Below are 72,089 nucleotides of genomic sequence, written 5' to 3'. Positions count from 1 at the left end.
GGGTTTTTTGACTCAAAAATGGATATTCACTCCAGAAGAAATCAAAGACCTAAGCTCATCAGGTAATAGATGAATGGATACATTCTTTGATTCAATGATCCACAATAATCATCTCCTTTTTTCTGGATCACTTTTCCCCACTAATCTCCTCCGCAAGCATCACCTCCTCCACCACAAGCATCACCTCCTCCACAGGCATCACCTCCTCCACAAGCATCACCTCCTCCACAAGGATCACCTCCTCCACAAGCATCACCTCCTCCCCAGGGATCACCTCCTCCCCAGGAGCCACCTTCTCCCCAAGAACTACATCCTCCCCAGGAACCTCCTCCTCCCTGGGAATGATTTCTCTTAATATAAAAAATTCCTGTTGAATTGAACTCTTGATGAGGGCCATGTTGAGTCTTAGGGCATAGACAACAACACAATAAAAAACTAAAACAAAAAATACCAAAAATGACAATCAATATAATAAAAATAAGATCCATTTTCTTTAGTATGTAAACTCTTTCAACTTCAAAGCAGCATCAATAAGGACAATTTAGTCTTGCACACTTATCCAATTAGATGCCACTTTCTTTCTGCCACTGATACTTCTCAAAGTCCACATAGTCATTTGTCTCTGGATCTCATGGTTCATAAACATGTTTCCATTTCTTTTAGATTCACTCATTTCACATTATTCAAAGATTTTCATATTTAATAGAGAAGCATCTGAAAAATAAAACCTCAGTAATCATAGGGAAATTAGATTAGAGGAAAAGCTTTATCAAAGTCATATATGTTGTGTGAGCTTCAGTATTCATAGATTTATTCAAGTTATTTTTTCAACCAATCAAGCAAATCAAGCAAGCAACATTTGCTTATGAATTCTGTAAACAGCACTGTTCTAGAGCTAAAAATAATTTAAAGGAAATTTAGTCCCTGTCTTTCAGAAGAAAACATGAAAATATATAAGTGGAGACAGAATGCAAATAAATTAAATCCAATGTTATCATGAGGGAAAGACAGAAACTGAGGGTTTGGTGGTAGGCAATATTGTGGGAAGGAAGGGAAACCAAAAAAAGTGGCCAAGCAGAAGGTGTCTTTTTGATCTTAAACTTAAAAACAAACTAGGAATTCCAAGATAAGGAGGTGAAGAGGGAAATCTATTCAAGTACAGGAAACAACTAGTGTAAGAGAACAGAAATGGGAGATGGAATGTCAAGTGTGAAGAATGACAAGAAAGACAGTGTTGGTGTTATGTATAGTGAATAGAGGACATTATTGTGTTACAAATCTTGCCAGGTGGGATGGGATGTGACTAGATTGTGAAGACCTTTAAAGATCAAAGGATGATATGGTGCTAAGATGGGAGAGTAATGGAAAGGCAATATTGCCTTAACTCTTTCCACTCTTTGTACATAATGACTTATGAAGTACATGCATCAATCTTAATACAAAAAATGGATAGTTCAAAGAAGAGTTTATACCATGGAGAACAGAAGGGGATAAAACAGAAAAAAATTTTTTTTCAACTTCATTCTCACTTAAATTAATTTAAGGAAGGAAGAGCATACATTCACAAACAATTTGGTAAAAAAAAAATGTATCTTATTCAAGAAGGATGTAAGAGGGTAAAGAGTTAGCAGAAAAGGGAAAAAAATAAAAGGGCAAGTATTTGAGGGAAGGCAGAAGTCAGAACCAAAGTATATTCTTAGGAAGGAGAAAAAAGAGACAATTATGTATAAAAGAAAATGATGAAGGCAAATTCACAGTTAGTAATCATAACTATGAATGTGAATGGGATGAATTAACCCATAAAATGAACAAGGGTAGTAGAATGTAAGAGAAGTATGAATCCAACAATATGTTGTTTCCAAGAAACAGAAAGATAAAGAATTATAATAAAAAGTTAAAGCAGAATGCATTATGCTTCACCTAAGGGGGGGGGAACAGCAATCATGATCTCAGACAAAAGAAAAAGGAAAAAAATGGGCCTAATTAAAAGAGAAATCAGGGGAAACTATATTTTACCAAAAAGTGTCATAGATGAAGAGTTAATATCAATATTAAACAAATATGCATCAAATGGCATAGCATCCAAATTAGGAAGAAAAATTTAAATGAGTAATAGGTTGTAATAGATAATTCTAGTATAGCATTTCAATTTTCCCCTCTCAGACCTAGATAAATCAAATCATAAAAAAGGAAGAAAAATGTTAGTATGAAGAATACAATTTAAAGAAACATAAAGATGTGAGACTTTTAGAGGACACAAACAAATATATGTCAGATAAGTATACCTATTGTACACTATACAGGATGCCTTTACAAAAATTGATCTTGCATTAGGGTATAAAAAACCTAAAAAATGTAGAACGGTGTAAATACTAAGTGTAGCTTTTCCTGACAAGAATTCAATAAAAAGTATAGTCATAAAAAACTTTAGAGTAAAATTGGGATCTAAATAATCTAATTCTAAAGAATTAATAGGTGAAAGAATAAATAAGAGAAATAATCAATACTCTCATTAAAAGTAATATCATCTATGTGAAAAAACTTACCTTACTTTTTAGGCTGCAGTCAAAGTAAGTCTTAGGGGAAACTTAATATTGCTAAATGCTTCAAGGGAAGAGAGAGAGAGAGAGAGAGAGAGAGAGAGAGAGCAGATTAATGAATTGGGCATGCAACTAAAAAATCTTAGCAAAAAAAAATTTTAAATCCTCAGAGAAACACCAAAATAGAAATCCTGAAAATCAACGATGATGTTAATAATATTGCAAGTTAAAAATGATTGATAAAAGTTAGATCTGTTTTTATCAATTTTCTGATAATAATAGAACCAAATTATTGATATCAGATGTGAAAAGGGTGAATTCACAATCAGTGAAGTTGAGATAAAAGTCATTTTTCAAAGCCATTCTTTATTATATACCATTAATCTAAATTAAATGGATTAATACTTACAAAATTAATTACCTAGATTAACTAAACAGAAAATGAATACATAATTAACTATTTTAGAAGAAGAGTTGGAATAACTCATTCATGAGATCACTTAGGGAGAAAGAGGTCCAGGACCAGATGAATTCACAAGTGAATTCTAGCTAATATTTAAAGAAGAACTTGATCTAATACTACATTAACTATTTTTTATGATAAAGAAGGCTTACCAACTTTTTTCTATGACAAAAATATGACTAAACTAGAGAGAGAAAACAGATCCAAAAAACTATAGGCCAATTATCCTAAAGAATCTTGATGTCAAAATTTTAAATAAAGTAATATTAACATGAAGACAATCACATTTTTCAAAAATCATACATTATGACCAGATTGAAATTTTATCAGAAATTCCTGGATGGTTTAATATTAGGAAAATATAAACATTATTTACCACTTCAGTAAAAACATATGACAAAATACATTACCCATTTCTTTTTTTTCTTTTTTGCAAGGCAAATGGGGTTAAGTGGCTTGCCCAAGGCCACACAGCTAGGTAATTTTTAAGTGTCTGAGGCCAGATTTGAACTCAGGTACTCCTAACTCCAGGCCTGGTGCTCTATCCACTGTGCAACCTAGTTACCCCAACCATTCCTTTTACAAACACTAGATAGCATAGGAACAGATGAATCTTTACTTAAAATGGAAACTAATATCTATTCAAAACCAAGAGCAATGAGATAAATAAGAAATATTTACAATAAGATTTCTAGCAATAAGACAAGAAATGAGATCAAAAGAATAAGTATAGACAGGAAAAAACAAAAATATCACTTTTTGCATATGATATGACATTTACTTAGAAAACTTTACACTTCTCTAAAAAATACCAACTGAAACAAAATGTAACTTCAATAAAGTTGCAGAATATAAAATTAACCCATATATATTAGCATTTTTATATATTGTTAAAATCCAACAAGAAGTGATAAAGAAATGCCATTTGACAGAGAGATGGTAAAAAATACTCGAGAATCTATTCATCAAGATACACAGAGAAATTATATGAATAACATTATAAAACATCCTACAGAAATAAAGAAAAATCTAAATGAATGAAATTTGATGAAGAGATTGAGCCAATATAATAAAAATGTCAATATAACCTAAATTAATTTCTCTATTCAATGCTATAACATTAAGTCTACCAAAGAGTTACTTCATGAAACAAGAAAAAAATAATAAATTTCATCTGGAGAAATAAAAAAGTTAACATTATCAAGGGAGTCAATGCAAATAAAAAACTGTGAAGGAAGGGGGCATAGCAATACCAGATTTCAAACTATACTAAAATGCTAAAATCATCAATGCAATTTTATACAAGATAAGAAGCAAAGATGTTGATTAGTTGGACACACAAAACATAAAAGCAAATAGGCATCATAACTATGTATTTGATAAACGCAAAGATTATAGCTATTGGGGCAAGAACTCTACTTGGAAAACTGGAAAGTATTCCAGGAGAAACTGAGCATAAAACAATCTCTGATACTACACAGCCAGCAAGATAAACTCAAACCTGGTACATTGTTTTGCTATAAAGTGGGAGATATCATTAGCAAACTACTGGTACATGAATGAAATAACCTGAGATTCATGATTTTAAAAAGTCTTCATGGCACATCAGTAGAAAGAGAGGGTCATATGGACTAAAATGGTTAAATTTGATTATATAAAGTTAAAAAAATATTCTCACAAACAAAACCAACATAGCTAAAATTGGAGGAAAAGCAAGAAACTAGGCAGGAAATGGGAACATCATTTGTCTGAAAAAAAGTCTTATTTCTCAAATATAAAAGGACTGAGCCACCTCACAAACTGATAAATTGTCAAAGAATATGAAGAGACAGTTTTCAAAGAAATCAATAAAAACTGTCAGAAGTCATATGAGAAAATGTTCTGTATCACTAATCGAGAAAATACAAATTAAAACAACTCAGCTATGCTATTCACATTGATCCACACTAATTCAGGCACTGAAATCAGCAAGGAAATAATAATAATAATGTCCAGGGAATCAAAAGATAATGGGCACCAGGATAGACAAATTAGGGATAAATTTATTATTTTGTTTATCATCTAGATTTAAGAAAGTGATGGGGGGAAATGAGTAACAGAGATTAAATTTCCAAGTGTTATTTATACATTTCCCCTCCCTAGAGATTGCTGTTAAACATTATCAGTACATTGCTCCTTCGAAGACTCCAAGCTCTTCGTTCTCTGTCCCAGTGATTCTTGACTATCAGTTGCTGGTGTACACAGACATACAGACACCCATCCCCCCCCAACACATACTTTAAACTACATAGCATTTCAACATTATGACAGAGGGCAACGATGATGGTCTGGGCACGTTGTTAGAATGACAGAAGGACGCTTGTCAAAAAAACTATTCTATGGTGACCTCATGCAAGTCAAGCACTCACAAAGTGGGGGGGGGTGTCAAAGGAAGCAATACTGTGATACCCTGAAGGTCTCTCTTAAGGACTTTAGAATAAGGGGTGTCTAGGTGCTCAGTGCATAGAGCACCAGCCCTGGAGTCAGGAGTACCTGAGTTCAAATTTGGCCTCAGACACTTCATAATTACCTTGCTGTGTGGCCTTAGGCAAGCCACTTAACCCCATTGCCTTGCAAAAGAACCCCCCCAAAACAAAAAAAAAAAACAAAAAAGAACTTTAGAATAGATTGTACAACATGGGAGACAATGACACAGGACCATCTACCACGGTGTGCTTTCATCAGTGAGGGTGTTGCACTCTAATAAGGACAACATTAAAGCAGTTCAAAGAAAATGTGACCTCATTCCCTCTTGAGGACAATATATCCTTGCCCATTCTTTTCTGTATTCATTTTGCTTTCACTTATGTCCTCAGACTGGCTGATAATACTGGGGACATTCAGTTAGTACATAAGATTTTGTTAAGTAACTTCCATGTTCCAGGCAGAGTGCTGAGTACGAGATACACACACACACACACACACACACACACACACACAGACACACAATGTTCTCTCACTCTAGCAGGTTTTTCTTTTCATTCATTTATAACATGTATGTAGTATAACTCCTGGGATGGAGAGAGGGGAAGATCAGTATCATATTTTGAGGGAGATATTTAACGAAGTTTATAATGATACAAAAACACAACATATATAATATTATTATGCAGTTTTCTAAGTAAGTCTGCTGCCCATAGAATCTCTTTCTATTTGAGTTTCCTACCACTGCTTTATGCATTCTCGACAACACTATTATCTTACCTGATAAGTAAGGTCTTCAGGGCTTTACTCTCTGCTCTGCAGTTGATCTCTCTTGTTTTCATTCTTTTATTTATTTTTTTAATGTATCCTTTCCTCTATTTAGTGTCAGCTCTTTGAGAGCGGAGGTTGTGTCACTTTTTCTCTTTATATCACACTGCTTAATACAGTGAGTGGCACATAATATGGTATGTGCTTAAATGCTTTTTCATTTGCTCATTTATTCAATAAACACATTAATGTTAAATCAGTTTCATAAAGTTGCATTCTTCTGGTTTCTTAAACTGAAATCCCTCCTGTTTCTTTTTCTCTGGTCTCTAAGCATTAGAATACAAAAGTATTTATATACTTTTATTGATAGTATTTACTACCATCATTGACCATTTGGCCCCTACATTTCTGACTTTAATTCTATCAGACTAGTTTAAATATTCATTTGGGTTTGTTCTTGAAAAAACATCAAACTGAGTTTTACTTTGGAAAATTGTAGATATATCAATATAGAAAGTTGTGACCAATGAGCCTATTTGACTTCACACAATGTTTAATACATGTAAATGAAAAATCAAATTGTAACTGAAATGTAAAATTAATTAGAATGTATACTTAGCAAAAACAGCAACTAATGTGGAAAATTCTGTTGTGTTGGTCTAAAGTCAGGTGTAATATTTTAGAACTAGAAGGGTTATCTACCTTATCACCGTTTCTCATTTTTTTTTTGCAAGGCAAATGGGGTTAAGTGGCTTGCCCAAGGCCACACAGCTATGTAATTATTAAGTGTCTGAGAGCAGATTTGAACTCAGGTACTCTTGACTCCAGGGCCAGTGCTCTATCCACTGTACCACCTAGCCACCTCATTTCTCATTTTTTAAAGATAAATTTCGGTGCGGAAATTATTCAGATTGACAAATTGCTCAATGATAAATTTCTTTTTTGTATTTTCGAATGTATTATGGAATTCTCTGTTTTAATTTGTGAAACATAAGGCATATTTTTTCCTATTCTACTAGTTCCATAGAACGGATTGCATCCCCTAAGAAAAAAGCAGAAAATTCAACTACAAACCCTTTTACCAGAATTTAATGAAAACTCAAGGAAGAGAAAGCATAAAGATACCAATTAGATGGTTTAAAAACATCTTTGTATCAATTTATGTGAATATATATTAGATATCCATGTTGTTAATTGTCTAAAGTTTTTCATACTGATAGAAATTAGTTTTTTGGTGTTGGTAATAACTACTTATGGGGAGGTTTTTAAGTAGATTTGCCTAAGCTTATGCAGTTTTTTTTTTATTCCTTAAAAGTTGATGTCTTTGAGGTTTTGAATGTGGAATAAAGTTTCAATCTAGTCTTTATTTATGGAATATTAAAAAGCTTTCAATAAATGACAGTGCAAATATAAAAAGCTAAACAAAAGTTCTTTTCATTTTTCCCTAATCATTTTGGGAAAGAGACCTAGTAGAGGTATTTATAAGCAGCTTAATAACTCTTTGGGTATAAATCTAGATTGCTCCTCAAAATGGTTGGATTAGTTTACAATTCCAACAATGGTGAATTACTGTCCCAATTTTTCCATATCACCTCCAAAATTTATTGCTTTCCCCTTCTATCATTTAAACTAGTATGATAGGTATAAAAATTTAGCTAAAGATTGTTTTAATTCATTTTTCTATTCAAAATCATTAAAATCATTTTTAATATTACTATAAATTACTTTTATTTCTTCATCAAAAAATTGCCTGTTGATATCCTTTGACTATCAATTGAATAATTACTTGCATTCTTATAGATTTGACAAAGTTCTTTATAAATTAAGACATGAGACCTTTATCCGAGAAACAATCTGAAGATTTTACTCCATTTTTCTGCTTTCCTTTTTATCTCAACTACATTGTTTTTATTTGTGCAAACCTTTTTTTTTAATTTTGTATAATCAAAAGTATCCCTTTTACACCTCTCACTGTTCTCTATCTCTTGTTTGTTCATAAATTATTCACCTATTCATAAGACTGAGAGGTGATATGCTCCTTGTTCTTCAAATTTTCTTGTGATATCTCTCTTTATAGCTAGGTCATGGATCCATTTTGACCTCATTTTGGTAAATAGTGTAAGACATTATCCTATGCCTAATTTCCACCAGACTGGTTTCTAGCTTTCCCAATTTTTTTAACCAAACAATTAATTCTTATTCCCAAAACTTAAGGCTTTATATATGCTAAATACAATTACTACAGTTATTGACTCCTGTAAATTGTATATCTACTCTGTTCCATAGATCAAACTGTCTTTTTACTAGCCAGTACCAGATAGGTTGAATAATTACTGTCTTATAATTTGGTGTAAAGATCTTTCACTACTAAGCTTTTTTTGTTTACTTTTTTTTGTTACTTCCTTTGACAAGCTTCCTTTTGTTTCCAAATTAATTTTATTATTATTTTTTCTGATTCAGTAAAATAATTTTGATAACATTAATTAGATGGAAATTGAATACATATAAACAGTTAAATTGTCAGTTTTATTATATTCCATTTTATGAAAAAAATTCATATTATTTATTATTAATTTGTTATATTAACTATAATTTATTATATCTATTATATTGAATAATATTGTTAACTTGGTATCCTTGTTTCACATCTGATCCTACTGGTATGGCCTCTCACTTATCCCCATTACAAATAATGATTGTTGATGGTTATAGGTAAAGGCTTTTTTATCAATGTATTAAACATTCTGAAAACAGATTTTCCTTTTAAATTCTTTTGGTATTTTATTTTTTCTAGTTACTTGTAAAGATTGCTATCAATATTCATTTATGTAAGATTTTGATTTCCATATTTTTCTCCCTCCTTTCCTTCCCTCCCTCTCCAAAGGCAGCAAGTGATCTGAGATAGATTATCTGAATATAAACATTTTGAACATATTTCCATATTAGTCATGTTATGAAAGAAGAATCAGAAAAAAAGTGGAAAAAATGAAAAAAATTTAAGAAGTGAAAATTTATATTTACTGATCTGCATTCAGACTCTATAGTTCTTTCTCTGGATGTGAATAGCATTTTCTATTACAAGCCTTTTGCCCACTATATTGTTGAGAAATACTAATTCTATCATAGTTGATAATCACACAATGTTGCTGTTACTATGTACAGTATTCTTCTGGTTCTTCACTTCACTCAACAGCAGTTCATGGAAATCTTTTGAAGTTTTTCCATAATCTACCTGTGATTTCTTACAGAATATACAGAACAACAGTATTCCATCATATTCATATACACAACTTTTTTAGCTATTCCTCAGTTAGTGTGCCTTCCCTCAATTTCCAAATCTTTGCCACAACATAAATGATATAAACATTTTTCTACATGTGGATCCTTTCCCCCTTTTTTATGATCTCTTTGGAGTATAGACTTAGTAGTGGTTTTATAGCCCCTTGGGTATACTTGCAAATAACTCTCCAGAATGGTTGGATCAATTTACAACACTAGCAATGGTACATGTGTCCCAATCTTCCCATAGCTCCTCCAACATATATGATTTTCCTTTTCTGTACCATTAATGAAGCTTGTACTAATAATGATAGATGTGAGGTGGTACCTCAGAGTTGTTTTAATTTGCATTTCTCCAGTCAATAATAATTTTTTTCGTGCCTATAGATAGCCTTAATTTCTTCATCTGAAAACTTCTACATATCTTTTGACCACTTATCAATTAGGGCATTTCTTGTATTTTTATAATTTTTGACTCAGTTCTCTATTTATTTTAGACATGAGGCCTTTATCAGAGACACTGGCTGTAAAATTGTTTCCAAGATTTCTGCATTCCTTTTAATCTTGGTTGCATTGTGCAAAAGTTTTTTGAACCTATCTGTATTTAGAATCTTTTCTATCTCTTGTTTGGTCATAAATCTCTCCATAGATTGGACAAATAAATATTCCTTGTTCTCTTAATTAACTTACTATTTGGCGCAGTTAGATGGCGCAGTAGATAGTACACTGACCTTAGCGTCAGGAGAACCTGTGTTCAAATCTGGCCTCAGATACTAGACATTTACTAGCTCTGTGATTGAGCAAGTCATTTAACCCTGAATCTCTCACATCCAAGTCCATCTCTAGTCATTGTGATCCATTTCTGGACCCTGGACTCAAATGGTTCTGAAAGAGAAAGTGAGATTGTGACTTAACACAGCTCCTCCTCAGTCAAATCCAATTCATGAACATGCCATGACGTTACCTCCCTAGTGTCTTGGTCTTCTTCAAGAGTGGACAAACAACAGTACAGTTGCCCTAGGGGATCACCTTTTATGTCTAAATCCTGTACACAATTCAATTATGTCTTGGTATAGTGTGACACATTAATCTATGCCTAGTTTATGTCATGCTGTTTTCCAATTTTCCTAGCAGTTCTTGCCGAATTGTGAAATCTTATCCAGAAACTTCCAGAATCCTTTGGTTTATCAAATGATAGATTACTATAGTCATTTACCACTGGTTCTTTTCTACCTGATCTATTCCACTGATTCACTCTATTTCTTAACCAGTATCAGATAATTTTGATGACTGTCACTTTGTAATATAGTTTCAGATCTGGTATGGCTAAGCCACTTTGCTTTTTTTTCATTTAGTCCATGAATATTCTTTACCTTTTGTTCCTTCAGTTGAATTTTGTTACCATTTTTTTTCTAATTTCATAAAATAACTTTTTGGTAATTTGATTGGTATGGCACTGAAAGTAGATTAATTTAGGTAGAATTGTCATTTTAAAATATGTTTAGCCTTAGAATAGGAACAATTGAAATTTTTCCAATTGTTTCGATATGACTGTATTATAATGGTGTTCATATAATTTCTGGGTATATCTTTGTAAGGATTCTACCAAGAATTTTTTGTTATCTACATTTACTTTAAATGGAATTTCTTTTTGTTTATTTTGTTTAGTTGATTCTGTAGGTTTCTCTAAGTGCAACAACATATCTATAGAGTGATATTTCTCTTATTGCATATTCTAATTATTTCAGTTTTTTCTTCTCTTATTGCTAAAGCTAACATTTCTAGTACAATACTGATTAATAGTGGTTATAACAGGAATCCTTGTTTCACCTTTTTATCTTATCCCCAATTCAGAAACTATTTGCTGATGGTTTAAGATAGATATTGCTTATCATTTAAGGGAAAACTCCACTTATTTATATGCTCTCTAGTATTTTTAATAGAATGAATGCTGTATTTTGTTTTTAACATCTATTAATATGATTTCTCTTAGATTTATTATTGAATTATTAAATTATGCTGATAGTTTTCCTAATTAATGAACCAATCCTTCATTAGTGGAATAAACCCCACCTAGTCATAGTGTATAATCCTGGTGATAAAATGTTGAAATTGCTTTGTTGAAATTTTATTTAAATTTCTGATTTAGGGATTGATCTATAATTTTCATTCTCAGTATTGGCTCTTCTGAATTTAGTATCAGAACTATGTTGATGTCATTAAAGGAATTTGGCAGGACTCCTTTTTTTCCATCTATTTTTTCAAATAGTTTATATAGAATAGGAATTAATTGTTATTAAAATGCTTGGTAGAATTCCTTTGTGAATCCATCTCATCCTGAAATTTCTTTTTTTTCCTTAGGGAGGTTATAGATTGCTTCTTTAATTTCTTCTTTTAAAATTTTATTAAATATTTTATTTCCTTTTTTGTTTATCTGGGCAATATGGAGTTTTGTAAATATTCATTCATTTCACTTAGATTGTCCAATGCCTTTATGTTTTTAAAATTCCACCTTAAAATGAGGAACATTCAGAAAGCAGGTCATGATTAAAAGTAAAAGCAGAGTAGAAACAAAAGGTAAAACAATTATTACAGGAATGGGAAATCGGCTGTGTGATATGGCAAGTTAAACACTCAGCAAGATTTTAGACTGCATTCATATGTTTAGAATGAAGATTGAGTAAGGGATATATATATAAAATATGGTTTCTCCTCATAAGATGACATTTTGACTGCTGTCACCAGTTCTGAACACTGTATTAGAGAAAGAATTTTGACAAGGGTAAGACAAGAAACACTTATATACTATCTACAATGTGCCAGACCTGAACTAAGCACTTTACTTTTTTTTAAATCATTATTATCTCATTTGATCTTCACAGCAAGGTCAAGACATTGGTGTTATTACTGTTCATCATTTTGCAGAAAAAGAAACTGAAGTAAACAGAAATTACATGGTTAATGTGTCTGAGATCATATATCTTCAAGCTTACTGAGTTCTTTCCCAAAGCTTCTACTGTGCCAGCAACTGCTTTGAGTTCGTTTTGGTCCTGAGAATGTCATATAGAGATTTATTGTGGAAACTAGGATATTTATTGTGAAAAAGAGAAGAGATGGGGACAATTGGTGTTGCCTTTAAATATACAAAAAGATGCCAAAGAAAAGGGAGTGTACTTGTTTTATTCAGCTCTAGATTAAAGAACTAGAATGGAATTAATAGTAGCTAAAGCAGACTACCTCAATATACTGGACTTGCAGTTGGAAGGAACCTCAGAGGTCATTTAGCATCAATTCACTCATATTGCAGAAGAATAAACTGAGTCCCAGATAGGTGAACTGCCCAAGATCATATGATTAAGTGGCCGAACCTTAATTCAAAGCCAGATTCTCTGACTTCAAAACCAGGGATCTTTGCATAAAACCAGTTTGATCCCTTTTGAATAAATCATTAAAATTCTATGACTATCTAATTTATTACTTTGTACTTTACTTAAAATTGAATATTTATTCATAAACAAACAAAAAAAATTTGTAGTTGGTGGTGCAAATTTCATTATCCTCATAGGCATCTGGAAAACTGAGAATTAAAAAGGAAACACACTTCATAAATGCTTTTATAGGAGTCACTACTTGATACCAAACATAGAAGATAAATAGTGCGGGAACTTTGCTTCCTCTAATCCATCCTCAAGTATTTTCCATCTAATATGTCTTTCATTTTTCTACAGAAGATAAATATTCTCACAGGGATTCAGTAAAATCCTTTTTGATTAATGTGACTCTTCATGATCCAACTTTGGGGTATTCTTGGAAAAGATATTGGACTGGTTTGCCTTTTTTACTTCTAGCTCATTTTACAGATAGGAATCTTTGGCAAGTAGGCTTAAAGATTAGTTCAGGGTCAAACAGCAACTGTCTGAGGTTAGATTTGAACTTGAAGATGAGTTTTCTTGATTCCACACCCATTTCTCTATCCACCGCACTCCCTAGCTGCCCCAAAACTCTTTTACTAACTGAAAAGTAAAGAAAGGGAGGGGGGAAAGAGTGAAGGAAATGAATAGAAAAGATATTGCCCTCCCTGGGCCCCAGTTTCTTATTTTGCAAGACTCAGGAATTGAATTTTATGATCTCTAAGATCACTTTCAACTCTGAAATTCTAAATTTATGAATCTTTTTTCTCCCAAATAGGAACAGAATCAACCCTAGTAAAAGACATACTTTGTCCCCAATAACCAAGCCTACTGGGCTCTCTTGGCTCACTTTGGTGGACCCAGAACTAAGAAGATTCCTATACCACCCTTCCTCAATTGGTGTCCTAGAAGCTACTGGTAATCTCATACACAATCAGAAAGGGCTGGATAACCATGAAGGATAGTGGAAGCCAGGGCACTGTCTTACCTGCAGTCACAGATGTTGTCCTTTCAGAATCTGGTGAACAGCAAAAGATGCCTTCAGAAAAGCAAGGTGTATGAATAGATAGAGTGCACCTCTGGCTCCTTTGGCTGTTAATATATAGCCTTAAAAAACTTTAGTCACATTATAAAATGTACTTTGGATAGTTTTATTAGAAGGTCTGAGTCAGCTTTTGCCCCACCCCTTCTGAGGAGGGTGACTCCCATTTTGAATTCAAACTTGCACTTTTTTTCCCCCCAATCAATAAAATCCATAATGAAATGTAATGAATGCCACTAGGTAGTGGGCTTCAGTCCTGCTTCAACTGGTACTGACTTTTTATCCCCATGGAAGTCATTCTTAGTACTCTTGGAAACTCTTTAAGACTCAATTTCAGGGGTGGCTAGGTGATGCAGTGGATAGAGCATGAGCCCTGGAGTCAGGAGGACCTGAATTCAAATCCAGCCTCAGACACTTAATAATTACCTAGCTGTTAGGCCTTGGGCAAGCCACTTAACCCCATTGCCTTGAAAAAAAATTAAAAAGAAAGACTTAATTTCAGACAAGATACTGATACGCATTGGCGGAAGAAGTTGGAATCCACATACCAATGGAATCACTGGTCTTGTACCAATTCTTTTTTTTCCTAATTGATATTTTACTTTATTTTTCAAATTACATGTTATGAAAATTTTCCAACATTTATCCACAGGCATATACATATTTATAGGTCACATAATTTTCTTCCACCTTCATTCTCCATCCCGCCTTCCCTCAGTGGCAAACAAGTCTGGTGAACTTTGTACATAATACATTTGTGTTTAATATGTTTACAGATTAGTCATTTTTCTGTATGTGGAATTAGAACTAAGGGAAAAGAAAGAAAACCATGAAAAAGGAAAGAAAAATATGAGAAATTTTTAAAAAGTGATTCTATAGGTTTTTCTTTGTTTTTCTTCTTCTGGATATGAACAGCACTGTCCATAACAGGTCTCCTGGTTCTAATCTTCTGAGAGGAGTTGCATCCATCAGTACTGATCAACTCACAATATTGTTGTTAATGTGTGCAATATTCTCATGGTTCTGCTCCCTTCATTCAGCATAAGTTCCTGTAATTTGTTCAATGCCTCTCTAGAGTTCAACCATTTATGGTTTCTTATAGAACAATAATATTCCATAACATTCATATACTATAGTTTGTTTAGTCATTTCCCCAATTGATGAGCACACCCTCAATTTCTAATTCTTTGTCATTATAAAAAGAGCTACTATCAATATTTTGGAACATGTGGGACTTTTCCCATTTGTTATGATTTCTTCTGTATATAGGCCTAGTATTAGTGTTACTGGGACAAAGGGTATGATCAGTTTTATTGCTCTTTGGGCTTAGTTCCCTATTACTCTCCAGGATGGTTGGATCAGTTGGATCAGTTGGATCAGTACATTGTACTAATAGTTGTTTTAATTTGCATTTCTCTAATAACTAATGATTTAGAGCATTTTTTCATATGATTATATATAGCTTTAGTTTCTTCATTTGCAATTGGCCTATTCATATCCTCTGACTATCAATTTGGGGAATGACTTATAATCTTAAAAATTTGATTCAATTTTCTATATATTTTAGAAATGAAGCCTTTATCAGCACCCCTAGCTTTTAAAATTGTTTCCCAGCTTTCTGTTTTCCTTCTAATGTTGGCAGCATCAATTTTATTAGTGAAAAAAGGTTTTTTTTTAAATTTAACATAGTCAAAATCATTGATTTTGCAATTTGTAATGTACTCTATTTCTTCATAAATTTGTCTCATTTCCATAGAGTATTTCTTGATCTATTAATTGGTCTATAGTATAGCCTTTTATGTCTAAATCCTTTACTCATTTTGATGTTATTTTGGTATTATGAGATGTGGGTCTATGCTAGTTTTTGCCATACTATTTTCTAGTTTTCCCAATAACTTTTATAAAATAGTGAGTTTTTATTCCAGAAATTTATGTCTTTTGGTTTGTTACACAGTAAATTATTGTAGTCATTTGCCACTGTTTCTTTTGAGTTTATTCTAATACACTCAACTATTACTTTATTTCTTAACCTTTACCAGGCAGTTTTGATGCCTGTCACTTTATAGTATAGTTTAGAGAACAAGGTCATCTTCCTTTAGATTTTTTTTCATATTTTCTCTTGATATTTTTGATTTTTTGTTGCTCCAGATGAATTTTGCTACTATTTTTCTAGCTTGGTAAAGTAGGTATTTGATAATTTGATTGATATGGCACCGAATGAGTAATTTAATTTGGGTAGAATTATCATTTTTATTTTATTACTTTGATCTAACTATGAGCAACTAACATTTTTCCAATTGTTTAGATCTGTCTTTATTTGGGTGAAAATTATTTTGCAATTGTGTTCATATAGTTACTGAGATTGTTATGTGAAGTAGATTCCCAAGTATTTAATATTGCCTGCACTTACTTTAAATAGAATTTTTCTTTCTATCTCTTGCTCTTGGGTTTTGTTGTTCATATATAGAAATAGTAATAATTTATGTGATAATGCTAATTTATTTTATATCTTATTGCTTTGATGAATTTGTTAATTGTTTCAAGTAGTTTTTAGATGATTGTCTTTAAGTATATCATGATGTCATTTGCAAAAAGTAAGTTTTGCTTTCTCTTTGCCAATTCTAATTCAATTTCTTTTTCTTCTCTTATTGCTAAAGCTAACATTTCTATATTTTATAGAAATATTTTAAATATTCTATATATAACATTACTATATTGAATAGTAATGGTGATAATAGGCATCCTTATTTCACCCCTGATCTTATTAGAAATGATCCTAGTTTATCCCCATTACATATAATAAATGCTGATGGTCTTGATAACTACTGTTTATTATTTTAGGGAAAATTCCATTTATTCCTATACTTTCTCTTGTTAATAGGTATGGAGGTTATATTTTGTCAAAGGTTTTTTTCAGCATCTATTGAGATAATCATGGTTTCTATTGTTTTTGTTATTGATATGCTCAATTATGTTGAGCAATTTCCTAATATTGAACTATCCCTGCCTACCTGATCATAGTATACTATACTGGTAATAACTTCTGGTAATCTCTTTGCTAAAATTTTATTTAATATTTTTGCATAATCATTAGAGAGATTGATCTATAATTTTCTTCTACTGTTTTAGTGCTTCCTGGTTTGGGTATCAGCACTATATTGTTGTCCTAAAAGAAATTTGGCAGAATTCTTCCTCCTATTTTTTAAAAATAGTTTATATAGAATTGGAATTAATTGTTCCTTAAATATTTGACAGAATTCACTTGTCAATCCAACTGGACATTTTCTTAGGGAGTATTTTGAAATTTTCTTCAATATCTTATTCTTAATGGAGTTAAATATTTTATTTCCTTTTCCAATTATCTGGGCAATTTGTTTTTTTTTTTGTTTGAGTAAATATTCATCCATTTCACTCAGGTTAACAAATTTATTGGTATACAGTTAGGCAAAATAGCTCCGAATTATCTCTTTAATTTCCTCTTCATTGGTGGTATGTTCACCCTTTTCATTCTTGATACTTGAATTTGGTTTTCTTAATTTTTTTTATCAGATTTATCTATCATTGATTTTTTATAAAATCAACTCTTAGTTTTATTTATTAGGTCAATATTTTTCTTCTTTTCAATTTTATTAATCTCTCCCTTGATTTTCAAGATTCCTAATTGGGAATATTTAATTTGTTATTTTTCCCGCTTATTTAGTTGCATACCCAATTCATTGAGCTCCTCTTTCTCTGTTTTATTCATATAGGAATCTAGAGATATAAAATTTCCCCTAAAAATTGCTTTGGTTACATCCCATAACATTTGTTAAACTGTTTCATTATTATAATTTTCTTTGATAAAATGACTGATTATTCCTATGATTTGTTGTTTGATTCACTTATTCTTAAAAGTTATTTAGTTTCCGATTAAAACTTTTATTTTATCTTTCCATGGACCTTTATTACATGTAATTTTTATTACATCATGATCTGAAAAGCATGCATTTATTATTTTTTCCATTCTTCATTTGATTCTAATGTTCTTATGTCCTTGTACATGATCAATTTTGGTATATGTGCTGCAGAGAAAAGGCATATTCTTTTTATCTCCATTCAGTTTTCAACAGTGGTCTATCATATCCAAGTTTTCTAAGATTTTATTCATTTCATTAATTTCCTTCTTGCTTATTTATCGAGTCTGAGAGAGGGAGGTAGAAGTCACCTATTATCATAGTTTTTGCTGTCTATGATAACTTGTAATTTATTCAATTTCTCCTCTAAGAATTAGGATGCTATATCACTAAGTGTATATATGTTTAAAAATGATATAACTTCATGATGCCTTTTTAGAAGATGTAGTTTCCTTCTATTTTTGCTTTTGCTTTGTCTGAGATCAGGATCACTACCCCCTAATTTTTTGTTTCATCTGAAGCATAATGTTTTTTAGTACAGCTTTTTACCTTTACCCTGGTGTATCACTGTTTCATATATAAATTTCTTATAAAGAACATATTGTAGGATTCTGGTTTTTAATCCATTCTGTTATCTGCTTTTATGGGAGAGCTCATTTCATTCACATTTACAATTAAGATTACTAATTCTTTGTTTCCTTCCATATTATCTTTCCCTATTTGTACTTTTTCTCTTTCCTCTTATTCCTCCTCACTAATGTTTTGCTCCCCTTTAATTTTTCTTTTAAGTTTTAACTTTCCATCTAATTTCACTTGCACATTCATCTTCCCTTTTATCAGTCCCTTCTTCCCTTTTCTTTCCCAGTTCCCTGTGGAGTTGGATAGATTTTAAACCCAATTGGGAATGTATCTTGTTCCTTCTCTGGGCCAAATCTATTGAATAAGATTTGCTTAGTGTTCACACCCTCCCCTGTTTCTCTATACTATAATAGGTATTTGTGATTCTTCACTGGTGTTATTTATCCACTAATGCCTTATCCTACTTTTTGTGTTTTATTGTAATCAAAGTACAATCAGTCAATGATTTGATTGATTTACTGCTCGATTGATCAATAAAATCAAGGTGCTATCATTCAAAGTACAATCAATCAAATACTGATTGAGTGATTCTCGATAAGCAATCTTGCCTCATAGTCACTACATATTCTCCCCTCTTCTGTTTCATTAGAAATATACTTAGGAGTCATGAATCAATCACATCAAGTCACAATCACTTTAGATCTTACCTCTTTTCAAAGTACACTTCATGGACACACAATCCCCATGAACCAAAGCAAAGTAATACCAAATCATTTCTGAAACATTTGTACCCCAAATATACTCTTTCCCACTCCCCACTTTAGCTCCCCAACCATGGTACTTAAGCTAAAATCACTTCTTGGTTGGTTGGTTGGTTCTTGTCCAATCAAAGAAGACCAAAACAGCATCATCATGTTTGAGAAAAATTACGGTGTGCCCAACTGTGGCTGTTGAGACCAATATAAGTTCAGAATGTTCTACCATAGTTAGGGCATTGAGGGGTGGGTACTCTAAACTTACATATGTCAAGTTTCTTTTGAATTGCTTCAATTCTGCCTTTCTCAAAGAGTGTAAACCCCTCACTAATGAGGGCATGCCTGCTGGGTGGTCCTGTGCCAGTGTCTTCCATGCTGTACAATCTATTCTAAAGTTCTTCAATGAGACCTGATTCAGAGTGTCTTGGTATCATTTCTTCTGACCCCCTTGTGAGCACCTGCCCTTTGGAAATTCTCAATAACACAGCTCTTTTGACAAGAGTATATCTGGCATTCTAACTATGGGTCTAGCCCATTGTATTTGTACTCTCTGTAGTAATGTTGGAATGCTAGGTAATTTAGCTTGTTTGGTAGTCAGTCATTAGTATAAATCTCTTCTCTCCCATACTTTCTTTTGAGCCTCCCAAATGCTGAGTTAGCTCTGGCAATGTGTGTATCAACCTCATTGCCAATGTGTTCCTCCTTGTAAGAACACTGCCAAGGGAAGTAAACTTGTCCACAACACTCAAAGTTTCACCATTTACTGTAATTGATAGTTTCACAAAAGAATGGTGTGGTGCTGACTCATGGAGCACCTATCTTTCCTTTATGTTAACTGTTAGACCAAAATTTACACAAGCAGTGGAGAATTGTTCCGTACTTTTTTACATCTCAGCTTCAGAGGCTGCACTGAGTGCACAATCATCTGCAAACAGAAGATCATGCACCAACATTCCCTCCACTTTGCTCTTGGCTTGTAGTCTTTTCAAGTTGAATCACTTGCCATCAGTGTGGTAGCTGACCTTGAGACCATGCTCATCTTCAGGGAAGGTGTCTGATAACATGACTGAAAACATCGTCCTAAAAAGTATGGTAGCAAGTGCATGTCCTTGTTTCACTGGAAAATCTTGAGAGCATCGTACACTATCCAGAACCTAGGAGGCAGGCATATATGAAATTGATATATGTAAAGTTTATGAACTTCTCCAGGAAGTCAAATTTTAGCATAATTTTCCATAAGCCCTCACAATTGATATTATCAAAATACTTGGTCAGATCTACAAATGTTGTATACAGACCTCTATTCTGTTCCTGGCATTTTTCTTGGAATTGTCAGGCAGCAAACACTATATGGACTGTTCCCCTACCCTTTCTGAAGCTACAAGGACGTCACCATCTTTCAGGTGAAGTATCAGTCTCTTTAGAAGGTCTCTGGAAAGAATTTTACCAGCAACGAATAAAAGAGAAATATCTTTGTGATTGTCACAGGACAATATATTCCCTCTACCTATACAGAGATGGACAATGGAGGCATTGTTGGATTCTTGGGGGATAACCTCTTCATGCCATATAATATGGACAACTTCAGTCAGTTTTTGAATAAATAATGTAGATGTCAGCTGGAAAAGAATCAGCACCAGATGCTTTGCCACATGAAAGGAGTCTAATGACATTCATACCTTTTCTTCAGGTGGAACTTCATCTAGACACTGATTGAGTTCAACTACAGGTAAACAGTCAATGGTTTCTGCATTAATTGATGATGGTCTGTTAAGAGCACTATGGAAGTGTTCAGCCCATCTCTCTAGGATCATATCCCTATCATTAATCAATGTAGATCCAACAGCACTGATTAGTTGAGATACACCACATGTCTTTGACCCAAAAATAGTTTTTTGATTTATTACTCTCAGCATAAAATTAGATTTCATCTGCCTTCTTATTGAGCTAAGATACCTGTATCTCTTGAAATTTCACTTGATCTTTACTTTTGATGGAATTAAATGCTGCTTTCTTAGAAATGGATGAGTTAGGGGCAGCTAGGTGGTGCAGTGGATACAACACCAGCCCTGGAGTGGTGGATCAGTGGAATAGACTAGGTGTAATGGTACAAAATAATTATAGTAATTTGGGTTTGGTAAACCCAAAGTGTCAAGCTATTGGAATAAAAACTCGCTCGTCAATAAAAAGTGTTGGAAAAATTGGAAGTTAGTATGCCAGAAACTTGGATTAGACCAACACCTCCTACTCTATGCCAAGAGAAGATCAAAATGGGTACAGGATTAGACATAAAAGACAATATTAAAAGCAAACTAGGATATCAAGGAATAGTTTACCTGTCAGATCTATGGAAAGGGAAGAATTTTATGACCAAGGAAGAGATGGAGAAGATCATTAAAAACAAACTAGACAATTTTGATTACATTAAATTAAAAACTTTTGCACAGACAAAACCACTATAACCAAGATCAAAAGAAATGTGGTAAATTAGGAAACAATTTTTACAACTAGTATTTCTGACAAAGGGCTTATTTTTGAAATATATAGAGAACTGAGTCAAATTAAAAAAAAACAAGCCACTATCCAATTGACAATGGGTCAAAGGATATGCAATGGCAATTTAGAGATGAAGAAATCAAAATGATCCATAGTCTTATGAAAAATGGCTCTAAATCACTACTTATTAGAGAAATGTAAATTAAAGCATCACTGAGGTACCACCTCACACCTCTCAGACTGGCCAATATGACCAAAAAGAACAATGATCAATGTTGGAAGGGATATGGAAAATCTGAGCCACTAATACATTGTTGGTGGAGCTGTGAACTCATCCAACCTTTCTGGAGAACAATTTGGAATTATGCCCAAAGGGCAACAAAATTATGCATACCCTTTGATCCAGCAATACCACTACTGGGTCTGAAGAGATGATATAAAAGGGTAAAAATATCACTTGTACAAAAATATTCATAGCAACCCTGTTTTTCGTGGCAAAGAATTGGAAATTAAATGAATGCCCCTCAACTGGGGAATGGCTTAACAAACTGTGGTATGTGTATGTGATGGAACACTATTGTTCTATTAGATACCAGGAGGGATGGGATTTCAGGGAAGCCTGGAAGGATTTGCATGAACGGATGCTGAGAGAGATGAGCAGAACTAGAAGAATATTGTACACCCTAACAGCAACATGGGGGTGATGATCAACCTTGATGGACTTGCTCATTCCATCAGTACAACAAACAGGCACAATTTGGGGGTATCTGAAATGAAAAATACCATCTCTATCCAGAGAAAGAATTGTGAAGTTTGAACAAATACCAAAGACTATTACCTTTAATTAAAAAAAAACATTATCTTATTATGTAATTTTGCTATCTCTCATACTTTATTTTTCTGCCTTAAGGATTTGATTTCTTTCTCATCAGATTCAAGTTAGATCAATGTATACCATGGAAACAATGTAAACACTAAAGACTGCTTTCTGTGGGAGTGGGGGAGAGAATTAAAATTAGGGGAAAAATTGTAAAATTTATTATAAATAAAATCTTTCTTTTATCAAAAAGAAGAAAAGAAAAGAAATGATGAGCTATCATTCTGGTCAATCCTGTGGAGTTCCCATTTTTCTTTTAATATTTAACCCCTTCATTTTCATCAAACCAGTCTTGGTGTTTGCAAATGTTCTGATCCAGATGAGCAAATGCAGTGCTGTACACCAAATCTCTGAAAACTGACCACTTTTTCTGCTCCACTGTTGTTAACTGTGTGTTGTCTCTATTTTCTCCCAAGTTAGCAACAAACTATTGCTGCTCAGGGAGACACTAATCTCTTGATGTTAATTCATCTAGGATTCTTTTTGCCTTGGGGCTACCACTTTGGTTGAATGTGAATAGTTAACTTAAAGAGGATGAGTCTGTGATCAGTGCAGCACTCTGCACCACACATTGTCTTTGTCACTCTCATGCCCTATCTGTCTCTTCTTACAATCACATAGTCTAATAGATGCCAATATATGCTAGGTGGGTGCATCAAGGAAGTTTTACTGCATATCAGTAAATGCAAGTCTTCAGTAATAGGTGACCATTGCTATTACTACTTCTAACTCCATTCCTCCCAAGTACTCCTTACCATGTCTGGTAATCTGAGCCTACTCTAGCATTAAAGTCACCCAGAATTTTAAGGTCATCCTCTTTTGGTACATGGATGATAAGGCTCTCCAGGTCTTCATAAAATTTTTCTTTAACTTCATCAGTGTTTGTCAAGGTGGGAGCATGTGAATTGATGAAGGTAACATGGTGTTTTCTTGGAAGTGGTAATCTCATTGTCATGAGTCTATTGTTCACTCTCTTCTGGTAGGCATTCAAGAACATTGACTAGATTTGTTTTGATTGAAAAACCCAACTCAATTTCACAGTATTCCCCTTTTCTGTAACTACATAAGGAAAAAAATGTGTATCCATGTACAACTTCAGTAAGCTGGCCTTTATTTGTCAGCCTGGCTTCAGTCAAGACTGCTGAGTTCTCTTGCAACAAGAACTGTTCATCTTTCAGGTCTATTGGATCTTGTGTTGTGTATGAGTATGCACACATTCCGTGCATTAATGGTAAGTGGAATCCTCTTTGAAGAAGGTTTTGTAGATTTTTTTCTATTTCTACCACACTGTGGGGTCCCTGCTTGCCGAGGTAATCAGGCCAGAGCTGGGTAAGCAGACAATTTTTAGGGCACCTTTTCTAATCCCTTCCTCACATCAGGAAGTGAGCATTTCAGTCTTTCAAAGGGCTACTCAGTCTCACTGCTGCTTTCAATGGGGAAATGATCCTATGGCCTGGATTGCCTGTGTGCAGAGTGGTAACTTCACTTCCCAGTGTGTCCATACCTGCTGCTTCATCACTTGCCTGTTGCCACAGGACTTTGAAGAATGGTTATGAGTGATATCTTTTGTTGAATGGGTAAATTGGATTTAAGAGAGTGAGCTGAGGCAGAGCCAAGATGATGACAGGAGAAGAGCCTCTCTTAGGTGCTCTATCTATGTATAATATTTCAAAATTCATAAAATAATAACTCTAACTAAATTTTCAAGGGACAGAACCCACAGAATGATCCAGTGAGGCAATTTTCCAGGACAAGGTAACCTGGAAAATAGTGCAAAGGTTCCACGGGGTTAGAAGGGCAGCCTGCCAGAGTGAAGGAACTTCAGGTTCCTGGAGGCAGCCCCAGGGCACCTGGGAGCTGTAGTTCAGGGCAGTGGGGGGCAGTTTCCTGACCTATACCCCTCGGAGCACCAAGAACAACTTGGAAGATCAGCAAGGGACCTCTGCCAGAATGAGAGCAAAGCCTAGCCCTCAGGGAACTCAATGAGCAGAGGTGGCTGCAGTAGCCCAGAGTCAGGAAACAGAAGCAGGCAGAGCTGGTAAACAGGAGCCCTCAGGCAACTGAGCCTTGAGTGCTCAGCCTACCAAAGGTAGGGGAGTGGAGAGAGATTTCTGAAGTCTGTCCTCTGTACCTGGAACAGGATTCTGAGGCTCTGTCCACATTCAGATCCTGATCGCAGTATAGGCCTCCCATAGAACAGCAGGGTCACCCCACCCCCACCCCAACCCCATGCAGAGGGGTGCACTTGTGGTCATTCATAGACCAAGAGGGAAGATAGAGTCTCACACTCTGAGAACCTTATGGTGGGGTGTCCCAGTAATACTCAAAAGCTTAGGAAGCACCCCAAACCAGGCACAGGCTGGGGAAATTAATAAACAGGGAAAAAAAGAGGAACACCATTGAGAAATACATTGTCTATGATCTCAAGAAGGATCAAGATACTCAATCTGAAGATGAGGAAGTACAAGCTCCTGCATATAAAAACTGCAAGAAAAATGGAAATTGGGCTCAGGCTATGATAGAGCTCAAAAAAGATTTTGAAAATCAAGTGAGGGAGATAGAAGAAAAAATGGGAAAAGAAATGAGATGCAGGAAAAGCATGAAAAAGAAGTCAGCAGCTTAGTCAAGGAGATCCAAAAAAATGCTGAAGAAAATAGCATGTTAAAAACCAGCATAGGTCAAATGGATAAAATACTTCAAAAAGTTATTTAGGAGAATGTTTTAAAAAGCAGAAATGAGCAGATGGAAAAAGACATAAGAAAACTCTCTGAGGAAGAGTGAGTTGGGGCACTCTTCAGATTTAGAATGGAGCTAAAAGAAGCTGATGACTTTACGAGAAGTCAAGACAATACTTCAAAAATCAAAAGAATGAAACAGAAGAAAATGTGAAACATCTCATTGAAAAAGCAACTGATCTGGAAAAAAGATTCAGGAAAGATAATTTAAATTGTTGGAATACCTGAAAGTCATGATGAGGAAAAGAGCCTTGACATCATTTTTAAAGAATTCCTACAGGAAAATTACCCAGATATCCTAGAAGCAGAGGGCAAAATAGAAATTGAGAGAATTCACCAATCTCTGTGGAAAGATATCCAAAACAAACAGCCCCCAGGAATATTATAGCCAAGTTCCAGAACTCCCAAGTCAAAGAGAAAATATTACAAGCAGCCAGGACATAATTCAAATATGGTGGAGCTGCAGTCAGGATCACACAGGACTTAGCAGCAACTACATTAAGGGCTTGTAAGTCTTGGAATATAATATTCTGGAAGGCAAAAGAGCTTGGAATGCAACTAAGAATTAACTACCTAGCAAAACTGAATGTCCTTTTCTAGGGAAAAAGATGGATTTTCAGCAAACCAGGGAAATTTCAAATCTTCCTGTTAAAATGGCCAGAGCTGAACAGAAAGTTTGATCTTCTAATACAGGACTCAGGTGAAGCATAGAGAGTGGAGAAGGGCAAAATATGAGGGATTTAATGATGATGAACTGCATATATCCTTGCACAGAAAAATGATACTGATAATACTCATAAGAAACTTCTCATTTAATAGAGCAGGTAGAAGGAAATTTTATAGATGAAGCACAGGAGAGAGCTGAAATTGAAGGTATTATATATTGTAAAAATGGAGTCAATGGCTAAAAGGGAAATATAATGGAAGTAAGAGAAAGGAGAGGTAGAATAGGCTAAGATATGTCATATAATAATATTTTTTTATTTCAATAAGCTATTGCAATGATTTGGAAGGGGGGAAGGTGAGGAGGAATGAGGAAACCTTTGCTCTCATCAGAGGTGGCTAGGAGAGGAAACAGCATATATACTCAATGGGGTATAGGCATCTAGAGAAAGAAAGAGACAAGAAGGACAGGGGGGAGGGGCGATGTGAGTGATGGAAGAGAGGGTAGACCATGGGGGAGAGTGGTCAGATATAACACATTTTTCTTACTTCTTGCAAGGTGTTGGGATTGGATCACCTGTCTGGAACCACAGGGCTAGTTGGGTGGTGGACCTTAGGAGTGGTATGTGGGTTTGGGGCCTCTTGGCCCCAGGGCTGGTGATCAGTCTGCTACACCACTCAGCTACCCTACAGCACATTTAAGAAGAGGGACAGAGTGAAAGGAGTGAGAGAGAAAATATAGTGTATGGTGGTGGGGAGGTATGAATGGAGGGAATTGTGATCAGCAATGGCAACAGTAGAAAAATGTGGAAGTAGATTTTGTGATGGACTTATCATAAACAATATGATCCACCTGTGGCTGGCTGGTGGTGTTGGAACACAGACTGAAGCACTTTTATCATCACCATTAATCTATTTATTTATACGTTTATACATTCATTCATTCATTCATTCATTTACCTATTCATCTATTTGTTTGTTTATTTATTTGTGTACTTATTTGTTTGTTTGTTTGTTTGTTTGTTTGGTTGGTTGGTTGGTTGGTTGGTTTTTGCAGGGCAATTGGGTTGGGGTGACTTGCCCAGTGTGACGCAGCTGGGTGATTGTTGGGTGTCTGGGGCCAGATTTGAACTCGGGTGATCCTGACTCCAGTACCACCTAGCTGCCCCTATTATTATTTTTTAAGTTTAATTTTAATTTTTTCTCTTTCCTTTACTTTATTGCTCATGAGAGTCTTTATTTTTTGGGGGGAGGGGTATTATGTTTATTCTTAAACAAGAATATTTTAGTGATATATAAAAAATCATCATTTTTACAGAAACAAAAAAATATAATAAAAGAGAGAGTTAGCTGCATGTGCTGCACTCTCTCTTTCATAGTCATTGTGATCCAGCATAGCAAAACAGAGTCAAGATGATGGCTCTAGATGCAATGAATAACCTTGGGGTCTTTGATGTCTGACTAAACTGTAAGTGCTCCACAGTTCTACTTCAGTTGTCTTTACAGCCATTGGAATGAATTGTTCTCTTATACCCATTCCATTTGTGGAAGACTTCACATGCTTGGGGTAGACACCCCACACTACTCACCAATGAACTTGAGATGTCATTGGTTGCCCTCAATTTGGTTTATCCTGCTTGCTGAAACAGTTTACCAGGATATGGACATTGTGCATACTACAGCTTCTTAGAGTGGAAATCAACCCTGAAGAGGACTGGACAGCCCTCATTCCATAATACTAGTCTTCCTTGAGTACACCCTACACTCCAAAATAATTTCCTAATCTCTTTATGTCCAACCCTTCTAATATGTTCCCACCCTCTGGGCCTATAGTACTACAAACCTCTAAGTATCTGGTTAAGTAAAGTCACTTCTGATTTAATTAAGTATACAGCATCTAAGTACTCTAAGTACTCAGAACTTTACAGCTGATTGAAAGGTATAGGAAACACTGGCCCAGGTTCAATGAAGGAAAGGTTGCCCTCATCACATAAAGTGCTGGGTTCTATGAGCAAGACAAAATTAAAGGAGGTATAAGGAAGCATGAGACAGACAAGTTTAGAGTAAAACCCCAGCTTTTCACCTCACCTATAAAGTACCTATTACAAAAAACAGCAACCTGGAAAACAGATCCAGAAGAGACAATTTGTAAAGTATTGGTCCCTGATTTATTACTGATCAAGATGTTGCCTATGAAGCCCAGGCACTGCCTATGCAGAGATTTGTTTCCCTCCCTTTATGCCCAGGCTCTGCCCATATAGTAGTTTGTTCCCAACACAGTTCTGTCTTTTTCCCCAAGTTCCCAGGGTTCAGACTTTGTTCGGGTTTGGGACCCTCCATTCTGACTTGTTCTCCAGATACTGGGAACTGTGTTCTTGTCTATATGTACTATGGCTAAAATTCCTTGCTGGCTTTCCCACTCTCCCACCTTGCTGGGCTTTACTTTCCCTTTTCCCATGAAGAGACAGATCTTCACTGAAAATCTTCTATGATGTCTACAGTGGAAAATTTGTTTCAGTCTTGGGGATTTTTTTGGGGTGGGATCGACAGTTATTAATGTTTGTGTAGAGGCTTCATTTAACATTGTATAGGGAAAAACTCCAGGAGCATGCTAGCTCCATGCTGCCATCTTGGTTTGACTCCAGAAGTCCCCCTCTGGTACCAGGCCTAATGAAACAAAGAGTAACACACAGATTTCTTCCCCTTCCCACATTTCAGTAAAACTCAAAGTTTCTGCCAAATTTACCTGAAGATTTATGCTGTCTTCAAACTTTTATTGGGTTGAAGGAAGCAGAATCCCAGAAAGTCCTTTGTTAGAGTAGGGTATCAGGATACATAGAACCTTCCTCCAAAACTGACCTTTCCACCTATGGTGGAAAGAATAAAGATTATTCATTTTCTATGACTAAAAATGATATAATCATTCTCTTATTGCCAATAAGCCTTCTGTAGATGTCTTTTTTTGAAACTGCTCCTATTCACATTTTGTAGGGCTGAAAGAGAAAAGGTTGGGGGGGGTGGATCATCAAAATAATATCCTGTTGGTACTTGTCCACCACACTCCTTTTTTTAAATTTCCTTCTGCAAATGTATAAATATACAAAATGTATAAATGTATAAATGTATAATGTACAAAATGGAACAGCTGAAAATTACCATTAAAATACCAGAAAAGGGGAAGCTTCCCCTTTTGGAATCAAGAATTGGAGGGTAAATAATGAAGAATGTGTTAATATCTAATGAATGACAGCCCTACAATCCATATCAAGACAACTAAATTGTACAGTAGATAAAGTTCTGTGCTTGAAGTCAGGAAAGACTCATCTTCTTGAGATCAAATCTAGCCTCAGGCACATATTATTGCGTGTGATACTGTACAAGTCAATTCATCTTGCATACATTAATTTACTCATCTGTAAAATGAGCTGGAAAAGGAAATGGCAGACCACTCCATTATCTTTGTTGAAGAAACCACATATGGGGCCATGAAGAGTCTGATATGAATTAAAAACATCTAAAGAAAGAACCATATCATTTATCCATTTGGATGAATGAATTTTCTGGGACATTTTTGGGTCCACTCATTTCTTCCCACAAACATTTACCATTCATTCACTATATCTAGGGTAATTTTCTTGCCAATGCGGGATAAAAAAAAATGGCATCTCTGTATATTATGACCTTGCTACCTGGTGTTCCCTGATATCAGCATTGTTTACCTACCATTTAGTCTCTTTCAAAGGTCAACAGAAATGCTTGGATAACCTCATCAAAGACGGGGCTCATTACAGTGGTGGCAAGAGTGAGAAAGGAGTAGGATGATTTGGAGCATCAAGGAAAACACAGGCCAAATAAGTTCTTATACAGGCAGCAAGGAAGTACTGAAATTAGACTATCAGACAGCATCAGGAAGACATGAGTTGAAATCTGCCCTCAGTCAAAGGGCCCATAAAGCATGTCCTAAGAAGCCTGATAGTTCTGTTACCTTAAATCAGTGTCCCAACCTGCTTGTTTTCCAGAATGCAATCCCCTGGAACTGCTTTGATTATAAAAATTTAGAATCTCTTGTCTTATTTTTATATTGAAAAAAAAGATACAATCAGTTTTTCAGGGGTCAATAAACATTTAATAAATGTTAAATTAGATGGATTTGAATTCATCTCTTGAAACTTGAACAACATAAAGGACATCTCTCAAATTTGACCCTATCTCTTCTCTAACATTGCCACCCCTATGGTTCAGGGTCTCATTACCTCATGCTTTGATTGCTACAAAAGACTGCTGATGCATCTTCATGACTGGGGTACCCAGGCCAATCCATCCTCCATTAATGCACCAAAGTGATTTTCAATATGCCACAACTCTGTTCAATAAACTCCAGTGACTCCTATCACTTCCAGGATCAAATACAAAATGCTCTGTTTAGAATTCAGAATCCTCCACAACCTTATCCTATATTATATATCTTGTTTTGTGTATATTTGTTTGCATGTTCTCTCCTCCATTAGAGTGTTAAGTTCCTTGATGACTGGGACTGTCTTTTGCTTCTGTTTGTATTTTCAGCATTTTTGCATTCTCCAAAACTAGAGAAGTGTCTGGTAATATACCTTCATTGAATTAAATTGAAATTGAATCTTTGAGGGAAAAACCTTTTTTATTTTTTTCATACTTCAAACACTTCACATAGCACCTGACAAATAGTGGCACTTAGCCAATGATTGTTGATCAATTTGTTGACTCTTTGTTTCCATCGAAGTAGAGGAGTAGAACTAAATATTCACAAAGATCCATTATGTGCTTAACATGGTGTGGGTGCAGGACAATATTATGTAAACATAGATGACTTCCAGGTTATTGGTCTTATCCACATACTGTGATTGGGAAGTAAGGAAATAGCTTGTAGTCTTGTCATCATATAAAAATATAGGAAAGAAGAGAGAGAAAAGGGGTTAAAAGAGAGTCCAGTTTAGTCTCAAGGCTTTGTGAGTTAGAACAGGAAAAGGCCACAAAAGAGCAAAAGACAGATGAAAATAGCCAAGAAAACTAACCCTAAATCTGAAAGTTGGAATGGGGTTAGAGGGAAGTATTGTCAGAGGTTTTTGAAGGTATCAGTACGTAGATTTACAGTCAAATATGAGAAAGCAAGCCCTGGGAAACCAAGTCCAATCACTTAAAAGTTAAATTATCTCACACAATATATTAAGATTAGGTAAAAATGGTCACATGATTTAGACATAAAAAGTAATATCATAAACTAATTATGGAACCAATGAAGATTTTACATGACAGATCAATGAATAATAGAAAAATTTGTATCCCCAAAACAAAGAATCAGAGGAAGTAAAATGGATAATTTTAATTGCATATAATTGAAAAAAGGTTTTAACAAACAATGCCAAAAGGAGCTAAAATAAAAAACAAAACAGCTACCTGTCAAAACAGTTTACACTTTTTTTATGAAGAGTTCATTTGTCAAAAAGTAAGCTCAGTCAGTTTTATAAAAATAAGTCATTCCCCCACAGGTCAAAGAATATGAACAGTATCTTCAGAGAAAGAAATCAAATCTAGCAACATTCAAATTTAACAATGTAAATCAATATTGATTATAGAAATACAATTGATAACTCTCAGATTTTAACTCACACCTTTTGAGTTGTCCAACATGACAGAAAAAACAAAGGACAAATAGTAGAGTAGATCTGTAAAATTGTGTTTATGCTTTGACCCAACAGTATCTCTCCTAGTTATGTATTCAAAAGAGATAAAAAGAAAAGGACCTGTATTACAAAAATGCTTATATTAACTTTTTTATTGTGATAAAAATTGAAAATTGAGGGGACATTCATCAACTGAAAAATGGTTGAACAATTTGTAGTATAATATTTTGGTGAAGTACCATTGGCTTTAAGAAATAATGTGAAATTGGTTTCAGAAAAACCTGAAAAGACTTGCATTAAATGATTCAAAGTGAAGTGAGTACAGCAAGGAGAATCTTGTACAGAAAAATAGCACATTGTAATTATGTTCAACTGTGAAAGACTTAGTTATTCTGATCAAGACAGTAATCCAAGAAAATTCCACAGCTTCATGATGAAAAATGCTATTCATCACTTGAGAGATCATCGGTGAGCTCCATAGTGCAGACTGAACTATACTCTTTTCACTTCATTTTTCCTTGCTTTTTTTTTTACAACTGAACTAATAATGTGAAAATGTGATTTGTTTTATATCACACACACACACACACACATACATACACACGCACATATTATTGATGTCATATTCTTTACATACTCAAAGGATAAGGGAGGAGTTAAAGGGAGAGAACTGGTAAATACATTTTTTAAGAAATTTTAAAATAAAGGAATTGAGTACACACACATATATACATATGATAAAAAAAAGAAAATGTCAAATGTTGGATGGAATGTGGGAAAGATAGGACACTAATGCACTGTTGGTGGAGCTGTGAACTCATTCTGGATCTTTGCCCAAAAAGATAGCTAGATAGAAAGATAGATATCATCTATTGAAAAGTGACTGAACAGATTGTGGCATGACATTTTGATGAAATACCATTTCCTTAATCTGAGAAAAACCATTTCTGTGATATATATATATTTATATATTTCTTATTTTTTAAATACTTTAATAAATTTAAATTTTATTTAATATTATATAAAAGATACCTAATATTTAAAAAAATTATTTCTACAAACAAAATTATTTCCACTACAAAAAGATCTTCAATAAATATTTCTGTACATGTGGGCTTGTTCCTTCTCTTGTGATCTCTTTGGGATACAGACTTAGTGGTGGTATTGCTGTATCAAAGGGTATACACAGTTCTTTTGCACTTTGGGCAAAGTTACAGATTCTCTCCAGAATGACTGGATCAGTTCACAACTCCACAAATAATGTATTAGTGTCCCATTTTCCCCACATCCCCTCTAATATTTGACTTTTTGTCATATAGTTCAATTTTTTAGCTGTGAGATGATACCTCAGAGCTGTTTTACTTTTCATTTCTCTAATCAATAATGATTTGACTCTAGATAGTGTTAAATTCTTCATCTGAAAATTATCTGTTCATTTCTTTGACAATTTAGTAATTGGGGAATGACTTATATTCTTGTAAATTTGACTCACAACACTAGATACTTTAGAAATGAGAATTATCAGAAATTCTGTCTGTAAAAACTGTTTCTCAACTTGCTACATTCTTTTTAATCTTGGTTGCTTTGGTTTTATTTATGCAAAAACTTTTGAATGTAATGTAATCAAAATTATTCATTTTTGCATTTTATAATGTTCTCTATTGCTTCTTTGATCATAAACTCTTCCCTTTTCCATAGATTTGGCAACTAAACTATTCTTTGTTCTCTAATAAAATAACAATAATAATAATAACATTTGTTATTTGCTTTTGAAGAAGACCACAACATCAGGGAGGTGATGTCATGACAAGTACATGAATTGGATTTGAGTGAGGGGGTGCTGTGCTAAGTCACCAGCCTCACTTTCTCCTCTAGAGTCATCTGGATCCAGTGGCCAGATATGAATCAGGGTGACTGGAGATGGCCCTAGATGCAAGGCAATCAGGGTTAAGGGACTTGCCCAAGATAACACAGTAAGAGTCAAGTGTCTGAGGTAAGATTGGAACTCCTAGAACTCTCATCCCCTGGCCTCCAAGGCTAGGGTTCTATCCACCATGACACCTAGCTACCCTCCTTGTTCCCCTAATTGACTTAGAGAATCACCCTTTATGTCTAAATCCTGGACCCATGAGATGTTGGTCTATGTTGGTTCAACTTTCCCAGCTGCTTTTGTTAAAGAATGAGTATCTTATCTCAGATGCAGGAGTCTTTGTGTTCTTAATATAGGAGATTACTCTAATCATTTACTACTCTTTCTTTTGTCCCTAATCTATTCCACTGATTTAACACTTTATTTCTTCATTAGTATCATAGTTTTTTATTTTTATATTTTTTATGTATTTAAAGCAATGGGGTTAAGTGGGTTAAGCCCAAGGTCACACAGTGTCTGAGGATGGATTTGAACTTAGGTCCTCCTGACTCCAGGGCCGGTGCTCTATCCACTGTGCCAGCTAGCAGCCCCTAGTATCAAAGAGTTTTGATGATTTGCTGCTTCATAATAATATTTTTCATCTGGTATGGTTAGGCCACTTTCCTTTGCATTTTTTTCATTCATGTTCGTATCTTTTGATGATTTACCAATTGAAGAATGGATCTGAATTTTACAAATTTAACTTAGGTCTCTATGTTTGACAAATGAGTCCTTTATAAGAGGAAACTTACTTCAAATTTTTTTTCCATAGTTAATATTGCTAAATATATTTTCCTCTTTCCACTCTACCTATTTATTCCATTTTCTCCTTTCACCTTGTCCCTCCTTAGAAATGTTTTGTTTCTGGACTCCCTCCCCCAATCTGCCATCCCTTCTTTGCTTGCCTTTTTATACATGAGGTAATTTACTCCATTCTCTCCCTTTCCTTTTCTCCCAGTATATTCCTCTCTCATTACATAATTTTATTTTTTAGATATCGTCACTTCCTATTTAACTCATTCCTGTGCCCTCTACATCTGTCTCTGTCTGTCTCTCTCTCTCTCTCTCTCTCTCTCTCTCTCTCTCTCTCTCTCTATATATATATATATATATATATATATATATGTATGTATGTATGCATGTTTGTATAAACTCCTTCTAACTATCTTATGAGTTACCATATTATCTTCCCATGTAATGCAATACGATGTAAACAGTTTAACCTAATGACATCCCTTAGGATATCCCTTTCCTGTTTACCTTTTGATCCTTCTTGAGTTTATTATTTGAAAATCAAATTTTCTGTTCAGTTTTGGTCTTTTCATCAAAAATGCTTAAAGCTCCCTATTTCATTGAATAGTCACCTTTTCAAAAGAGTATGATCAATTTTTCAATTCTTCCAAGGAGATATGATATATCTTTTCTGCCTTGGAAGTGTGAGGAGATTCCTTGCTCACCTGTAGCTATAAGCTCTGGTGTGCTAGTTCTCTTCCTTGTTTTGGGACTGCCACTCAGGACTGCAACCTGTATCTGAGTATGGGTAAAGCAACAGAGTCCTGCTTTAGTGTTAGCAAGAGATCCCTGAAATCTCCCTTTGACCAGTTGTTTGATTTCATTAGCTTCTGTGGGCTGAGAGTTCTAGAAATGGCCCACTGTTGTGGCTGCAAGGAGTGGCTCCTCTGCTCCTGGATCAGTGGGTCAGGGACTGCTCTGGTGTCATGTGGATTAGACTTTGTCTTCTTACCCTGGTACAACAGACATTTGCTGCTGACCTTCTAAGTTGTCTTGACTGGACAATTTTTTCACTCAGTTTTTTTGTGAGTTCTGTGCTAGAATTTGTTTAAGTCATTAAAGGTATTTGGATGGTTAAAGGTGTGGGAAAAACTCAAGTGAGTCACTGACTTTGCTCTGCCATCTTGATTCCACACTCCAAGGACTGTGATAATGGCAAAAGAAAGGGAAACTCCAAAGGAAAGTGTCTTTGTGGTAAAGCTAGCACTCTGCTGGCCAAGATCCAGTGAATTGCTGGTAGAGGCCTTAACTTTCATTAAATAAATGAGTTTGAAGACCAGAGTCACAACAAAATTAAATTATTATACTTTGTTTGCTGATGACTTTTGTCGATTATGAAGGTTTGAAAGATATGCTAGGGGATGCTGAATAGCACAGTGAATAGAACACTGACCCTGGAGTCAGGAGGACCTCAGTTCAAATATGGTCTCAGACACTTGGAACTTAATAGCTGCATGACCTTGGACAAGTCACTTAACCTCATTGGCTCATAGAAACCAAGAAAGAAAAAAAAATAAAAGATAAGCTAGAAAATTTCTCTTCCTGTACGAGCCCAGATCCAACTATCTATTATCCTTTCTAACCTCCTTGTCTATGCTAGTGATCTCTGAACTTTGCTATTTGCACAACCTTATCAGTAAAAAAAATATCCAAAATTGTCAAACCAAAAAAAATGTCAAACCTGCTTGCTTAATATTTATTATTTTATTATATATATTCTGAGAGGTTGTTTTGATCTTCCATGTCACTATACTAACTTTTGATGGTCAAATTTTTTCTATTGTTTTCTCATTTTCCCAGTCCATATCTTGGATTTTAATCCTATTAAAGTAGGGCTCTACTTCCAGGATAGAGGGTGCCAAAATTTCAAGTCCAACCATGTGTGTTAAGAGTTTTAAACTATATGTGTAACACATTATATATGTATTTATTCTACTATTACATAATGAACATTAGAAACGTATACAGAAAAACAAATTTAAAAGAATGAGACAAACAGAAAAAAATATAAATTTATTTGCCATTATTATACTTATTAACAGTGCTAAATATTTTTGATCTCACTGAACTAAAAATCATTTTTATAACTGTGTGATAGAGAGATTCAAATAAATCTAGCACAAGTAGACTTGAATTTAATACAAATGTGTGCAAAATAGAGGGAAAAGAGTCTCTAGAAATGCCCTAATATAACTTGAGTGGATACAGATCTCACTCAGTTGGGAGAATCAAAAAGGTTTCATGGAGAACGTGGCATTTAAACTAGTTCTTAAAAGAAGTAAAGAATTTCAATAAGATCTTCCTAACATCAATCCCACTAGTTTACCTGATATGAAATTTGAAGATACTAGTTTCCCTTAGAAACTATTTTTTCTTCATGGATCTAGCATGATTGTCATTTGCCATTACATTTCCTAGAGGGGGAAAAGATCTTCAAAGTCCTTCAAAAATCTTGGATAGATATTTTGAGATCCTGGTTTCTCTTGCACTTAATTTGCCAGCTAGATCTAGAATATGATGTGATTATCATAATCTGATTCACGTCATCTATTTCAAAAAACATTTTGAGAAAAATCATCTTCCCAATATCTCCTCAGATTGACATATAAGTTCAAAGTTTTCTCTAATTCTTTTGACTCTTATTTGTTTATCTTTAGCCTGCCATACTTCAGGAGCTTCTTTTTGTAAAAATTATTTTCTCCTGCTTGAATGAACTTTTTCATTCAGTCTCAAATACAAACTCCAGAAGGAAACAAGGACTTAAGCTTATCAGGTAATAACTGTGTTCCATTCCATGAGTGGACAGAGGCTAACATATTGTTCAAGTCAGTCAGACAGAATTTATTAATCTATGTTAATGTTAATATGGATCACTTTCCCCTATTATCTCCTCTTCAAAAATCACCTCCTCCACAGGCATCACCTCCTCCATAAGCATCATCTCCTCCACAGGCACCACCTCCTCCACAAGCATCACCTCCTCCCCAGGAATCACCTCCTCCACAAGCATCACCTCCTCCCCAGGAATCACCTCCTCCACAGGAATCAGCTTTTGCACAAGTATCACCTCCTCCCCAGGAATTAGCTGTTATTGCACAAGCATCACCTCCTCCCCAGGAATTAGCTATTGTACAAGCATCACCTCCTCCCCAGGAATCACCTCCTCCACAGGAATTAGCTTTTGCACAAGTATCACCTCCTCCCCAGGAATTAGCTGTTATTGCACAAGCATCACCTCCTCCCCAGGAATTAGCAATTGTACAAGCATCATCTCCTCCATAAGAATTAGTTATTACACAAGCATGATCTCTTCTCCCAAAATCATTTCCTTCCCAGGGATAATTTCTTTCAAAAGCATTATTTCCTCCCCAGGTATTACCTCCTCCCCAGAAACCATGGTTTTCTGATGAATTGCATTGTTGGTGAGTGTTACGTTGGTGAGTCTTAGAGCATAAAAAATAACGCAACAAACAACCAAAAATAAATATAGTAGGAATAACAATAATCATTATAATGAAAATAGTATCCATGTTTTTCAGTATGTAAGTCTTTAAAACTTCAAAGCAGCATTGATAAAGAAAGCGTAGTCTTGTCCACTCATCCAATTATATACCAAACATTTTCTTCCTTCTTGTTGTAGCTTTTTCAAAACCCACATAGCCACTTATCCCTGGATCTCTTGGTTCATAACCAATATGTTTCCATTTTTTTCAGATTCCACCATTTCATCTTATTCAGAGATTTTCTCATTTGATAAAAGCTTCTGAAAAACAAAACTACAGAAATCATAGGAAAATTAGGTTTGGAAATGAAAAACTTTATCAAAGATATATTGGATATATGAGTATCAACATTTGTAAATTTCTTCTATGTCCAGTACAGCTCTAAATGCTAGATCTACACAAACACACACACACACACACACACACACACACACACACACACACACACACAATTCAATTTGTCTTCTAGAAGAAAACATACACAGATATAGGTAGAGACAAAATGTAAATAAATTTATTATGGGGAAGGCAGTAAAAGTTGAGGGTCTAAATTGGTAAGCAGTGCTATGGTAGGAAGATGGTCTTCAAGCATAAGGTAATATTTAGTCTAAGACTTAAAAGCAAACAGAGATCCCAGTATAAGGAGGTGAGAAGGGAATTCATTCCAGGTACAGGACACAACTAGTTCAATTGCACAGAAATGGGAAATGGAATATCAAATGTGAAGAATAATAAGAAAGTCATTATCAATGGATTGTGGAGTACATTGTAGACCATAATGTGTCATAAGCTTGGTTAAGTAGGAGGGGCCTAGGTTGTGAGGAGCTTTAAATCTTAAAGGATGATGCTGTGTTAACATGTGATGGGAGTGTAATAGAAAGGAAATTTTGCCTTAATTTCTCCTCATTCCCCTACATAATGACTCAGGAAATACATGTACCATGCTGAATATAAATAATTGGATAGTGCAATGATGAATTTATACCACAAAGGGGAGAATAGGACCAAATAGGAAAAAAAAATTAACCTCATTCTCACCTAAATTAGTATAAGGAGTGAAAAATATACATCCACACACATTTAATACCAAAATTCATCTTACCCAAGAAGGAATGGAGAGAGGAGAGGATAAAGTGCAGAGTATAAAACTATAGGCATTCTGAAAAAAAAAACCAGTGGTCAGAAACAAAGCATATCCTTGGGGAGAGGGAAGAAAGAAAGATGTATATAAGAGAATAGGATGGAAGCAAATTCACATTTAGCAATTATGACAGTGACTGTAAGTAAGATGACTACCCCATAATATTAAAGAAATAGTAGAGTGAAAGTGAAATCTGAATATAGCAAACCAAGAAACAGACCTGATGCAGATGGATACAGAGTTAATAGACTACAGCAGGATCCCTTATGCTTCATTTAAAGGGGGGGGAGGAAGGCAACAATCATGATTTCAGACAGTTAAAGCAAAAAATAGGCTTAATCAAAAGAGTAAATCACAGAAATTACATTTTACTAAAAGATACCATAGACAAAGAATTAATATCATTATTGAACATATATGTCCCAATTGGCATTTGGAAGAATTTGCAAAATGTAAATAAGTAATAGATGGTGATAGACAATTAAACTAGTGATATTAAACTGTACTTGAGGTCTCAATTTAACCCTCTCAGATCTAGATAAATCCAACATTAAAATAAAAAAAGAAAAATCTATGAGGAATACAGTGATAGACAACACTGATATGATAGACAACTGGAGGTCTATCCAGAAATATGTATACATAGAAATAGAAAGGAGAATAATGATTATCCATTGCATAGGCCCCCTTGACAAAAAAAAATATCTTGTATTATGGTAAAAAACCCTCAAAAATATAGAAAAGTGGTAATATTATGTGCATCTATTCTTTTTTTAGAGTTTTTGCAAGGCAATGGGGTTAAGTGACTTGCCAAAGGTCACACAGCTAGGTAATTATTAAGTGTATGAGGCTGGATTTGAACTCAGGTCCTCCTGACTTCAGGACCAGTGCTCTATCCACTATGCCACCTAGCTGCCCCTATGGGCATCTATTCTTGACAATAATTCAACAAAATTACATTTAAAATTAAGAAGTAAATAATGTAAGTTGGCAAAAAAATTAAATCAGAAATAAACCATTACTTTCATTAAAGCTAGTGTCAACAATGAGAAAAGCTACCAGTTTTTGTGGGTTGCAGTCAAAATAGGTCTTAGGAAAAATTTTATACTGCTAAATGCTTAAGGGAGAGAGAGAGAGAGAGAGAGAGAGAGAGAGAGAGAGAGAGAGAGAGAGAGAGAGAGAGATTATATTAATGAACTTAGCATGCAACTAAAAATTTTAGAGCAACAACAAACTAAAAACCCTCAGAGACATACCAAGACAGAAATCCTGAAAAATCAAAGGTGATTTAATTATATTGTAATTTAAAGAAAAACCTTCATTTACAAAACTTAGTATTTATTAAAAAATAAAAAACAACATACTAATTTTATTTTTTAACTATGAGAAAATTATTGGTATCAATTTATTGGTATCAAATTATTGGTGTCAAAAATGAAAAGGTTGAATTCATAACCAACAAAGATGAGGCAAAAGAATTTTTAAGTCATTTTCATAACTATATGCCATTAAAACTTATAACTCTAAATAAAATGAATGAATACTTACAAAGCATAAATTGCCTAGATTGACTGAACAGGATAAAGAAGTCTAGGACCAGATGAATTCACAAGTGAATCCTAACATTTAAAGAAGAATTCAGTCTAATTGAAGTCCAGTAATCCCATTCATCCTTCCTTCCTTCTTCTCCGCAGTCTTTGATAATAAAGCCTGATCCTGCTGCATAAGCCCATGACATCATTAAGTTTTGGATCTGAAGTTAGCAATATCTGAGTTCAAATCTTAACCAATCTAGTACAATTACATTTTTAAAAATTCTGAGTATAGATCCTGCTATATAGTAAATAATTTATAAATGTTTATTGCCTTTCCTTCCTTAAAAGAAACTTTGTGATTTGCAAACTTTGTAATTTTACTATTTTCCTTACTACAGTTTGATTCCTTACTTCCTTCAATCACAGCCTCAATCCTGTTAATCTTTATCCTATCCTTATCTAATGATTCCTTAACTATTGACTTTAAAAATGCTCATTTCCTTTTTAAAAAAAAAATTCATGAAACCCTCCTATCAACACAAGTTATCAACTCATATCTCTCTTCCCTTTCACAGTAAAACTGCAAGTCATAATCTCTCATGTCTCCTACTTCTACCACTTTTTCTCTTCAACTCATAACTTTTCTTCTAATTTCACTCAGTTTAAACTTCCTACTCCAAAATTTCCAGGGATCTTAAAACTGACAAATTACATGGTGTTTTCTTTCATTCCCAATATTTTTGACAACTTTGCTTTTTTTATTTTTGACACTGTGTATTGCCCTGCCCTTTTAGATACTTCTATCTCTCTGGGTTTTGGTGATAGCATGATCTAATTCTATTTCTAACTGACTGATGCCTTTTCTCAATCACTTCTATTGACTTATCATTCTTTTAATTACTTCTAATCCTAGATGTTTCCAAGATATTTATTCTGAAATCTTTTTCTTTTTTCTCCTTTTATACTTCTTCTCTCAGCAATCTCTTAAGTTCTCATGTGAATCATCTCCATTGTGTTGGGAGGCATTGAGACCTATATCATTTTTTCTTTATATTCTTGCAACACCCTCTTAATTGGTCTCCTTGCCTAATGGCTCTTCCTACTCCAGTCCATCCATCACACAGATAGGAAAGTGATTTCCTTAAGCACAGATAAGACATGTCACTTCCCAACTCAATAAACTCCAGTGGTTCCCTGTTACCTTCAGAATGAAATGTGAACTCTTTTCTATGTTACCTAATCTATCTTTCTAGACTTGTTGCAAATTATTTCCTCTCCTGTACTCTGGCATCCATTCAAGAGTCTTTGCTTTTTTTTTACTCACACATGACTCCATTTCCAATCTCTATTCTTTGAATTAGCTATTCCCAATACCTAAATGCATTTCCTTCTCATTTCTACCTCATAGAATCCATCTCTACCTTGAAGGTGAGAACCCAATACCATCTTCTATATGATGCCTTTCTTGATTTCCCTGATGTTGGTATACTTGCTCCTTAAATATTTTACACTGTACCTTGTATTTATTCTCTTTATAGTTATATTGTATATATGTATATATAATAAATACATATACATATATATTTATATAAATATTGATTGTATTCCCTCTTAGAATGCAACCTTTTTGGAGTAGGAATTATTTTGCTCTTTTCCTTTGTATCTACCAAGGTGCCCAATAAATGTTTCTTGATATATGCTTGCTGATTGCTTGATTAACTTGTAAATAATTGCCTTTATGCTTTAAAAATTCTGCTTCAAGTGTGAGAAACATTTTGAAAACAGATCATGATTAAAAATAAAAACAAAAAACAAGAAACAAAAGAAATCACAATTATTGTAGGAGTGATAGCTAAAAATAATCAATATAACTTTAGGTAACATTCATCATTTAAAGTATAGATTGAGTAATGGAATATGAAGAAACTATGATTTCCCCTGATCAGATCACATTTTGACTACTTTCTCTAGTTCTGGGAACCATATTATGAAAAGGATATACAAGGGTGGGGAACTAAGTAGCTTTTTATTGAATAATATTTCATTTGATTTTCATAACATGCCTAACAAATAAACATATTACTATCCTCATTTTACAGAAGAAACTGAAGCAAATAGAAATTAAATAAATTGTCCAGGGTCAAAGTTAGTAAGTGTGTCTGAAGCAATAATTGAACTTATGTCTTCCTTACTCCAGGCCCATACCTGACCTCAGGACACTGTACCATCAGTGGCCTCTTCTTGAATTGTGTTTTGATCATGGGAACCAGGAGGATATAGAAACTCAAAACCATGTCATATGGAGATTTTCTGTAGGAAGTAGGGGTTTTAGTCTGAAGAAGAAAAGAGTTGGGGTAATTGACCAATTTCCCTTCAAATATATAAAAAGATGCCATGGAAGCAGGAATGGCTTGGTTTATTCAACCCTAGGAATTGATGAGAAGTAGCTAAAGGAAGGTTGACTTCTGCTTATTATGAAAACTTGGAATTGCAAAGAACCTCAGAGACTTTCTAGTCTCATTCATGCTACTGATAAGGAAGCAGAATCTTAAAGAGCATAAGTGACCTGTCAAACACTGTACAATTAATAAATGACTGAGTAGGTAGGTCCTCTGACTTTAAAGCTAGGGATCTTTGCCTCAAACCAGTTTTGTTCCTTTTGAATAAATCAATGACTTTCTGTGACTAACTTGAACTGGGAATTATTGAATTTTTTCTCAGAGTAAAACAAAAAATGTCATAAGTGGTGCTAGTTTCCTTTTCCTCATAGGCATCTGGAGAGTTGAGTTTAACCAGGGAAGAAATGACTTCATATTTTTAGTTTAAAAAAAATACAACACACCTCACTGAGGCCACACTTATACAAAACAAGGGGGATAAATAGCCTATGGGACTTTATTTCTTCTAACCCAGCTTTAGACATTTTCTCCTCTAATTGGACCATCATTTTATACAAATGGCAAATATCCTTATACAGACACAGAAAAATTTTTATAGCTAAACTGAAAAAAGTAAAAAAAACCCTACAAAAATACAAAAAAACAAAAGATATTCACCTCCCCAGGTCCTAGTTTCCTTCTTTGTAAGATTCAGGAATTGAATTATATATAAACTCTAAGATCCCTTCCACTCTCAAATTCTGAATCTATCAGTCCATCCACAAAAATACAAAAAAACAAAAAATATTCACCTCCCCAGGTCCTAGTTTCCTTCTTTGTAAGATTCAGGAATTGAATTATATATAAACTCTAAGATCCCTTCCACTCTCAAATTCTGAATCTATCAGTCCATCCCACAACTGGAAATAGAATCATTCCCACATAAAGACATACATTATCCCCAGCAGACATCCTTGTGTTCTCTTTGCTGACTTCCATTAGCTCTGAGCCGAGGAGGGTCCAGTTCCATGCATCTCCAGTCTGTTTTTTACTTTTCAGTTTTTTTGGCAGCTACCAGCAGCAACACTCCTTGCCTGGGAGAGAGGGCTGGATCCCCAGGAAGGGAAGGCTGGGTTTTGGTTTACATACAGCAGCAGCAGCAGCAGACACTGGCCTCTGAGTCTGGTGAATAACAAAAGATCGCTTTGAAAAAACAAGGTGAATGAGGAACTAATTTGTACTCCTGTTTCCTGTGTGTCTTCCTTTGGCTTTAGATAGCAGTTAAAAAACTTCAACCACATGAGAAATTTTTTTGGACATTTTTCGTAAAGGCTCTGAGTAAGCTTTTGTTCCACCCCTTCTGAGAAAGGTTCCTCCCTTTTTAAGCTGGAAGTTCCACCCCCTCTTTTTTTTTTTAAACTTACACAACCCATGAAGAGATGAGTTGGTCTTGGAGCCTAAAAGGACAGGTTTAAGTCCTTTCGCTAATATCCATTAGCTTTTTATCTCCACACTAGTTATTTCTCAGTGCTCTTGGAAATTCTTTAAGAATAATTTCAGATAAGATATTGATAAACACTGATGGAGGAAGTTTCCTCAAATGGGAGTCCCCTGTACCAGTGAAATTACAAGTCTGGTGCCAATCCTATTAAAACACAGTAACCCAAGGACTTCCCCCTTTCCAGATTTCAATAAAACTGGATGTTTCAGCCAAAGGTGCCTGTTGATTTATTTCCTCTCAGAAGGTGCATGCTGTCTTCTAATTGTTATTGAACTGAAGGAAACAATCCCAGAAGGACTTGTTGGAATAGGGTGTGGGGGTGTACAGAAATCTTTGAATATTTTTAAAATATTTGGTGGAAAGGAGAGAGACAGTATTCATTTTCTAGGCTTTAAAATCATGTAATTCCTTTCCGAGTTACAGTGAGTCTTCCATGGCTCCTTATAATGTTTTGAGCATTTTAGAGGTTGGATAGAGAAATAACATTTTATCCATAATTGAGTTGCTCCTTTTCCCATTTTAATTTTTCTTCCATGTGAATGTATAAGATGAAACAATTGAAAATTATCATTAAAATCTCAGAAGGGGGGCAGGGGATTCTGGAATAGAAATTGAGGTAAGGAATGAGGAATGTGCTAGAATCTAATGAAAGACAATCTTAAAGTCTATATCATTCATCCATTCATCCATTTCACAAGCATTTATTACACATTGCCTATTACTAATGTAATGTGCTTGTCACTGAAGAGATAAGAAGATGTATTAGCCAAGGCTCCTATATTCAAGGAGTTTAGATTATGATTATAAGAAAAAAATAAATGCAATGCTTTAAAATTTGCAAATATTATCTCATTTCCATCCTCACAACAACCTTTGAACATAGGGGCTTTTGTTATCCCTATTTTATAGATGAGGAAACTGAGGCAGTCAGCACTTAAGGGATTTAGGATCACAGAATTAATGCTGTGTCTGAAGGCAGATTTGAACTCAGGTCTTCCTGATTATAGGCTTGACACTCTATCACCAGTGCCTCCTCACTCCTTTTCTCAGAAGTTACTTGACCTGTATCTTCCTTGTTCCTTCAATTCTTCCTGTTCTTCTCTTAGCCCTGCCACTTCTCTTAGTCCTGCCTCTGATGAGGCCACACTAGTATTTCTGTTGGCCTTTGGCAAAAAAATGTGTGGTTTGAGGGCAATGTTGATATCAGGGTAGACCAGATAGCAAGGTCATAATATATAGAAATGTTGTCTTTTTCTCTGGGGGTCTCAGATGCCCAGGGAAATTCTGTGTTCCAGTAATAACAAAGGGAAGAAGTAGTTTGCAGTCACTTTTATTTACTTCCTCTTCTAATTCTTAGGGGCTTTTTTTGGTTTATTTATTTTTTTGAAGTAACTGAACTTGCCCAGGGTCATATAGCAAGTAAATGTCTGAGGCCAGATTTGAACTCAAGAACTCCTGATTCCAAGACCAGTGATCTATCCCCTACTATACCTAGCTTCTCCCTAGTTCTTGCTTTTACTCTTCAGTCTTCTTAGAGTTTCCTACTCTTTACATAAACATTTATAGGTTAATGGGTTAATCGTTCTATTTCAGCCAACAATGAGCAATTAATAATGATATCTAGCATTTATTTATATATATATATATGCATATATATTATTTTAAGGCTTGCACAACACATTCAATATTATATGATAACCTGTGGGTTTGAAAGAAATGGAGAATTATTCATAAAAGATACAATATATTCTGATTAACTGGACATGAAACAATATGATAAAAGATAATAGGAACAAATGAGTCACAAAGAATTGAAAAAGAAAAAAAAAATTAGGTCCAGACACATTTATAGGTGAAACTTATCAAATGTTGTAGAGAAAATAGTATATCTTCTATACCCATTATTCTCAAAAATTGAGAAGGAAAACTATACTAAGCCTCTATTGGGAGACCACTAATGATAGCATTCTAGTCAGAAAGTTATAAAACAGATAAAGAGAACTAAAGGTCATTACCACTAATGAATTTTGATGAAAAAATACTTGATATTAATATAAAGACTATAGTATTATTTTTAAATGATTATTCAGCATTCAAAACTGAATTCATTCCAAGAATGCAAGAATGTTTTAACATTAGGAAAATAAATTGCTATAATCATAATTAAGAAAAAAACACTCCCAACTACATAGAAATTAATCTATAAAAATGTTTTTAAAAACAAGCTTATGATTCTCATATTAAGAATCCTTGCTCCATATTCTTCTCCATTGTACAGCTGCCAAATGTGAAACCCATATCTAATCATGTTTATATCCCAGACTCAATATCCTTCCATTTATATTGACTCTAGGAAAAAATGCAAAGTCCTCAACTTGGTGTTTAAACCCCTGTTCCATCTTACCTTCCCAGCCACTTCATATTATTTCCAGTGACACAGTCTCCATTTCTCTCAAACTGGCCTCCTACCTCTCTCCTGCATCCAACAATTCACTTTCTGCCTCTGTGTATTTGCATAACTTTTTTCTCCAAGTCTGGAATGCATATAATAACTTCTTACAAAGGACAGGGAGGGGCTGAAAAGCTCCTTCTAGCCTGCCTGGTGATTCTGTCATATTACCAAGCTGAATTTGCCCAACTTGCATGGTTTTCAGGACACAATCTCTAGGAATTGCTTTATTTTTAAAAGGCCAGAATCTCACGTCTTCTTGAAATATTAAAGGAAAGTGCATTTATTAGAGTTCTTCACAAATGAACAAACATTTAATAAATGTAGAATTAGATTGATTTGAATTCATCTCTTTATGGAAAGTATGCAAACTTTCTTATTTGGCTTCTATTATCACTTAATCTTTTAATAATAGGGAAGAAGTGTCAGTGTTTGAAACTTGAACATTCAAGAGGACATTGCTGTGATTAATGGAGAGGTCTAGCCAAGCTCTCTCTTTGACAATTTCATAACATCGTCCAAAATAAGGATAATGTTTTCTGTTCCAGTGTCTTCTCCTTTTTGACAATTGGCTGCTCCATAGACATCAGAAGGGATACAGATGAGTTCTAATTAACCCTAGATAAGACTTCACATAATGGAAAATAAATTTCTTTGGTTGGGAGATGAATGGGAATTAGAATGCTGACCACTAGGTCTATCAATAAAAGAAGCTTCCCTATGAAAAGTGGCCAAAGTAAAATGTGGGATACTGTCTTGGTGCTGATTCCAGGGTACTTTATTATAACTGGACCAGCAGAGGATACAAAAAGTCACCAGTATAATAGCAAACAAAGTCAGGATCACCCCTATCACCATGGTTTCCATTGTCTCTGAAGTTCAGAATTGCTTGGAATCTCAGTAGCCCTCTTGCTTCATTCTCCAGTACAGTGTGTTAATTAATACAAAAACTCTTTTCTCCTTCTTCACTGTATGTGTATTTTCTTATTGACCCAATGTTCATCTGTTTCCAAGTCACCACAACTCACTGTTGCTCTATCTCTGTTGTCTATGTCCAAAAAATCCAAAAAGATCATCATGAAAAATTGAGGCCAGTGTCATTCATCAGGTCAAAAGAATTATCTGAAAAAAGACATCAGAATAATCATGGAATATTCAAATTGGGTATAATACTTCATTGATAGAATGTCAATGTTTAGTCACAAGACTAAGATTATGATTTCTAGAAAACTGGTACTAAGGTAGTTCATATAATCATGGGTAGTATTGTTTTGCAACACAGCATGCCAACAAAACAAAATCATGCAAGCATACAATGTTAATATAAATCATCAGAGGCTCATCCCCACATGAAACTTTCCCAGTCAGGGAGAAAAGTTGTGAATCAGGTAGCAAGATTGAATAACCTAAGAAAGAACTTATTTGAGAACAGGTGACTGGTGAAAATATAGAAGGGGGATACTCCTAATCAGTCACAGATGTAGTAGAAAAGTTCTTTGGGTCACTAATTGATACCAAGCTTGTGTGAAGTTCAAGTAAGAAAAGTTCCTTTATTGGGACCATAGATTGGTTAGAGGATCAGATGTTAGCTCAAACAACAGAAGGAGAATGATTTAAGGTCCTTGGAGTAAGTTAAGAATTTATTCAATCAAAAAACTGCATGCCTTATCCACCTGACAGAAAGTTAACAGTGAAAAAGTATTGTCTGTTTTGGCCAAGTCTCTATTGGCATTAGAACCACTTAGATTAAGTGATTCCTTCCCACTTGAGGCCTAACATTATAAATATAATAAAAATCACATGAAGCAATATAAAAATTTATAATTATTTATAATTATTATCCTTTTGCTACCAGAATGGTATGATTTCTTTTTCTCACAAGAGGGGCATATTATTTTTTATGCTTTTTGGGAAAGAGTATTGGACTGGAAATTAGGAGATCTGCATTGTGGCTTGAGATCACTTGCTAATGTGATTTGAATAAGTCACTTTGTATGATCATCTTCCCTCACTAGCTGCTCTGCCAGATGGTATTTTTATTCACATATATATTTATATGTGTACATGTTTAGTCATCTCTCTATATAGTTATATAATCATATTCATATTTATATGTATACTACTTCACTCAATAGAATATGTTTCCCTTGGTGATTTCATCAGTTTCCATGGATTTAATTACCATCTTTATGTTGATGATTCTCAAATCTACACTTCCTGCCTCAATCGCTCTGCAAGTCTCAAATCTTATAATCTCCAAATGCCTTTCAGACACCCCAAAATGAATGTCCAGCAGATAGCTTAAGTTCAATATGTCCAAAGCAGAATTCATTATCTTTCTCCCTAAATCTTCACCTTGCCAACCTACCTTATTACTTTAAAAGGCAATGCTATCATCCCAGTCCCTCAGATTTGTAGTCTAGGAGTCATTCTGGATTCCTAATTATCTCTTAACTTATATCCAAGCATAGCCAATATTTCTGGATTTCACAATTGCCACATCTATCAAATATGCCCCTTTCTCCCCTCTGACTCTGCCAATACTATGGTCCAGGCCATCATCACCTCATGCTTTGATTATTGCATTTGCCTACCTCCACTCTCTCTCATTCTAATCCATCTTTCATTAAGCCACTAAAGCGATTTTTACAAAAGTACATATTCAACATGGTACAGCATTGTTCAATGAACTCCAGTGGTTTCTATCATCTCCAGGATCAAATACAAAATGCTTTATTTGGCATTCAGAGTTCTTCATAACTTTGTCCCCTTCTACTTTTTCCAGTCTTTTTAAACATTACTCCCTCTATAAACTCTTTCATACAATGACACCAACCTTCTGGCTTTCCCCATAAAAAAATACACTCCAAATCTTAGTATTGAGCATTTTCTCTGGTTGCACCATGACAGAATACTTTCCCTTCTCAACTCCAACTACTAACATCCTTGACTTCCTTTAAATCTTAGCTGAAATTCCACCTTTTACAGGAAGCCTTCCTTTTTTAATTCCAATATTATCTCTCATTCAATTACTTCCTATTTGTCTCAATATAGCTTACTTTGTATATATCTGTTTGCATGTTCTCTCCTCTATTAGGGTGTAAATCCTTTGATGACAGGAGCTGTCTTTTGCTTCCGATTGGATTCCCAACACTTTTGAATCTCCAAACATTAGAGCAGTGTTTGTCACTTAGTAGGCACTTAATAAATGTTTATTGAATTTAAATTAAATCTTTGAGGGCAACTGACTCCTAATGGGTACTTAATCAATGATTATTGGTCACCTTGGCCCCATCAAAATAAATGAATAGAACTAAATGATCACTACAAAATGATCAGAACTAAAAGGTCCATTATGTGATATCATGCTGGCATACTATGGGTACAGGATAATATTGGGTGAACATAGCCCAATTAGTCTTACTCACATATTGTGATTTGGAAGTGATGAAATAGCTTCTAGCCTTGTCACTATATAAAAAATAGGGACAAAGATAAAGGTTAATAGTGAGAAAGGGTTAAAAAGAGATTTCAGTTAGGTCTCAAGACTATGTAAGCTTTTATAAAGATCAGGTTACAAAAGAGAGAAAAACAGATTTAAAGAAACCAAAACAATTATCCCTAAATCTGAAGACTGAAATTTGGATTAGATGGAAATGTCAAAGATTTTGATGGTCATGAGTGGTAAGATTTACAGTCACACATGAACAAACAAGACCTGAGGAGACCAAAATCCAACTACTTAAAATTAAATGTAGAATGCTGTTTTACAAGTTATTACAGAATGAATGATTATGAAACTTAAAAGAGGAACATTGGGAAATGGACAGATGTGTGATTCACTATTTCCCATCCAGGAAGAATCATGATGTTATCTCTATGTGGCATCAAGCACATGAACTTTATAGAGATACAAGTTTTTCCATTAACCATGTCAGATTAGGTCAAGTGAAGTCAGATAACCTGTAATTTCAATAGTTATGGTTTTATGCTTTGATTTAAGTCACATTCAAGTCTGGAAAAATACTTGTTTCTTTAGTTATATTCCCCTGGGAAATTCTTAGAGTGAACACCCAGTATTAATAAGTCTGATCCCTTGAGGGAACACTGGTTAGTCAGGACCTATAAAGGAATTTCTAATATTAGAAGGGTGAGATAACTCTTGACAGGCACTAATTTTTCTAAGAGTTATCTTAGAGGTTTTAATGATAGATAGAAATAGTTCAATTTGAATCAATATTTGAAATGGAAGTAAAAAGAGATGATGAGATATTAAGCTGAATGAGTGGAAATATAATTTCCAACAGAAGGGAGGAGATGGCCCCACTGGTCCCTGCAGGACAGATCCTGTTTAGAATATTATATTCAGCTCTGGGAATTGCATTGTAGGAAAAATACATGTTTGGCACATGGTAAGCACTTATCTGACTTGATACTGACAGATCAGAAAATACCCAGAGAGTGATGTCAGGAGGGTAAGAACTTGAGACCTTTCAGTATTCAAATGGTCCCAAAATGAGAAGAAAGGGATGGGATAAGGGGGAATGGGGGGAGGGAAGGGGCAATAGGTGATAGAAAAGAGGGAAGATTGAGGGAGAGGGTACTCAGATACAACACACTTTTGGAGAGGGACAGGATGAAAGGAGAGAGAGAATAGAATAAATGAGAATAGAGAGGAATAGAGTGGAGGGAAACACAGCTAGTAATAGCAACTGTGGGGAAAAAATTGAAACAACTTCTCTGGTAGTCTTATGATAAAGAAGGCAACTCACCCCAGAGACAGAGCCATTGGAATCTGAACACAGACTGAAGTACATTTTCTTCTCTCTCTCTCTCTCTCTCTCTCTCTCTCACACACACACACACACACACACACACACACACACACACATTATTCTTGAGGTTTCTCATCTTCTTGGGGTGGGAGGGGGGTTTATGTTTACTCTTATAACAAAATTATTGAAATAATATAAAATAAATCTATATCCTTAAAAAAATAAAAAAATAATCCTTTCTCAAATGTCACATATTGACGCCTTTGTCCATTAACTATATAAGATAGGCCTATAAATAGCTGTTAGATGGGGCTATTGAAAGGGCCCTGGATCTAGAATCAGGAAGACGTGAGTTCAGATAGACTGCAGGTCATTTGCATGACTCAACTGACTATTCAAATGCCTTAGTTACTTTAATTTCTACATCTGTAAAACAGGATAACAAGAGTGCTCATTTTTCAGGCTTATTGTGAGAATAGAATGAGATAATATTAGTAAAATCATTTACAAAACTTAAAGTGATATATAAATACTAGTTATTATTACTTTTATCATTATCATTATCATCATCATCATTATTAGTATTAGTATTATTATTATTACTTTTTGCTTTCCAACTTGAGAATCTGCAGACTCTAATACCAGGATGTAGATGGGGGCAGATCTTAACCACTCGCTATACTGAGTAATAAATATTTTTTGACTTTCCCCTCCCTTTGCTGGTGTGCTCCTATAATTTCTATAAGAGAAATGACAATCTATTTATTTTTTCATCACAGTCCCCAGTATCTGTCACAGTGCTCTGCAAAGAGAAGATAACTAAGAAATATTTATTGTACGTTTCACATCTCTTAGAAACAAAAGCTTTTTTTTCCTTCCAGAAGTCTTCCAAACCTCCTATCAACATATCCCCCATTCTCTCATCTCTATTCTGTGAGATACCTGACTTCCCACTGAGTGGGATGAAGTCTGAGATTTCTTCAGTAGAATATTATAGATTGGAGAATAGTTAACTATGTGCCCCTTCTCCCTTGACAAAGCAACTTCTGGGATATTGGTGAAGAGTCAACTGACCCCACCTTATCTGTTGAAGTCCAGAGAATCATTCAATTCCTGGAAATGAAGAGATAATCTGGTTTCGGTTTGAATCATATGCTCTTTTCCTTGGATTAGTTTACATGTCTAGAGTGTAAAACTAACATTCTTCATTCATCCAGCTAGGATAAATGTGATTCTTGGGTCTTTTGCATTTGCTTCAATCTCTGTAATTGATTGGGGTCCATTCCTCAAGAACTGAACAAAACTTTCTCTTCATACTTTGAGAAATCTCTGAAATTTATTTAAGTGGCAATTGTCCCACACACCACCTACTTAGAATTCTAGGGTTTCCTGTGTCTATGTTTCCCAACATATATCTCTTTAAAAACTCATTCTCTGCTCAGTTGAGTTGTCTTTTTGGTGAAGGTAGCCTGCTCTTGGGCAGTGTGATTCCCCAGGTAACCTCTCATACTTTTTCTTACTGCTCATTCTCTCATGAGAGCTTCTGCTTCTGCTACTGGTAACCCCCTTTGGGTTAATTAGATCAGTGGTTTCCAATTGCCTTTACTCTTACTCTCCTTTAGTTTTTGCTAATCACACCAATACGTAAATAAAGCTTTTTGTTCCTGAAATTTCTTCTGGGTCAGAGTTAGCATTTTAAATGAATCCTTTCATATTATCCTGAATCCCAGACTTTTAGCAGGCTACAGTTTTCCCCAGCATCAAAATCACATACAAAGGAAATTTCAATACATATAGTCCATAGTCCAATGACTAACTTAGTGCCTCACACATAGTTAATACTTAATAAAGGCATATGTAACATATATTGAGAACCTCAAGAATCAATTGATTCAAGAGACTTTGATTCAAGACTTTGATAATGTTTCCTGGTCATCAGAGTACAAACAACAGTGAAGAGCAACTGATTCCCTTTAAGGTTTGACTGACAGAATACAACGAGCAACTCACTTGGAAATCATTACTCAGTTTCATCAGCTCTCAATGTTCTTTTCGACTAACTTTTCCTTCCTATGATTTTGTAAATCTGATTTTATTAACTAATTATTTATCTATCAGTGTCTAATTTTTTTCCAATTTGACCTAAACTATAAGTACCAACTTCAATCCTTGAACAACATTGCAGTACTGCAATAGCCCCCCTAAAATCATTCTTTCAAAATTGAATTCTGAAAAATTATAATCATTCAACTTGGTCCCAAAGAAGAGATATGAAAAGCTTCTCCCTCCATTTCCTCAAAGGTATCTGTGTGTGTGTGTGTGTGTGTGTGTGTGTGTGTGTATAACATTGCATATAATGTCAGACTTTTCAATATGTTAGTTTGCTAAATTGCTTTTTTCTTCTTTGTCTTTCTTGTTATAAGGATAATATTTTCTGAGTGTAAGGATACATTGGGAAATGTAGTTGATATTAAAAAGATCAGTAGAATGTTGTGGTTCTTTTTACTTATCATAACTCTTTGCCCTTCCAAGTCTTCACACTGTTACTACTAATGGAATCTTTCTACATTATAGATCTGGTCATGTCATCTTCATGGAATTTTCAGGAATTTCCTATTGCCTACCAAATATAGTCCTTTGCTTTGCATTCAGCATTTTCCCTAATCTCTTGTTATTCTCTTCCATTCACTGTATGTCCAAATCACATTGTAATACCCTGCTCCAAGGTGTACCATGCTCTAATACCTCTGTGTTTTTACTAATACTAGAAATAGCCCGACAGTTGACAATGAATGTTGCTATGGTATATCTTTTATCTCTCAGGAAATATATTTTTCAGTTTCCCAATGATCTTCAATTGTTGACAAATTGTATTAGTATTAGCAACAGTAATTTCCCACTTTACCTTACTTTGGATACTGTCTTTGAAAAACTTATTGGTCCATCAGGAACATAAATCTATGAAGCTGATAGTAACTCTTGGTGCTCACATGCAGGCTATTATTAATAGCTATATCCCTGGTCCTTTGTGGATGCATGCTGGCTCTCTTCCAGTCCTTGGAGCAGGATATCCTTAAAAATTGTTTTTTGCTTATCTCCTATCCTGAGCAGAAACAATTTCAACTTTTTTCTGGACAAGTTTTGTTCAGCCAACTGAGAAAAGGTGTTGCTGTAGGAAACTGAAAGTTGTTCTTTGTTTCAGATGATCATAATTTCCTTTGCATGAATTATTTATAAATCCATATACATTACTGGTTTCAAGAATTTTCCCTTATTCTTGTTCTTCTTAGAGTAGGTTTTTATTTAACTGGTGTGTGATCAGGGATCATTGAAGGAGTATTAGAAGACAAAGGGATCTGGGAATGTTGTATTATATGTTTTTTCTTTGTTTTGAGTGCTTTGATTATTTTTAAAATTAGAATGAAAATAAAGAGGGACAAAGAATACACTGCAGTGGGAGTATGGAAGAGAAAGGAAAGTAGTGGAAATTATCTCACAAAATTTGGATGTCAAGAAGACTGCAAAGAAAGTGGATGGAGGGGTGTAGGTAGCACTTGAACTGGTCAAACATCCAAAGAATACATACACACACACACAGACACCCCCCACACACACACACACAGACACCCCCACACACACACACCATACACACACACACACACACACACATACACACACACACACACACACAGACACACAATTGGGTACAGAAATCAATTTCATTTAATTGGCAAACAAGAAAGAAAGGGAGAAGGAAGAAAGGGTAATGAGAGGGAGAGTAAATTAGAAAAGCAATTAACCCTAAGCAAAACATATTCTAACCACAAAGGTTTTTAACTGAAAGAGTAATTTGGAAGAAAACAAAGAAAAGACTCTAAGATTGCACTCTGTCCCTCTGGGACAAGGGAAATAGAAGAGATGTGAGAGGTAGAAGTTGAATGCATTAAATCTATAGCATGGATGCTCTCTGTTCTCACTACCTTCCTTTTTTTAAAAAAGATGGGCCAGAAAACATGACCTTATGATGGCTTATGATGATTCCAGATTCCTTTGTATGAAAGTACCTCCTGAAAGATAGTAATGGATTCAGAATGAAGATTGAGACATATTATTTTGAAAATGGCTAACTTGGGAACTGCTTTTGCTTTGCTTTCTCTTAACACATCAGTGGTTGAGAGGGAAGGAATTGGAATGGTGACAAAGTAGATTTTTGTTTTAGAAAAGGTTATTTCAATAATCTAGGAGAGAGATGGCCAGATACTGAAATGAGATGGCAGTTATATGAGAGAGAAGGGTTCAAAAGTGAGAACTCTTGAGACAGAAACAGCAAGATCTGGCAAATAAAAGGCATAGCATAATTAAATATTTCATTGCATTCATTTTCATCCACATCTGCTTATAATATGAGTTGAGAAAACTAAAAGAAAATAAAAAATACTAAAAAGGAAACTGGCAAAATATTTTCATATCCTCTGAAATTCTAGGACAAAAAAACATATTTTAAACTTTCATAGTTCATACACTTTCAGTTTGAAAAGTCCCCTGAGCAAGGACTTGCTCATCAAATAATAATACCTATGATTCTTTTATATTGCATTACCCCTATAAAATTAGAGCACTTTTTGACTTCTATAGGAGAATGAATGCTTCATAAATAAATTCATTTCAGCATCCTTCTTCATAGTTATAGAAAGAGGCATTTAAGAAACAACATCCTGATTGAATATTGATCTATTTTAGGTTTTATATCCTTCCATGCAGATGCATACTCTCTGTGGTTTAGAATTTGCACAGGAAACTTCCAGAGACGGAGGGGTTGGAAACTGGGGGAAGAGAAGGGGACAAACAGAACACATAGCCATGAATGAGTAATTGCCACAAAGTTGATAACAAAGGACTTTGCCAGCAGAGATGCTCTAGACAAGAAAGTATCTGCGTGCCTCTGTGTGTGTGTGTGTGTGTGTGTGTGTGTGTGTGTGTGTGTGCATGTGTGTATAGATAAGAGATACTATGATTAGAGCCATGTAGTCAGGAGATAGTATGATTAGAACTGTGCCTACTGATTAGTGATTTCTGTATAACTAGTCTTACAGATATATCTATGGTTGTAAACTCCAAAATCTATTTTAGTTAATTTTTCCAGATCTAAAATCATGACTTCTAATGATCTGATATCATAATTCTATTTCTAAGTTCTTAATTTCTTTTTTTTTCAGGCTTTTAGAAAGGACAGACTCAAAGACTCTTGTTAAAACAATGTTAAATATTCAAAAACTTTTGCATTCCTTACACAGAACTTTTTTTTTTAATATTTCTGCCAGAACTTCTCTACAAGATATACACAAGACAGGATTTATATGCTGGCTATACAGTCAGTTTGTGGTATTTAGAAAGATGGAACTCACTATTTTGAGATATAAGCAAGAAGATTTTCTGTTCTCAAACCTAAATCTACGCTATTCTTCTATAATATTTCCTTGTATTGTGCTCATGTTCCCATGGCCCCACTGCCCCCTCATAACCCCACTGGACTTACTTTTGGCATCCCAGATTGTAGCCTACTCCAATTCGCTCTCCTGGCTGTGGCACAGGGACTGTCTGGTGGGGTGACTTGTTTTGTGTTTGTCCGTTTCCAGTCTCCAGGCACAGTTCCCTGACTCAGCTTCCAGGATTTCCAGCTACTATATCTTTTGTAGCTTGACTCCACCCTTATTTGAACAGCAGAATGCAAGAAGCCTGATCAGTTGCTACTACATTCCTTGAAGCCTTTCCCCTGATTTTAAGAGGAGCATCCTTTTAGACAGTTATGGGTCTGATTCTGGTTTTTCCTTGTCTAAAAACCTTCCCCTGAATTATCATCATTACCACCATGGTGTAGCAGAGAGATGATTGCACTTGGAATCTGAAGATTCTAGTTGGAAATCTAACTGTTTACCAACCATCTGATTTTGGGTATGTTTGGAACATCACTAATACTCAATTCCTGCTTGTGTTCCCTACTCTCTACATTTTCTCTTTGAAGATCCTGATTAAGCCTTATCTCTTCCTGAGCATTATTTGTTGCTTGATAGCCTAGCTCAGAGGCACCAAACACTTGGGCCACAGATCATACATGATCCACAATGTTACTGGGTACAGTGAAGTCCGAAGGAGATTAAAATGTATTTGGGAAACATTTAACAAAATAAATAAAATATAATAAAACACTGGTAATGTTCATTTGTGGTTTTCTAATATGATACTGATATTCTCAGGCATGGTTCACTGGCCTCATTTCTATTTAATATTGTCACCATTGGTTTAATTCATTGGACAAATTATACCTAATGAACAAGTGTCTTTTCTTCCCCTTCAGAAAGAAAACTGGCTTGAAATCTATGATCCTTTGAATGTGGCAAACTATTTTAATCTATGGTGCTATGCATGAACATCTTTGCTTCTGTTTCTAATCCCTAGTACTGTGAAAAGATTCCCACTCCTTTCTCTAGGACTCCAGAATTACTATGTATGAGTTTGATTCTAGGTAACCTCAAGAGACACAGGATGAGGATCTATTAACCCATTAGCAACCCATTTGCATGGAGTAGTTTATTAGATTCTAGTTTTTTTCCTTGAATGGCAAAGATGAAGGTCCTGAACAGATAGAATATAATCATAGATTCAAAGGTAGAAGGGACATTAAAGGTCATTTCATTCAATTCTTTCATTTTACATATGAAGAAACTGAGGTTCAGAAAGTTTAAATTTGTCCATATTCACAAGGCAGTAAATAGAAATTTGAGGATTCAAAACAGGCCTTCTGGTACTAAATTCACTGCTCTTTTTGCTTGAACTACACAGTCTTTGCCTAGAGATGATGATGATGATGATGATGATTCAAATTTGTCTGAAGCACGGGGACCTGAGCAGTCTAGGAGCATCCCATGAAGGCAGTAATCTGCTGGAGCACTGAAGACAAACCCCATCTAGCACATAAATTTGCCCAGGTCCAAACATCTCTGTAGTTTTCAAGTTTATAACAGTTTCTATGTGGGATTACTTCTGATAATTTACAGAGGTAACATAACATAGTTGATAGGAAGTGACTTTTGATACAGGAAAACCCTGGTTCTGCCCTATGTAGAAATAACCTCTAAAACCATTAAATCGTTGGAGGGAGTTTCCCTACCCCCATCCTATCATTGTTCTTCTTCTTTTCCTCTATAATGCATTGAAACTAACTTTTGGAGTTACCAAGATATAATATTCCCATTTTCATTTTCAGCTTCACACCTTTGACCAGGTTGTTTCCTTTGCCAAGAATGTACTCCCTCCTTACCTAGTACTCTTAGAATGACTGATTTCCTTTAAAGCTCAGTTAAATGTCACTTCCAACATAAAACTTTTCCTGATCCTTTTCTGCTGCCTGTACCCTATCCCTGATCACCTTGTATTTACTTTGTATGTAATATATGTGTGTATCCACGTACACACAAATACATGTTGTTTCTCCTGAAATAATGTAAGCTCCTCGAGAGCAGGAATTTTTTCCATTTTTATCATGGTATTCCAAAGTTGGGTATTGTGACCTATGGTAGACATATACAGTGAAACCTATATTGTACTACCTAGGTCCAATTAGTTACTTAAAGAGCAGTAGGCAAGAGGTACAGGAGAGAATATTGGTGGGTCAGGCAGGCAGGGCTCCAAATTGCTTTGTACAGTTGCTCGAGTACTCATCCTTGAAAAAAACTGGGGCAAATACTCTGTCTGGTATAAAAACAACTAGAAAAATAGATAAAGCACAAAATAACACTTTAATATTTTTCCCAAGGTAAAGAAATATAATATAAAAAATTAATCTGTGTATCTTTTTCTTCATCTATTCTGAATTAAGAGACAGAGAGAAAGAAAGAAAGAGAAAGAAAGAAACTAGTAAGAAAGAAAGAGAGAAACTAGTAAGAAAGGAAGTAGTAAGAAAGAAACAAGGAAATAAGCAACAGGAAAACCTAATTGAAGAGATTCTATTCCTATGAGTCATTGCAGAAAGAACGTTTTTCATTTTTAATTTTGGCCTGCTACTAATCTTTTTCTGTACTTGCTGTTCCACAAATCAACACTTCTGGAATAACAGTGATAACTGATTCATCTGGCAATCTAAGACAGATTGAGAATGTCTTTCCTTTCTGCCAGAAACGTGAAAATGAACAAAGACTTTACTCTAGTAGGAAGAAAACAAGCCAAACTAACAGTCATTTTTAAAGAACATTATGAAGACTTTGTATTATAGATAGCACAGCTGCAATTGACTTAAAAAGATCATTTGTTCCAGCATACTCCCTTCAGGCCAACAAGGTTTTGTAATCCTGCTTTTGGGTTTGTCTAAGTTCCCACAGCTAATAAATGACAGAGAGGTAAAATGGAGAGGTCCTGCAGGGTGTCTTGCTCTTTTCCTTATATTTCAGTCTACTTTAGTACAAGGGGCCCCCTTCAAAGAAAGACTGGGGAAAAGTTTACTAAAGACATAAGACTCATAGTTGGGTTCAGTGATGAAATCAAGCTCTCAGTGCCAATGGAAGGAGGCTCTGGAAATTTTCTTTTGAATCTAAGACATTCATTAAAGAAACAGAATAAGAAAATTATCTTTGAGGAAGAAATCCCTGGTGGCCAGGCCAGGGGGGAGGCAGGAGCCCAGGTACGTGAGCTAAACTACTGCATTGTCTATTCCTTTTCTACAAACCAAGAATACTATAATAACGAATCAAAGAATCATAGATTTTAGTGCTGGGAAAGTTTTTAAAATCTTTTCATTTTTTATAAAATGAAATGTCATTCACATGTGAGAAGTAATAGAGCTGGGATTTGAACCCATGTCCTTAGACTTAAAATCAAATATTCTTTCTACTAGATCACAATGTCTCCAAAAGAATAAAATTAAACAGCTTTCTAGTAAATAAGAAAACAAGCTGGAGCAACTAGTAGACACAGTGGATAAAGCATGGGCTCTAGAATCAGGAAGACCTGAATTTAAATTTCACCTCAGACAATTAACACTTTACTAGCTGTGTGACCCTGAGCAAGTTACTTAATCCCAAAAACAAACAAACAAAAAAGAAAATACTGCACTTGATTCTCCATACCATATTCACACCATCAAGTATTCCACAAATACCAGTTTCATTTCTAGTAACTAGATTAAAATATTAAGGGATAGTGTGATCCATCATACTTCAATTTCTTGAGTGAATAGAACTAAATATTTTGACTTACAAGACTGATTCTGTATTGTTATAAATGCTCTCTTCTATTTTTTCTCCTAATAAGAAAAAAAAACTAAGGCAACTGTGCTTTGCCCCATGAAGGTTACCAGGAGTGGGAGAGGACAGTTATTTTTCTTTCCCATGGTAATCATCTGCCTACAGAGGGAAAAGAGACTTCATGTCCCTGGGAGGTCAGTCTTAGGATAAGAAATGGGTCCACTGGAGAAAGGCTACTCTTTCAGACTCAGTCAGAGGAACAGCAAATTACCTGGGAAATAGAAGATGAGCACTTGGATAAGAAGGCATTCCTTCAACTCTACTCCAACTACAGAGAGAATATTTTTAAGGCCTGTAGGATTTCCAGAGACAGGTTTCGGTCTGCTTAAGCAAGGGTGGGGAATACCCAAACCACAAGCCATTTGTTTTGGCACTGCCAAGGCAACCATAGGTGGGACTTGACATTCAATAAATCTAGGAGTTTTTTAGGATAAATTAATTAAATGTTTGACCAAATACAGCAGGTTAATTTTTAAGGTTATAATTTTGTATGAACTGTGAATGATGTCATTAATATCAAAATGGTCCTTGGCAGACAAAAGGTTCCCCACCCCTCACTTAGAGTAAGGAGGTTTACCTCCCTACATAAGAACCATCTGCAACATTCTACCTCAGGAGAAAGGGCACCATGGCTCCTGAATAGCATATGAATAGCCCTCAAACTGGGAATTAGTTCCCAACTATAAGAGTTTCTGGGTGAATTAAAATAAGTTTTATTGACTATATCTAGAAAGTAATCAACAAAATCAAGTTTGATACCTCTGAAGTCAAGAGACAGAACCTGTTGAACATTCAATATTCATAAGTCTTTTGAAAAAGGGGTGGACCTTGCATACCCTTTGATCCAGCAATACCACTACTGGGTCTATACCCTGAAGAGATGATGAAAAAGAGTAAAATCATAACTTGTACAAAAATATTCATAGCAGCTCTGTTTGTGGTGGCAAAGAATTAGAAATCAAGTAAATGTCCTTCAATTGGGGAATGGCTAAGCAAACTGTAGTATATGTGTGTCATGGAACACTATTGTTCTATTAGATGGGATGGGAATTCAGGGAAGCCTAGAGGGATTTGCATGAACTAATGCTGAGTGAGATGAACAGAACCAGAAAGACATTGTACACCCTAACAGCAACGTGGGGGTGATGACCAACCTTGACGGACTTGCTCATTCCATCAATGTAATAATCAGGGACAATTTGGGGCTGTCTGCAATGGAGAATACCATCTGTATCCAGACAAAGAACTGTGGAGTTTGAACAAAGACCAATGACTATTCCCTTTAATTAAAAAAAAAAAAACAACCTGATATCTTATTGTCTGATCTTGCTATCTCTCATACTTTATTTTTCTTCCTTAAGGATATGATTTCTCTCTCATCACATTCAATTTGGATCAATGTATACCATGGAAACAATGTAAAGACTGACAAATTGCCTTCTGTGGTGGGGGGGAAGTAAGCTTAGGGGGAAAATTGCAAAAATTCAAAATAAATAAAATCTTTATAATTCAAAAAAAAATAGAGGACCTGAAGATGAAAAATCAACTAGTTGGTTGACTAGTAATAAGAGAGAATAAATATTATAATGGGACATGAGTTATATTAACTTTGAGGACTTAAATTACCTACATCTTGATGAAAGAAACACCAATTTCCATATTACCCCTATGACAAAAGGAGAATCCTTATTTTCCCAGATCTATCTGAGTAAACCCAGTGAGCAGAAATCCATTAACCTGAATTTAGAATTTCTTTTCCTGTCTTTGATATAGATCTTTTGTCTGGATAAGTCTTTGAGAGAGATTTCCCAAACTGGTTGATTACTGAATAAGAAAGTATAAAAAGGGAAAATCCTTGGTCCTGATTCAATAATTAGTAATTAACAAAAGAGAAATATAATCGTTTCTTTCACTAAGATAACTTCTTCCCATGAGCAGAGGCAGTCCAGGGCTCTGGACCTGAAAGGAGTGTTAGGCAGGGCAATGAACTCCAACAATACATAGCTAGATAGTAGTCTAGGGTCAACTAAGCAACCTAAGAAGTCGTCCTCTGGGGCATGATTCAACCCTCTCAACTGCATTTGCTCCAGGTGGTAAAATTCCTCCTTATGACTCTGATTATAGAACTTAAAACTGAAAGAAACATTAGAGATGTTCTAGATAAGGAGTCCTGGATTAAGAGTCTTAATATAGAGTCCATAAACTTTTTTTAAAATATAAATTGATAACCAGTTTCGATATCATTTCCTTTGTAATCCATTTAGGAGTATTATTCAGTGAATTAGTCCTTTGACTTCATCAGACTCACAAAGGGGTCCATGACACAAAAAAAAAGATAAAGAAATCCAACTCTAAACCAACCTCCTCATTTTACTGAGAAAGAAGTTAAGTTCAATGAAAGGCAAGCAATTCTCTCATGTTAGAACCTGTTCTAGATTCCAGGTCTTTTGGCTCCCACTAGAATTTCACTGCACTACTCTATTCACTATGCCTAATTTCCCCTTATCTGATTTCTGAGCTGGATATTTATGTGACTCTATGCCTGTGGGAGAGGCCAATAGCAATAGAAAAATGGGTTAGAAGTAAGGGCAAGGGAGACAGTTTAGACCTTCACATTTTGGAGCTGGAAGGTACTTTAGAGTTCAACTCCTTCATTATGGGAATGAATAAATGTTGACCTAGAGAGATGAAGTTATTTCTTCAAAGTTCACAGAAGACTAATGGCAGAATTATATCTATTGGCTGTTTCCCTTTTCTCCTTCCACTAATATAAATGCTATCAGGAAAATCCCTATATTCCAAGACACTAAAACTTGGACCAAAGCAAAAACTGACTAGGAGTGAATAAGACTTTCCCCCACAGAATACCTAGAAACAAGGAGGTAATCTGCATGCTTTGCCTCAGTATTCTTTACCAGCCCTTTCCACTATGCAGGATTAATCACCTTTTGACAACAGCTCCCTAACACTTGGGTATCAACCCCCTTCTTTTAACCTCTAATAAATGTTTTTGAGAATAACTGCATCCATGGTCAAGCTGCCTTCTGTGGTAGACAGTTCCCCCCACCATTCCTAGGTAATTCTTTTTCCAAAATGACAATTTCAAAATGACTCTACCCCAAATGAAAATAGCTAGGAAAGAGGAAAAATGAGCATCTTTATTGCTGGAACAGGACTTAGGAAGACCCCCTCTTTATGAGTTTAAATCTGGCCTCAGACACACTAACTGCATGATTCTGGGCAATCACTTAACCTTGCTTGACTCAGTTTCCTCATTTGTAAAATGAGGTGGAAAAGAAAATGTCAAGTTACTCCATCATCTTTGCCAGAAAAATCCCATATGAGGTCACAAAGAATCAGTCATGACAGAAATGACTGAATAATAACAACAAAGGGAAAGGGACTTTTTGAAGGAGTGATCCTCTTCATTATTCAATAAATGCCCTAATATCTACCTAACATTGTTTAACCAGAACACTGATGGATTACCAAATTGGTATTAAAACTTTCCCAATAACAAGTTTGTCCACTGAAATATTTCATGTTTTATATACATATTCATCATTTTCTTACATGAATACAAAAACCTTTTCTAAACCCTTCATTTCAGTTATTACCTGTCATCATCAAAAGACTTCCTATTTCAATACAAAAAGAAATGTAGAGCAAAGTTAAACCATTTTAGATATTAAAAGCAGCAAGGTGTTTACAATTGTCTTTAGCAAAGCCCCCGAAGTGATTGGAAGGCAGATCTTTACCACCATATAAGGCACTGGATTTTTGTTGTTTGTTTAAAATTTTACTCCCAACTAAAGATTTATGATCTTTTTTCCTCCCCAGATATAAACAACACCATATAAGCATTATAATTTCTGAATGTACTACATAAATTATTCAGAGAGTAAAGAGAAAAACAGATTATAGGGAAAATGTATTTGTGTAAATATACATAAATATGTTAGAAGAGATTTCAAAACACAAAATGTTAGAGTTGGAAAGAACCACAGACAATAGAATATTAGAAAAGACCTTAGAACACAGAAGTATAAGATTAGAGCTAGAAGGGATCTTTATATATAGATATATATATGTATACATATATATATATATATATTTATATCTCCAAATAGATAGATAACTATGAAGAAAAGAGGAGGAAAAATAAGAGAAGAAAAAAAGAAAAGAAATAGACACATAGATGGTAAAAGACATAGAGACACACAGAAGGTTAAACACCATAGCAATGCAGCCAATATTATATACTATTAACAGATAATCCTATCATGTCAAACACTTCAAAATGTCCTTTTCTTATGAATCACAATCCATGGGTCTTGAAGTTCATGAAGAAATTCAAACGGTCCTTTAGAAATGTCTCATTTTCAGAGGAAGGTAGTATCCCTCAAACTATGAAGTGAATGGAGAAAGATGCTTTTCTTGGTCAAAGTAATCAGCGATGAGCCCGATGGCCATGGTGATGACGATGGTGATGATGGTGATGATGGCCTGCTTGGAGAGAGTGAAGACCATGGAGATTTCGGTGGTTATGGTGAAGGCGTCCAAGGGGACCCCCAGCATGTAATGGCCATGGCTGGGCCCACCTGACACGATTTCTACCCACAGCCCTGTAGTTCCTCTCTATGTCAGGCTCATGTGCACCAGCTCCATTGTGATGGATGCACATAGCCACCAGCAGTAGAAGAAGGATCACCAAAGCAATTCCAATGACTGGGATCAATGGATTGATGTCACTCAGAAGCCTGAGCATCTTTGAACTGAGAGAGATTGGAAGAATCCAAATTTGTAATATTGATCAGTTTTCAATAATCACTGATAGTGCTGCCAATGAAGATGAGTTGATAATCTGCTTCCCACAGCAGCACAACAGCCAGTGGTATACCTCTCCTTCTTTAGTCTCTTTACAGACAGCTAGCTCTATCCCTCTGCTTGCCTTGGCTCTTCCCAGCTCACAGTGCTGCAAATTTTAAATTCTCAACTCCTACGATTTGGAGATGCTCCAGAGAATATGAGAACAGCCTCTTTTGGCTTGGATTCCAGTCAAATAGAAATAAACAGTGAACTGTTTTAACTCTGAAATAGCTTCCAGAAGTCTGACTCAAGGACAGAATCACAGAATGTCAGAGTTGGAAAGAGATTCAGTGGGCACTGTATCTAAGCTGTACTTGAAGGAAAAAATCTACTCTACAACATACCTGTCAAAAAATCACTGAGATTCTGTATGATGACCTTCCAGTGGGGAAAATGGGACTATCTCCAAGGTAGCCCATTTCTCTTATGAATAATAATTTAAAAACAGAAAAAATAACAACAGTTAGCGTCACAAGTGAAACAAAGCCTCCCAGACCCATCAAATATATAAGGGCCTTATAGAGATTTATGGTTATAATTATATTTAAAATTAGAGCAAACCTAGATGCTTTTGAGAAAGAGAAGGGAAAAAAAGAAGAGGGAAAAGAGGGAGAATAAGATAGAGGAAGAGGGAGAGTGATAATTTAATACTCTGTATCAGACACTGCTAAACACCATGCACAAACAAGACAACGTCATGCCTTAAGGAGCTTACATTCAAACAGGGAAACAACACAAAAATGAGAGCTACAGAAAGAAGGATAAGGGTATCCATTGTCAAAGCTGCTGTATTGAAAGAATGGAGAGGAAGACTGGAAAGGAAATCAGAAAGGAAGTGAGAATGGTTGATCAAGAAATGATGAACTGGACTAGGGACTTATCATTCAGGAAAATCAGGGTGTGAGGATGAAGGACATCTCCAGGATGGGAAGGTTGCTGATGAGGAGGTAGAAAGAAATTCAGATTGGTACTAATTTTTGACCACTTCAATCCAGATCAAGATGAACCAATCCTAATTCAGTTACCCCTTAACAATCTAAAGGATGGTTTGTCAATGTATCTGAAGATAAGGAAATCATTAGATTTTTAAGAACTTTTTTGATTTTCAATTTGTGGGATGAAATTATGCACAAAGAGCTGTTAAACTACCTATAGCCTTTAACTCAGCAATATCACTACTGAATCTGTATCCAAAAATTATTAGAGAAAAAATCAAAAGATCTTACATATTCTAAAATGTTTATAGTGACTCTCTCTGTGGGGTTAAGGAAGTCATTAGTTTTATAATAAAGTAGCCCTTTTCTGCCTTTCCAATATAATCTATCCAAAACTAATGCAGGTATTAATCCTGAAAGTCTACCTCTCTATCCCCACCCCCACAAAACCCTCCCTTTGAGAGCAATAGGTAGCTAAAAAGGAGACTGAGGATCTCCTGAGGAAAAACTGGTATTTTATATTAGGTAACTTAGAGGATAGATATATATATACTAGGAATCAGAAAACTTTGAATTCAACTTAACTAGTTGTCTGATCAAGGCATGGTCGTTTGTCTTCTCAGCTTACTCATGTGCAAAAATTGGTATTATAATTATAGCCTTTATTTCTCAGGATTCTTGCAAAGATCAAATGATATAACATATGTAAATTTCTTTGTAAACCTTAAAGTATTATATCAATGATAATTATTATTGGTTTTGGTGTTGTTGTCAATAAGCTACTTAGAGTAGGACTTCCTGGGTAAAGATTCAAATTCACAGGAAAAAGGTGGAGACCACCTTCACTCCCATGCTTCCTCTCAGTCACTGGCTCCCTAAGAGGTCTATTCTTCACGACAGAACCAAGACTTCCTGAACACCAAGTTCCCTAGAGGCAGACACTCTTTGGAAAATTCCACAGTCCTTGACCTCATTCAATGAGAGATGTTCCAATATCCCTGTAATCCAGTTCACTGCAAGGAGTGACAATAGACAGGTAGCTCCTTAGATTAAATCCAAAGACCTGTGAGTCTTCTCCCCCACTCTGCAGGGCTCTTGGAGCTAGAGTAACCCAAACAAACAATGAATGGATTTCATGTGGTTCCTCTTATTTCCAGTGTACCTGGAGTATAATAGTGAGTAGGGTCTGCAGAAAGCATGTGTTTTCTAGAGGTAGCAAGAAGTTCATGTCTGAATCTAGATATTATCACCAGCATTTCTATTGGATTATTCCAGAAAACCATCTTGAAAATATGTTGGTTGCCTGTCGGGTTTTCAGGATTTGTTCTTACAGTACCTGGTGCTTCACTGACCTTGATAAAAACAATTTTTAAAAAGTAGTAAAATGGATGTCTTCAATGTATCTATAAATTTATTTTACATTATAATTAGAGTAACAGATGTGTTTCTAAGTCTTGCAAAGTGCTTTGCATGTAAACTCATTTGATCCTCACAACTTTAAGATGCTATTATGCCTCCAATTAACATATAAGGAAACTGAGACCAAAAGAGATGACTTTTCCAGAGTCACACAGCCAGTGAGTAAGATCTGATTTGAAGTCAAGCCTTTTACAGAGTAATACACCTATCTCTGTCATTTCAAAACTGGCAAGTCTCAATCGTCTTCCTACCATATTTCCTGATCTTCTCCCACAAACTTTTGACAGTAAGGTTCTATTATAGTCTTAGAGAAAGCTTCTTTGGCTAGTAAGGTAATATCAGAGCCTTGGTGATCTCATCTTGAGATAAAGAGACCACAAGGAATACTAGATAGTGCTGAACATGAAGTAAAAAAGAACATGGTTTACATCTCACCTTAAACACCTACCAATGCTGTAATTCAGGAAAATGGATTTAAGATTCAATTTCTTCATCTATTAAATGAGAAGAATGGAATCAATAGCTTCTAAGGTTCCTTTCATCTCTAAACCTATGATCCTGAGTACTGTGTCATGTCATTATAATGTCTCCTTGCAGAAAGAATAATGGTTAACATTTATATAGCTTAAAATTTACAAATGTGTATATATATATGTGTGTGTGTGTAAATATGTGTATGCATACATACATATATTTATATAAAATGTCATTTGATCCTTATACCAACCCTAAACATAGCTCCTCTTTATTACCATCAACATTTTAAAGATGTGACTTATTTAGGTTCACACAGATAATTAGAAAGGTCCTAAAAAAATCACTGAGTATTAATCTCTGAGGAAAGTTCACCTAAAGATTCACATTCCTGGCAGAAGCAACAGTGCTTTTGCATCAAAGAAGGAATAGGTTCTATAACTACTAAACCTTTAATGAAGTTATTATCATCCTATAGTCCATCCTATAGCTATAGGCCTTATCCTACTTCTATATTTCCTAAACCAATGACAGTTGTGCCTCCATTTTTAACCTACTTGTACTGGAAAATGATATGCAACCTATCTAATGTGTATGTGATCTTGTTTCCTCATCTATAAAATGTATGATGACATTTGAGGGTCCTTTCAGCAAACCACTTATGATCCTGTGATCCTGCTATGTATTTGTCATGACTTTGTTGTATCATATGGATAAGGTTTCATCTCTTCACTTAGAAATCATCCATATACTTTCATAACTTAACAATTAAGAAACAGTTCAGCTTCAAGATGTGCAGAACCAGAAGAACAGCAACAGGGGGCTGATCATCTACCTCAATGGAACTGCTCATTCCATCAGTGTAACAATCAGGTACAATTTGGGGATATCCATGAAGGAGAATATCATCTGTATCCAGAGAAAGAATTGTAGTGTTTGAACAAAGACCAAAGACTATTACCTTTCATTTAAAAAAAACTCATTATCTTATCATGTAATTTTGCTATCTTTTATACTTTCTTTTTTTCTTAAGGATATGATTTCTCTCTCATCACATTCAAATTAGATCAATGTATATACCATGACAACAATGTAAAGACTAACAGACTGCTTTCTGTGGGGGGGGGGGGGGGGGGGGGGAGAGATTTGGAGGAAAATTGTAAAATTCAAAATAAATAAATATTTTTTTAAAAAGGGGGTAAAGGAAATAAGGAATAGCTCATCTTACAGATGACAAAATCAAGGTAAACAGGATTAAGTGACTTGCCTAGAGCCATACAACTGGTATCTCAGGCTGGATTTGAATGTGGGTTCAGTGTTTTATCCACTGCGCCATCTAGCTTCCATTTAGACTAGATCTGAATGCAAAACTATTTTAGGCTTCACTCTGATGGTCTTCATGATGTTATTTGGGCTCTAAATAACATTTGCAACTTTTTACAAGTGTGAACATTTTTCAAGACCTACATTTGGAGGGATTGAATAATTTTTTTTAGGTTTTTGCAAGGCAATGGGAAGATTAAATAATTTGATAGCTGATCATTATAGAAAGTTTTTAAGTTTGCAAAACACTTTATATGCATTATCTCACTTATGATCATAACAACCATGTATGGCAAACATTATAATTATTCCTATTTTGTGGGTCATAAATTAAATGATTTGCCCAAATCACACTATTGATATGCATCCAAAGTATAGTTCAAATCTAGATCTTTCTTACTACTAGCCTAGAACTCTAGGAACTATTCTTCCCAAAACCCTGATGACATCCCACTCCTCTACAAGGGCCAAATGCAACACATTCAGTTAAAACAGTCATTTAAATGCTCAGTTGGGAAATTTTTCTTAGATAAAGTTATAGACAAAATAATAACAATCTATTTTAAGGAACAAAAGGTCAGGAATTTCATGAGAAATAATGAAAACAAATTAAAAAACAAAAGAAGCCTGGCAGTACTCAATCTCCATCTAAATATTACAAAACTATGGTCATCAAGACCATTTAGTTCAAATCCCATTCCAGAACCCTATGTCTCTGGGAAAAATCACTTAATCTTCAGTCTCAACTTCCTTATCCATAAAATGAAGATAATAATGGTACTTACCTCATAGGGTGCTTGGTGAAGATCCAATTAGATATCATATGTATAGCACCTCACAAATCTTAAAGTGCGACTTAAAAGCTAATCATCATCTTCATTATTATAGAATAAACCAAAGAAAGGTAGATGAGTGGAAGAGACTAGAAAGCAAGGCCTAGAAACAAGTTAAGTATTCCAGTGTTCAACAAATCATAAAACAAAACCTACAGAGGAAGCACTCCCTATTTGACAAAAACTCCTAGGAAAACTAGAATGCAGTTTCCTTGAAATAGATTTTATCTAGCATTTTATGAAGTAAATAATTAGTTCAATTAATTCATGTCATTTTTTAGACATGTGATAGAAGGCACTGTGTTATATCATACAACAAAATGAGTTCTAAATGGACACATGATCTAAATGATAAAAGATGTGAGAAAGAGAGAGGAGATAGAAGAAATGAAACTAGATATCTATGATGAGAGTAATTATACATAAAAAGATAAAGAGGATCATACCTCCAAAAATAAATTTATAAGAAATGTTAATATTTTGTACAATCTAAAAGAATGCAGCAAGAATATGAAGAGATACTATTAATTGGTAGAAAAAGCTATTCCTCAAACACTTCTAATTCAAGTCTTGCATCCAAGATATAGAAAGAATTGATAAATTTATAAAACTAAGAGCTATTTCTTATTTGCTAAGTTATGAAAAGTACATGGATGGTTTCTAAGTTAAGAGATTAAACTTATCAAAAATAAATAACAACATGGTCTAACTCATGAAGAATAATACAGATGTTAGATTTGGAATTAGTAGTTTTGGTAATTAGGCAATTCAGTTAAATTGCATGGATATGTGGGATAATTAGAAAGAAGGTAGGACTACTTCTTGGGTGAAGCAGCTATCTGCCACTAGGGTAGGACATCCCAGAGTATCTTCTCTGATATAGCTAAGATGGGAGAAAAATATACTTCTGAAAAATATTTTTAAATAATTCTGATAACTAGGTGTCAAATTCATGGTTTGGTTTCGTTTTTCGGCAGAAATGTGAGCGCCATCCATGACCTCTAAATTTCAGGCCCCTTGAGTAAAGCTTCATCTTCCTTCTCTGTTGACATAGTTGTGGCAAGACATGCATACAAATAAAATTCTGGTTGGAACTGTATTTTAAGATAAAACTGTTCTGGATATCAATTTGAAATTGGGTAAGACAAGGTACTAGATAGGTCATGTATTTTTATTCAATAATTACACCAAAGAATACACAAAAAATTATTAATAGAAAGAAATAAAGATGAAAGAAAAAATAAGAAAGATGACATATGGATGGATGTATAGATAGAGATGGATTTGATATATTCAAATATTCATAGCAATATTTTGCAATAGTAAAAACTGGGAAC

The 72,089-nt window shown here is 34.9% G+C and overlaps 1 protein-coding gene across 6 annotated transcripts; it reads right to left on the bottom strand.

The window, feature by feature from the left end:
* Positions 1 to 32,710: 32,710 nt before the first annotated feature.
* Positions 32,711 to 57,284, bottom strand: LOC141495455 (uncharacterized). 6 transcript variants are annotated; one of them, XM_074196777.1, is made up of 4 exons: positions 57,140 to 57,284; positions 40,514 to 44,060; positions 38,927 to 38,983; positions 32,711 to 38,097 (listed from the first exon to the last, which is right to left on the bottom strand). In XM_074196777.1, the coding sequence occupies exon 4, from the start codon at positions 37,849 to 37,851 to the stop codon at positions 37,216 to 37,218; it is 636 nt and encodes a 211-aa protein (XP_074052878.1). In that variant the 5' UTR covers positions 37,852 to 38,097; positions 38,927 to 38,983; positions 40,514 to 44,060; positions 57,140 to 57,284; the 3' UTR covers positions 32,711 to 37,215. The 6 variants fall into 6 exon arrangements, with proteins under 6 accessions (XP_074052878.1, XP_074052880.1, XP_074052876.1 ...); XM_074196779.1 differs by lacking the exon at positions 57,140 to 57,284 and having other exon boundaries at positions 40,514 to 40,684; positions 43,833 to 47,454; XM_074196775.1 differs by lacking the exon at positions 57,140 to 57,284 and adding an exon at positions 46,784 to 47,454.
* Between the last annotated feature and the right edge of the window lie 14,805 nt (positions 57,285 to 72,089).

This window comes from Macrotis lagotis, chromosome 8 (genome assembly GCF_037893015.1).
Source record: "Macrotis lagotis isolate mMagLag1 chromosome 8, bilby.v1.9.chrom.fasta, whole genome shotgun sequence".
Classification (NCBI taxonomy): Eukaryota; Metazoa; Chordata; class Mammalia; order Peramelemorphia; family Peramelidae; genus Macrotis; species Macrotis lagotis.
The sequence above is the reverse complement of the archived record's forward strand: the minus strand, read 5'-3'. Positions and strand labels throughout refer to the sequence as shown.

Excerpts from the sequence above, each read along its gene's own strand:
- LOC141495455 (XM_074196777.1), bottom strand. The coding sequence starts at position 37,851 with ATGGATACTATTTTCATTATAATGATTATTGTTATTCCTACTATATTT.